Source organism: Dermacentor albipictus, chromosome 2, assembly GCF_038994185.2.
Source record: "Dermacentor albipictus isolate Rhodes 1998 colony chromosome 2, USDA_Dalb.pri_finalv2, whole genome shotgun sequence".
NCBI lineage: Eukaryota > Metazoa > Arthropoda > Arachnida > Ixodida > Ixodidae > Dermacentor > Dermacentor albipictus.
In genome coordinates, this window is record NC_091822.1 from 71,468,836 (window position 1) to 71,529,783 (window position 60,948).

The window sequence follows — 60,948 nt, forward strand, 5'->3', positions numbered from 1 at the left end:
CTATGATCATCAGGATTGGCTCTAGTGTTGTCTTCTTCCACGGCTGGCTTGTTGGCGCGCCTTGGTGCTGCCGCGCGAACGCGCTCGTGCCACTGCTCACACGTTTTTCGTCATAAACAATGAAATAAGTCATTAAGAAATACAACGTACATAACCAATTTTACAGCCAATGACCGCCAAGTTGTTAAGGGCTAATCTCCCCAGGGTCGTGTGCGTGCGTAGACCCAAAACACCCATATGTGGGCCGATTCCGAAGCTTGTGCATTATCGGGCCTACCCGCACAAGAGGTGAAGCAGGAATTAAGTACTCCCCATACGTGGGCCGACGCCGAAGATAGTGCAATACCGGACCGAACTGCGGCGGAGGTGAAGCAGGCGTTAAGCATTCTCCATACGAGGGCCGATTCCGAAGATACTGCAATGTAGACACATTGTACACACGTGAGAAAAAGCATACGGACAAGGGACTGAGCGATAAAACCCATTTTCTCCTCTATCTGGGAACACAACTAGAAATTAAAGACTGTGGTCGAAACTTGGAATTACAAATTTTCTAGTGCACTGGTCATTTTCCGTTTATGCGCGGTAATTATGAATATATTCTGTTTTTTTTAGTGGCCTTGTAGTCCATATGCTTTTGCTCACGGGTGTACCTGTTGAAGGGGCTTAGCGGCTATGAGGTGCGCTGCAAAGCACGAAGTCGCGGAATCAAATCTCTGCCATGGCGGCCGCCTTTTGATGGGGCGAAATGCAGAAATTTCACTGTCGATTACGATATTGCTTAGCGGAAATATTTTGCGCAGCTGTTTAGGTGTATTGAATTCGCGACATATTGTGGCGAAGAATTTGATTCGGAACGACAGAGTACTCACTGCGGTAGCGCTGAGCTTCTGCCCGGGCAGCTTGTTGAGCGGCAGACGCAGACGAGGCATTTCCTTCCATTGCATCACTGATTACGAAGAAAGAAAGCGCGAATACGGGCACGTATGGCTCTAGTGGTAATGGTGCACGTGAAGCATGCGCAGTGAGTCCGAAGCCCATGCCAGCGTTGTTTCCGCGTTCGCCGCATCCATGATCGCCGCCAACATTCCGCTTTCCACCAGACTCATTCGTCATACTCTCCTGCTCCGCTTTGCTCGTTCTTGCCGTCTCTCACCCACGATCCGCGTTTGCCTTTTCATCATTCGCTGCGCTCGTTGACTCGCTTGCGAGTGACAACGCCGACGGTCGCAGAAGGGACGGGCGCCTGAACGCGACAGTCCGGCGCAGCGTGCGCGCCAGCCAGCTGTGGGGAGGTCAGCGAGACAAGGTTCGTCTGTTATTTTGGCGCGAAAAGCACCATGTGCACCACTCCGCGACCGGCCAGACGTATGCACGTTTTATACAAAACTAGCAGTTTGAGGACGATAGCAAACAAACTGCGAGCTCGCTGCAATGTCCGGGAGGACCCACCGCCACTAGCGACGAGACACGGAAGCGGTGCATTCTGGGCAACGAGGCCGGCGCGGAGTGCAGCACGTCGCATCTCGCACCAGCTGCAGCCGAGGCACGCTCACGGTCGACGTAGACGGTGGCTTCGCCTGTTCAATATTCGAATGGTGATTTAGGCAGGTAAAATCCCAAAATTCAATTCACTTACACATTGCAGAGGTAAAGACACATTTAGCAACATTGCTACAAGAACACAGTAATAACTAATCGCAGCGACTACCTGATTGCTTATGCTTAACAACGGCATCAAGCGCCTTCACAAATGTGCTAAGAAGCTGGGAGGCAACAAAAATGTCAGCATATGAACAGTGCGTTCGACCAACCGCGCAGAGGGCTGTAGATATTAGCATTGAACTTATCACTGGAGATGTAGCAGTGCAACACGAAATGCGGCTGATCAATCTCAAATGAAGGATGAACAAGATATTGCGACAGCGCAACAGTTAGAGAACAGTCTTCCCGATGCAGAGACCCCGTAGACGCACGTGTGCAAGCTGATAGCTAACGCTGAACTCGGGAAGTGGTGCATACTTCTGATGGGCTGGCAGGCAACGACTCCAGCCGCTGAATATCGTTGCGAATGGCGTAAAATAGTATGCCATACATAGGTAGTGCAAACAAGAGCATTCACGAAGTTTTAAAATTTCAGTAGGGGACGTCAAACACACGCGCAGAAGCCATCAAGTAGCGAGCATACGCGCCGCTACCTGATTGAACTTGTAGAGTCTAACCGCCTACCTGTGTAGATATGTCTAAATAGACGAATGTTTACAATAGCAGAAAATCGAATCAATACCGCAAACTCATTCGTTCAGGAGAAGTATTCGTGCTGAAAGCTGCTGCAAAGATATCAACCCCAAAACGCAACTCTACTGAGCATCCCACCACACTCAACCCAAAACTGCCGCACGAGATTAAGGTCAACATTGTTGACCTCCACCTCACCTCGCTTTGTGAGTTTGAGGAAGATTCAGCTTGGGGTTGATATTATGAGGTTCCCACCTCATGAGGTCGCCCATCTTGAGTTAGGGGACAGTAACCGCTTTCATAGGTCATATGCATAGCCATGGAGTACTCTGTTTTTCCAAGCTACAATCGCCTCGAGTTGCCTCCACTAGATGGATGGCTGCATGGCTACCATGAGCGTCCTCTTTGAAACGGCCCCGCAGGGGCTTCTGCGTCAGCAGGCGTTTGGTGTGTGCGACACCACGTACCCGAGCACGCAAGGGTTGGACCCTCCAGCGCGTAGCCGTGCGCGGCTTAGCCGTGTCCGGGAAAAAGGGGATCCTGTGGGTTGAGCCAATGCCGGGTGTTTGGACCTTTGCGGCCCCCCGGCGGAGGCAACACACCTCTTTGGCCTGCGCTTCACGTAGACGGCACCCCCGGACTGACCCACCCGGGGCAAATCGGTAGTTGCCTTTTCCTGTCTCTCTCTCCCTCCAACCTTCGTCTTTCTCTGACTTTTCATCTTTCCTGTCTTCTCCTAGCTTCTGCTTACTTCCAATTTTTCCAGGCAGCAAGGGTTAACATTGTGTGAATAGCCAACCTTGGTTATCTCATATTTGGTTATAGTGATAACGTACAGCTGGCGCTTACAGGACCTGTTTTTTACAGTCCCTGTAGCGTCCCCTTGTAGGGCTCCACGGTGGGTGGCTGGTGTTATTGCCGAAAATTACATTATTCTATGGCTAGTTCCTTCCCTCCCCTCCCAGATCGCCCTCAGAAAAGAGCGCGCACCCAAGATGTTTTTCGGTTCTTTGGACGCCAAAGACCCAACTTCCCACGATTTCACGTCATTCACTCGGAAAAGTCAGATACACAAGTATGCGCAATCTCCCCATTTCTAGTATAAAAGCCTTTAACTGAAGCCCTTGGTCCAGGTTACGAGGCGACAAGGATGACAAGTAGAGATCATCTCTTGGAGCTTCACGATCTGAAACAATTTGAAACGTTATCCAGTCTCGTGTCATTTGGGGACGTTCAAGTGACAGTGACTCCGCACCGAACAATGAACACTACCCGCGGCGTTGTCTCAGAGGATGACTTGCTTCACCTGACAGACGCAGAGCTCTTGGAGGGCTTTAGTGAGCAGAATGTTGTCAATGTAAAAAGAATAAAGATGAGGCGCGATGGTAAAGAGATTGCAACCAAACACCTAATACTCACCTTCAATTCAAGTGTCTTACCCGAGTCAATCGAGGCCGAGAACATAAAGCTCCATGTTAGGCCGTACGTGCCAAATCCACTGCGATGGTTCAAGTGACAGCGCTTCGGCCACAGTTCGCAGAGCTGCCGCGGCCGCCAAACATGTGCGAAATGCAGTGCCCACGACCACACCACTGAAGCTTGTGCGAACGCTCTTCACTCTGTAAACTGTGATGGGGAGCACGCCGCGTACTCGCGGTCGTGCCCTTCCTGGAAAAAAGAAAAGGAAATTGTTGCAATCAAAGTCAAGGAAAACATAACTTTCAAGGAGGCACGCAGGCGGGTATCATACCTTCCCAAGAAAACCTTTGCCGACGTGGCACGTCAGGGGGCAGCGTCACCATGGCCTCCGGCGGCTGTCCTACCCACAAGCAGTGAGTCGGCAGTTACGCCATCTGCCCCCGCGGCGGTTGCAGCTAGCGCTGCTCCGTCAACCGAGGACAAGGGACCGTCAACCCCGAAGGTGGGCGCAGCCGAGGATGCCTCAACCTCCCAGGTCCCTTCCAGCGCTGGCAGCGGCCAGGGCAGCCAAATCCCCCAGGGAGCCCCATCGACCTCCGGGCTGGTGGGCGCAGGGGTCTTGCCCTCCAAGGCGGGACCCTCTCGGGAAACTTCTCGCTCGCAAGAGCACGTGTCCGGCGCCTCACAAGAGGCAATGGACACTACACCTATCCCAAACGCGCACCAGGCGCCAAAGAAGCGGCGAGGTTCCCTCGAACGCTTCAAAAACAGTAAAACCCCGGTTACAGGGCCTCGAAGCGGCTCCCTTCCTGAGACTGAGACATCCCTTCCGTTTCCGTAAACACAACACCAATTAAATTTAAAATATGGATACACAAATCATTCAATGGAATGTCAGAGGTCTACTTAGGAATCTTGATGATATTCAAGAACTCATCCATAAACACAATCCAAAAGCGCTGTGTTTACAGAAAACACACTTGAAATCAAAATACACAAACTTTCTTCGACAGTATGTTACTTTTCGCAAAGATCGCGATGATGCTGTCGCATCATCGGGCAGTGTTGCAATTATAATTCAAAAAAGCATAGCCTGTCAACGTGTACAGCTACGAAAGGCCCTTGAGGCAGTGGCGGTTCGAGTTATTCTGCTAAACAAACTTATCACTATTTGCTCGCTTTATATTCCCCCACATTATAAACTAAGCAAACATGAATTTCAGGCCTTTATAGATGAATTGCCAGAACTCTACGTTGTTCTTGGCGACTTCAATGCACATAACTCCCTGTGGGGCGACCCTCGTATAGATGCGCGAGGACGTTTTGTCGAACAGTTCCTTTTTTCTTCTGGTGCGTGTCTGTTGAATAAGAAGCAACACACATATTACTTTCTTGCAAACAGAACCTATTCTTCCGTAGATCTTAGCATAGTCTCCCCGTCTGTACTGCCTGAACTTCAACGGGAAGTTACCGACAACCCTTACGGCAGCGACCACTTCCCTATACTGCTAAGATCACCGAAAGAAAACGAATATTCACCACACGCTCTTAGGTGGAAGATTGAGACAGCTGATTGGGAGAAATTTTGATCTCTTACTAGTATCTCATGGGCTGACCTGTCTTCGTTAGGAATTGATGCTGCAGTTGAGTTCTTTACAGAATTCATATTAGATGTCGCATCTAAATGCATATCAGAAGTAAAAGGCTTGGCCTGCAAACGGCGTGTCCCGTGGTGGAACGACGATTGTAGGATCGCTTGTGAAAAACAGAACAGGGCGTGGGTGTTGCTACGCGCTTCTCCCACTGCGGAGAATCTTAGCAACTTTAAAAAAGTAAAATCCCAAGGCAGGCGAACCCGCCGACAGGCCAGACGAGAAAGTTGGCAGAAGTTTCTATCGAGTATTAACTCGTTCAGAGATGAGGCCAAAGCCTGGAACCGTGTCAATAGGATGAGAGGACGACAAGCATATGCACTCCTTCTGGTAAACACAGAAGGGGATACCCAACAAGATCAGGCGGACTCACTTGGGGAGCACTTTGAGAGCGTGTCAAGTGCCAACCATTGCTCGCAATCATTTCTGAAGTATAAACAAATAGAAGAATGTAAGCCACTCATAAGAAAATATCAACAGAATGATCCATACAGCTGTCCTTTTAGTATTGCCGTGTTGAGAGCTGCCTTGAGCGCATGCAAGCGCTCTGCACCGGGATCTGACAGAATCATGTATGAAATGATCAAAAACTTACATAAAGACACCCAAGTTACACTATTTACAATTTTCAATACCATTTGGGCTGCAGGATACCTCCCAGTTGCATGGAAAGAAGCCATTGTGATCCCAGTTTTGAAACAAGGCAAAGATCCTTCCTCAGTGGCAAGTTACCGCCCGATAGCCCTGACAAGTTGCCTTTGTAAGGTATTTGAAAAAAAATGATCAATCGCGATCTCGTGCATCTCCTAGAGTCCAGTAAAATGCTTGACCCATTTCAATGTGGTTTTCGGGAAGGGCGATCTACAACCGACCATCTTGCACTCTAAAAATTTTAACACCCTTAAGGCTGTAAATGGCTTGTCCCATGGGTGACACCCTTTTTGGGTGTATTGCTACACCCCAAGCAAAGGGCGCACATTAACACCCCACAAAAGAAAAGGTGTTAATATCACGTCACCTCACCAATGGGTGTAAAGCAAACAACACCCTTTCTATATGGGGTGTAACACAGACAACCACCCTTTCAATATGGGTGTAGCATGTGACAACACCCTTCCAAAAGGGTGTTATCCCTGCAAGTATTTTAGCGTTCACTACAGCCATGTAGTTAATGGGCAGACTAGCTGTTGTGAATGCTGCCTAGCCTTAGCTATGGTACTACCTTGTTCAGTATGAGCCAGAATCTGTGAGGCGTCGTCATATTGCGCTCCTGGTCCGTCATGTGGTAGCATAACGTGCGGCCCTTTCAGGCAAACAATTTAAGGTTTCGCCATTGCAGCAAGGCACACACGCCATGCTTTCGTATTCTTCCTCTGCAGTGATAGTACACTGCCGGCAGGATGCAGAGCGCAATAACAATGCGCGCTGCACTAAGGACACAGGATCTCCCGCACTTTGGTGCACCAGTACTTATAACTCCGTGGAAACAGCACACAGCCAAAAGCATAGTTACATGCATTTCAGAAATGATTAAAAACCTCCACTTTTCTTGGTCAAAAATTTTCGCAACACCAGCTCGACCAGGAGGGAAAGACACCACAGCTCGCTGCTGTAGCTTATATTGAATGCAATAGAGCGCAAGCAATGCATGTATTGGCGACGGTAACAAGTGCAGTACTACAGAAGCATACGTTTGCCTGTCAAGCAGTTTTTTGCCGTTTTAAGCACATATTTTATACCTGTATTCATCAAAGTTGTCATTTATCTCCACGGGATGCTTCTACTAGTACCTTCACATATAAGACTTAAAGGTAGCACTGAAAGCCCAAGAACAAAGTGCTTCCACGTCGAATAATCTTTCAGCATTTACGAACAAAACAGCATGTGTAGCTGTGCATGCTGTTCAATATGTAAGCATGCACTATTTTCTGAAATATATGTATGCTCCATTTACTGACAGTGACCTGCTTATACCCAATAACTTAGTGTATTTTTCACCATGTGCTTGCATTGAATATTCTACAGGCATTGTAAGTTAAGCTACCAGAATAACAATCAGCTAGTCTAAGGTTACCTAATTGAACAATATGATTGTAAAATTTGTGACGAAATGTCAGAAGTATTTATTTCATTCAAGAGAAATGGTTACATAATGATGTTTGCACATTTTAAAGGTAAAAAGGAAGATGAGTAAAACCATACCAATACAAAGACATAAGCACCGAATAATGGCACAGGCTTGCTCAATTAAATTTTAAGCAGAACAGTTTTTTAAATAACCTCACTACGAACTATCACATGTTTTCATTTGAAAAGCACTGCATCTTATTATAAAGCACAAAAATAACCGTTCACATAAGTAAGAACAAGTCTGAGTGTGTCTTTAACACAAGGATAAAACGTTGGGCAAGTTGGTACAGTAACCTGATCTTGGATTGTAGCGCGAAGTGACACGGACACAGACTAGAAGCAGACAGGATGAGCGCTAACTCTCAACTAAATTTTTATTGAAACGAAGAATATATATATATATATATATATATATATATATATATATATATATATATATATATATATATATATATATATACACATATATATATATATATATATATATATATATATATATATGTGTGTGTGTGTATGTGTGTGTGTGTGTGTGTGTGTGTGACTGCAAAAAACCGCAGCACATGTAAATGAATACATAGTAGTAACATGAAGACGACAAACAAAAGCTATCAGCCATCAACTGCGTGGCAAATCTGAGTGCAAGCTATTCTCTTATCAAGTATACCTGTAGGCATTGCGACCAATGTGCTCCCAAGATGTATGAGGCATTAGTCATTGCAGAGTTGTAAGGACATGACAATCCTAGGATGATTATGTTCTTGAGGCTTTTTTCCCCACTTTCCATCTTTTGAAACATGTATACTTTAGTCTTGAAAACAAAAATGCTACAACTGGCGTGTGATAAGTTTTGCATCTCATTTCCTAGCAGCTCACTGAAAAGAGCCACGATGACAAGTTCAAATGCTGTTACCTCATCAGACATTCAAATTTCTTAAACACAAACAAAACCAGATAGGCATTAGAGTGAGCATCACTTAAATACATTACACTGGTTTAAAGTTATTGCACCACTTTGGGCCAGGTAAAAACGTTAGAAACATCAAAAATGTTAAGATTCTACGGCTAACCATGAAAACTAAATAAAAAAATCATTAAGCTGTCTTCAACGGGTACAGGAGCTTTACAACTGGCCATCTTGGTGATGGACACGCAGACAGATGAGCAGCCATTCCACTGAGACGAGAATGTTGAGGGCTTCGCATGGAAGTCTGTGAGACACTGCAGAGTAGTTCTTGGTCCACATGAAGGAGGTTGCTTGCATACACGTCTGGGCCACCATACTGAATGCAGTGTTACCGGAACCTTTTCTCCCTGCATTGTGGTAAAAAAGCATGGTTAAGTTTATACGATATTTAATATGCAAAAAAAGAGGTGAGGCATGCAGACAGGACACGGACAGGAGTAGAGAAGTGAACACAAACGCGAAAAACATGAAAATTTTTATTAAATTGTTTTATTAGATAAAATTTTTATACTGTGTGTCATTCAATATGAGGGTTCATAACCGCAACACATTTATTATATAAGCAGGTAGAATTATCAGCTTGGTCAGTTTGTACAAGCTCGTTTGAGGCAAGAAATCGAGTTTCACAAACACAACCTCAACATTCTTGATTGAAAAAGGAACACCTTAGATGACATGCAGTCCTGTGAGTGGGAATTGCACAGTTCAAGAAAAACAAATTAGAACTCAGAGACCGATCCTGAAAAAGGAATAAGCACCTGCTACTGCAAAAAGACAATTAATTGGTAGGTTTTAGCAGCACAAGGGCATCTTTGGCCAATGAGCACCAAGTCTATATTGCAAAAGATAAAGTTAGTGCATCTTTACAAAGCAAATATATAAAGATGACTAATGCCTCTCTGCACTAGTTGCTTTGCTCTAGCGTGATGTCATTTTAATGCATGCACACGTACGTACACATGCTACACCCAAGTGTAAGAGCTGCAGAATTAAAATTGTGCAGCAACAAAGTCGCAACCTTTAACCATTGATCACAAGCTGTACTAGTGACTGGTGGTAGTACCAATATCGCCAATGACTAGTTGCACTCTTTCTGCCCGACGTTATGCTGCTCTTGTTGTCAAAGATGAGTTACAGTCGGCATTGAGGGAAAGCTGCCCTCAAGAGCAGCTCTTATTTTTGTGTTATTTCTAACCAGAGACCAATGAAGTAATATATTTTTAGAAAGAAAATGACACCGAAAATTGAGTACGTAAAACATTTGGTACATTTTCCGGAATTAACTTGGGGGTTGTTAAGAATGGCGAGCTGCGAAACAAGATTGCCACACAGTTACGACAGGGCGACACGACGCGCACCTCTCCCTCTCCGTCGCTGCAGCTGGGAGGCGTTCGAAGAAGCGGCCTTTGCGCTGGAATCCGCCGCCTTCCTCCAGCCCCTTCGACATTGTGACGGAACTAGTTCGGTGCGTGAACAATGATTCCGGAGTTCCCCAACGCGGAGCTGATTTGACACGCATGGACAAGCTGCCGTGGGGACAACGTATTTTTGTGCTTCTCACGCTTCGGAGTGGCGCAGAACAACGAGCGACCCTCGATCGGCTCCGATAGTTCCCCGAACGGCACCCCGCGCGGTTGCCTCTGTGTACAGAGCGCGGTTGCCTTTGTATACGTAAACTGATCTGCAGTGCAGCGGCGAGTTGGTAATGAGTAAACGAACAGTCGCTGCGTCGTAGGACCGGCGGATCGAGTGTATAAAAACTGTGGTTGTGCGAATGCTGAGGACACTTCTCTTGAGCACTCATGTTAGACTGAGTCACTTCTCTCATGCAGTCATGTTGGACTGATACTCTTTTCTCAAGCAGTCATGTTAGACTGATTTAATTTCTTTAAATAAACCCTTTTTCCTCGTTCTCGATGAGAAACAGTTCTTCACTTCATCAACGATCTCAGCGTAAATAAGTTGGACGACGGCATGGGCCAGCTACCTTCGAATTCATGCCGTACTCCAATCTTGGCAAAGGACCACGGACGATGGGATTGAGCCCCCAATCCTGACAACTGGCTGACAGCGGTGAGATGGACTTTGCGACATGGTGCTGTATCTGCGGTGAGTGCTTGGTTTTTGCTTTGACTCTCTAGGCTTCATTGTGTGGTTGTTCTGTTTAGAACAGTAGGGAAGCTAGATTGTTGTGTGTTAGCTAGGTTGTGTTTTCCTAGCTAGATTTAGAGAGCAGAATCAAGGGAGTAAAGCAGCAGTCATGGAATTAAGGACACTGCTGAGAGACGAGTTGTTGATTGTTGGTGAGGAACTGGGCCTAGATGTACGTAAGGAAATGCTAAAATCAGAATTATTGCATATCATTTCCGAACAGGCCAGTGAGGAAGAAGTTGAACTGGGGTTTGAACTTCTGAAAAAGAGAGAAGAACGAGAGAGAAAAGAAAGGGAGGAACGCGATAAAGAAAGGGAGGAACGCGATAAAGATCACGAGTTAAGAAAAATGCAACTTGAACTTGAAAGCAGACGTTTGGAGTTGTCTCAAGGAAGTGAAGGCGCTCTGGGTCGATCAAGTGAGGCAGAATCGTACCGCATGGACAGGCTATTAAAGCCATTTGAGGTCGGGACCGACATAGGCTTGTTCCTATGCAATTTTGAAAGGACTTGCGAGAAGATGAACTTCGGCCCGAGTACATGGCCACAGCGGTTGCTGTCTATGTTGCCGTGTGAGGCAGCGGAAGTAATCGCCAGACTGAGTGTGCAGGATGCATATGATTATGCAAAAGTTAAGGCTAGTCTCCTGAAGAAATACCGCCTTTCAGCCGAAGCTTTTCGGCAAAGGTTTAGGAGCACAGGCAAGAAAGATAGCGAGGGCTATCCGGAGTTTGCATATAGCTTAAAGGCCAACCTAGTCGAGTGGCTTAAAAGCGCGGAAGCGTACGACAGCAGAGACATGATCATTGAATGCATGTGTCTAGAGCAGTTTTACAAAACCATCCCCCAAGCTGTGAAACTGTGGGTGCAAGACAGAGGTAATGTAAACACTGTGGAAAGGGCGGCTGAATTAGCCGAAGAGTACGCAACCCGTAGAAAGTTGAACGCCGAGGAGGGAAACTGGGACGGTCGAAATGGACCGCGGAAACCATTTCCGTTCAAAAAGGGTGCGCAAACTAGACGATCCGAGCCTGTAGACATGGCGGAAAAGCCCGAAGAAAAGAGCGAGGAGAAACTTAACGGAGAAACCGCACAAAAAGAACAGAAAAGAAAATTCGAATCTGTTAGACCAATTCGCTGTTACAAATGCCACAAACTGGGACATATAGCTGTAAACTGCGAGAAGTCTAGCGTAGTTTTTTCCTACGTGGAGGAAAAAGATGAGAATATGGAACTTTTAAGTCCATATCTCCACGACCTGCAAGTTAACGGAAAACCATGCCGAGTGCTAAGAGACAGTGCCGCCACGCTGGACATTGTCCATCCGTCTTACGTGATGGTAGATGACTTCACCGGAGAAGTAGCATGGATAAAACAGGTTGTAGAAGAACACAGCGTGTGTCTGCCCATGGCCAAAGTCAAAATCAGTGGACCATTCGGGGAGCTAGAGACTGAGGCTGCAGTTTCCAAATTTTTGTCACTGCAGTATCCCTACATCTTTTCGAATCGTTCGAATCAGTTACTGCGTGACAGAGGGCTCAAACTGGGAGAGGGCATAGTACAGGCATTGACCCGAGGCCAAGCTCGTAAGATCGCGGCGCTTTCGGCTGAAAATGCTCAAGCTCCTCCAGCGGAAGCAGAAAAGGGAATAACTTCAATACCCGAATCCGAGCTAGGCCCGAGGGACAAAAGAACAGTTGAGGAGAGCCTGCCAGCTGACCAGCTCAATGAGAGCGTAGCACTAGAGTGTCAGAGTTCTAGCCTGCAGGAAGAGAAAGCAGACGCGCTCACAAGCGAGACAGGGTCGTTATTATCACCGGCCTCAAAGAACTTTGATCAACTCTTACGCGTGGATAGAGAGTCACTGGCAGCTGAGCAAAAGAATGATGGGAGCTTAGCTAAATTACGTGACACAGCTAAAGAAGGCATTGCTAGGCGCAACGTAACGATACATGAGAGAGGAGGATTGTTGTATCGGCATTACAGAGATCGAAAGGGTAGGATTTTAGATCAGTTAGTCATACCTACTAAGTATAGGGAGGACCTTTTGAGTCTTTGTCATGGAAATGGGTGGTCCGGCCACCTAGGCATAAACAAATCAAAGGAAAGATTGCTTATGGAATACTACTGGCCTGGCTGTTTCAAAGATGTAGAAAACTTTGTAAGATCATGCGACGCCTGCCAGCGTTCTGGTAAACCAGGAGAGACTTGGAAAGCTCCACTGAAGGTAGTGCCCTTAATAACAGAGCCTTTCAGACGACTTGTAATAGACACGGTAGGGCCTCTTCCAAAAACAAAATCAGGCTACAGGTACTTGTTTACCATGCTGTGTCCGGCCACCAAGTTTCCAGAAGCAATCCCTTTGAAACTGCTCAGCTCCACCGAAGTAGTAGACGCGCTTTTGACAGTGTTTGCACGAGTTGGGTTTCCAGCCGAAATTCAGGCAGATCAAGGGTCAGTATTCACGAGCGCACTGACTTCCACATTCTTGCAAAAGTGCGGGGTAAAGTTAATACACAGTTCTGTCTATCATCATCAGTCAAACAGTGTAGAGAGGTGGCATGCGGTGCTTAAGCGAGTTTTGCGTGCGCTCTGTTACGAGCACAAGGAGGACTGGGAGAACTGTCTACCGGCAACTTTGTTTGCTTTGCGAACGGTTCCACATGAGGCGACAGGGTTCTCACCAGCAGAACTAGTGTATGGGAGGACACTCCGGTCTCCACCGAGAATGTTAAGAGAGATGTGGGAGGAAAGAGGGGAGAGTCCAACCGTGGTTGAATACGTACTAAATTTACTGGAACGGCTAAGCGCAACCCAAGAACTAGTCGGAAAGAACATGGTAATAGCTCAAAAGAACGCCAAAGTCTATTACGACAAGAATGCGAGGCTTCGTACGTTTGAAGCCGGCTTAACGATGAAAGCGGAAAAGTGTAGGTTTGGTTGCTCGCAGGTTACTTATCTGGGCCATGTTGTCGGTCAGGACATGAGACGGCCGGCTGAGCTGAAAATAGCGACGATTGGAGATTTTTCTCAGCCGCGCACGAAAACGGACCTTCGTTCATTTTTGGGACTTGTGGGGTACTATCAACGGTACATTCCGAATTACTCGCAATTGGCAAGTCCATTAACAGACGCCCTCCGAAAGGGAGCACCGAGTAACGTACACTGGGATGAGGACAAAGAGAACGCTTTCCAAAGTTTGAAAACGCTGTTGGTTTCTCGCCCTGTGCTTCGCGCGCCAGACTACACAAAGGAATTCATAGTTCAATGCGACGCAAGCGACAGAGGTATGGGCGTGGTACTTAGTCAGGTCGGCGACGATAACGAGGAGCATCCTATCCTCTACGCCAGCCGTAAACTAAATGTAAGAGAGGAAGCCTACAGCGCTTCAGAGAAGGAATGCGCTTTTTTGGTTTGGGCCGCCCAGAAGTTGTCGTGTTACTTGTACGGAGCGAAGTTCATCTTCGAGACCGACCACTGTCCTCTGACGTAGCTCAATCAAATGTCACACAAAAACGGCCGCTTGCTCCGATGGAGCCTCACTCTCCAAGAGTACAACTTCTCCGTTAAATATAAGAAGGGAAAGTTGCATAGCAATGCGGATGGATTGAGCAGGCTAATTTGAATTCTGCGTTTGAGGGTCCCGCCTAAATTTTGGGGTTACTAGTGTTAGCTTTTCTGTAAGCGAAGAAGATCCCCTCTCATTTAGCAGGATTCCCTCCATGATTGCTGGATGTGTCAGCAGGAATTTGCTTCAGAAATTGGCATAGCGAAATGTAGCATTTTTTTTGGTTCTACACTTATGTTGTTGTTGTTTTTTTGAAGCCTAGCGAGTCTAAAGTGAGAGCCAATGCGCGTCATCTCGGCGCAGAGCCGTGTTGTGGGGTTCATTTTGCAGTTGCCTGTCCTTGTTGGATGTTTTGGGGCGGTGACATCAATGCACAAGTGGTCGCTGCGAGCCAAGACATCAATCCCCCCCTGACCAGCAGCCGTTCTCTTCCTGCCTAGCGGTTGTCAGCGCTAGACAGTCGAGACTTTCCGGGCCATGGAGGCGCTGTTAAGAATGGCGAGCTGCGAAACAAGATTGCCACACAGTTACGACAGGGCGACACGACGCGCACCTCTCCCTCTCCGTCGCTGCAGCTGGGAGGCGTTCGAAGAAGCGGCCTTTGCGCTGGAATCCGCCGCCTTCCTCCAGCCCCTTCGACATTGTGACGGAACTAGTTCGGTGCGTGAACAATGATTCCGGAGTTCCCCAACGCGGAGCTGATTTGACACGTATGGACAAGCTGCCGTGGGGACAACGTATTTTTGTGCTTCTCACGCTTCGGAGTGGCGCAGAACAACGAGCGACCCTCGATCGACTCCGATAGTTCCCGGAACGGCACCCCGCGCGGTTGCCTCTGTGTACAGAGCGCGGTTGCCTTTGTGTACGTAAACTGATCTGCATTGCAGCGGCGAGTTGGTGATGAGTAAACGAACAGTCGCCGCGTCGTAGGACCGGCGGATCGAGTGTATAAAAACTGTGGTTGTGCGAATGCTGAGGACACTTCTCTTGAGCACTCATGTTAGACTGAGTCACTTCTCTCATGCAGTCATGTTGGACTGATACTCTTTTCTCAAGCAGTCATGTTAGACTGATTTAATTTCTGTAAATAAACCCTTTTTCCTCGTTCTCGATGAGAAACAGTTCTTCACTTCATCAACGATCTCAGCGTAAATAAGTTGGACGACGGCATGGGCCAGCTACCTTCGAATTCATGCCGTACTCCAATCTTGGCAAAGGACCACGGACGATGGGATTGAGCCCCCAATCCTGACAGGGTTAACAGCTAAAGCGGGAATCCAGACACTAGAACATGTTTTGACATGTTTGCTACCAGTGAATGCTGGAAAATATGTTGGCATTCTGTAGTTTTGTCCAACAATGCAAAAGGGATTCTTAATAACTGAGGAAATAAATGGAAAAGTATCATGAAGTATATTTCGTGAATGTAATGCAGAATCACTCAACTTCTGTTGCTATATAATCTCCACTTGATTAACCTGCCCTTTCTGAACTAGTTCAGGAGGTACTGCATTTCACTACTCATTCCACCAGTTCAACGTGGTAGCAACTGCACGTTGTGATTTGTTTTACTTGGTGCAGGCTATGTACATGGCGAGTTCACAGCATTCCCTGCACTCGGCCGAAAGGTAGTGCATGTTTACGCAGCAGGTGTGGTGCCGCTTCTGCACGAGCGAGGCGCAGAAATCAGAGTTTCATACAATAATTACTAGAGGGAACTCTGACGTTAGTGTGCACAGGAGATCAAACAAGAACGGCTGTACCAGCATGGAAATTATGGGAAGTACATGGATATGCCTAAACTTCGTCTGTTTGGCTTCAAACGGCTTTGTGACTTTGTATTCTAGTCATTTTCAACAATATACTGTGTAATAAATAAATAAACATTAAAATCGTCCGACGACAGGATTCAAACACAGGAACTCTAGAACAGAAGTCTGATATTGAAACCATTAAGCAACGGAGGCATGTAACGACAAGCGAGTGCAACGCCCTCATGAATTTATCGCGGGCATACTAATGCCTTGAGACGCTTGGTGCCCTTCGATTTGGCTACCTGGACAAGCTCAATCGTTGCAATTAATAGCAATTGTGCGTGTTGGACCCGTCTTCTGCACTTCGAAGAGTATAGACTGCGCTGAAATTTACGGCAATAAGATTTATATAGCGTATAATATACGAAGCCACAAGAACGTCTGAATTCACAAGCACGAATATCAGACAAATCCATGTGCTTCCCATCATTCCCATGGTGGTACGACTGCAGCGCCAGAGTTCCCTCTAGTAATTACTGTAAGAAACTCTATGGCAGAAATAACCGAAGTGCCTCGCATTTTGTTCTGGAGTAATAAACTAAGTTTTGCTGGTCCCATAAATCTTACTGGTCATTAATTCCAAGTTTTATTGCAGTCACATGTCTAGTAGGCAATTGTATTATGCATAAACATTGCAAAGCCAACTGTGATGAAAGTTCACTCTGGTAAATTGTTTATGATAGAGTAGCATAGACTGTGTCATAGACCTATGTCTATGAGTAGTAGCATAGACCTATGTCATATAGACATAGGTCTGTATGACATGTGCAAGCTTTAAATATGTACAAGTGCCACGTAGCTGGACAGCACCAAGGCAATGTCGTTTGCCATCGTTTTGAGGAAGTGAAACCAATTCTTACATTTCTTCTAATTAGCTAATTAGTTAGTAACGATTACTTAACTGCTCAAATATTATATTCAAAGCAAAAGTGTCAGTGCGAAAATTGTAGAGCATCCTGAAAAATTCCCAATCCAGCTTTCTACTGCTCAATAGGTGCAACAAATTTTTCTTTCAAGCTAGAAAGAAGCCAGTGAACACATGCAAGAAGTGCCGTGCCACTAGCTGCTCGTGCACCTGAACACCATTTGGCTCCTCCTTTCATGCTTGAAAAGAACTTTTCGAAAAGAATATTTTAGAAATTGATTAATTATTATTGACTATGTTTTAGGCAAAATGCATGAAATAGTGTGACTGCCACCGCCATTTTCGGCGACATGAATTGACTCCATTTTCATGTCCAAATCCAGCTATACATGGTGCGTGTTTTGAGCTGGTTCTGTAATTTAGGTTGGTTTTGACTAATTGAAGCTTCGCACTTTAATAATGGAGTCAGGTTAAAAAGAAATTGGTACATAAACGGCCACTGACAGTACTACATACTCCTTTAACTTAGTGCAAAGTGCTTGTGAGCCAAGAAGTTGGTAGTTCTAAGCAGTATTTCTCATCTTGACCTGGTGTAATAGCCCACTTACTATGATGCCATGCTGCTCAGTCATGCTGGTCCCAGCTTCAATCTAGGCCATGGCAGCTGCCCTCCAATGAGGGTAAAATGCAATACCGCTTATGCACTTAGATTCAGGTGTACATTAAAGAAGCCAGGTTACCAAAACTTTAGGTTTTGGGATGTAAAAGCCCATAATTTAATTTTAAAATCTAAAAGTGCTTTATTAGGAGCAGGGGCATCATTTTGAGCTTTTACTGCACTGCCATGGCACCAAGAAGCTCCAAGTAAATAAAAACAATTTCTTAGACAATGTACATATCTTGCAAACATTTACAAACACTTCTCTGCATGCACCTCCGTTGCTGTTATATTTAGATCCGTATGCCAAGGCGGGCTATGATGTTAGAACATGTTTCAAATTTTTTTTACCGCTTTAAAGTTGTTGGTTATTTTGCATCTCACTGTGTGTCGAACGCACATTTCAGTGCATCAATTTCTTCAGAAAGTGCACTCCTCTTTATTTATTTGTGCATGCAAAAAGGGTTCAGAACTGCTTTCTGAAGGTCTGTATAACAAGCAAAAAACAATTCTATGTAGGCTGCACAAAGAGAAAGGATTGCTTTGTAAATATGTTATTTAGTTCTTAAAAAAGAGGCAGCTGTCAGTATTCTGTTCCAAAGTAAAAATTGCCCCTACCTGGCTCTGCTTCATTTTCCAATCTTGATGGTCCATTCGGGGGCACTCAACTGATAGGCTGCACTTTGGCGATGTCGGGTGTGCTGTCGCCAGGCCCAAGGTCGATCGACATCCTCACCAAAAGTAGAGTCCAAACGCTATAAAAGAAATATCTCATCATTTTGCTATCAGTTTTGTCATCTTGCGCGTTTCGCAAACGGCCGTCAGTGAAATATTTCGTCACTTGGATACTGAAAGAAATTCAAGCACTTTCTGGCAGCCAAGCTGATGATGATGATGTGTGGTGTTTTATGGCGCAAGGGCCAGGTTTGGCCAAAGAGCGCCATGACAAGTGGTAATGTTGACGATGTATTATGGAAGATGTGACTTGGCTGTAAACTGGCCTAAAAATTGTCGATGTGAAGTGCGTAAAATCTACGTGCTATAACATTATGGCGATGACTAATGACAAATACTATTAACATTAAAATCCATCGTGGAAGAATGATGCAAAATAGTAATTATATAGAATGGTAAAATTACTTGGAGCACTGCTGCCTCGCGGGAGCCCTTGAAACACAAGGGCCTAGAGGCATGTGCTATACGAAAGAGCTATCACAGCGGCATCCTCTGAAGAGAAGGTGGCAGCCAAGCTGAATACACAGTAAATGGAGAACATTAAAGAGCAGATGCAGTTGCACATTAGATTGATCAAGTACAGCAGAAATTGAAAATAAATCAGTGATACTGTGTCTGTTGGCTTTGAATGCAAGAAACGTAAAAACAGGGCCTTGCAGCCACGCCACTTTGAATTTACCGCGTTTGCTACACCTCACAAGTTTTGCATCGTCCGCTACTCGGGGATAGTAACCGCTTAAAATCAAGATGAACGAGCGTCAGCATAAATGAACAGTATACTTAACCGGGCAATATAGGCGCATAAAACAGCTCACGTAGCGAAGCTACTGTCAATTACCCGATGACGCATCTGGGGGCGGTGCAGTTTGGGCGAACAATTCAAAAAGTAATGCGAGTTTCACTTGTTTCACGCCTAGTAAGCTAACACAGAATTTGAGTTTCTTACTAAACTATACTGGATATTTACGCTCCGAATAAAACGCTGGAAATTTTGTTACCTCACATTGCATACGTATGAGTGAGGAAATTGCTTTTATTGTGTTCTACCCAGACGGCACGCAGCAGCTACCACTCTCATGCAACAAAAGCATGAAAGTGGTACTCGTGACACCGAAAACAAACATATACAGCGCCAACGTTACGCCCCTTAAAGGGCCGTTTATAGTCCGACGTAAAGGGCCGTTTATAGTCCGACGTAACGCACGCGCGCGCGCGCGCGCGCGCACGCTACGTCACGTCGGCGAAAACGACACCTCTATAGTCGGGCGCACCGGCGCAGCTAACGTAACTGGCGGCTTCCAACGCGCTCCGACGGGCCCGGCGCCGATTTGGCTCCGGAGCCATTCGCGCGTCGAAGTCGGCGGAACTCAGGCACCACAATGCATTGCGCGCGAAGAAAAAGGCGCCAACACAACTCCGCAGACGGCTTTTGCGGACGGCGCGCGACTTGGCGAACCTTCTGCGCATGCTCCGAAGATAGCAGCCTACGGCGCGCGCGTTGAAGTATAGAGGGGATGGCATCTCGGTTGGCGCAGCGCAACCGACGCAACGTGACTGACCGCGAGCGACGCTCGCCCGCGCGCCGATAACGTCGGACTATAAACGGGCCTTAACGCACGCGCGCGCGCGCGCGCGCGCACGCTACGTCACGTCGGCGAAAACGACACCTCTATAGTCGGGCGCACCGGCGCAGCTAACGTAACCGGCGGCTTCCAACGCACCCCGACGGGCCCGGCGCCGATTTGGCTCCGGAGCCATTCGCGCGTCGAAGTCGGCGGAACTCTCGCACCACAATGCATTGCGCGCGAAGAAAAAGGCGCCAACACAACTCCGCAGACGGCTTTTGCGGACGGCGCGCGACTTGGCGAACCTTCTGCGCATGCTCCGAAGATAGCAGCCTATGGCGCGCGCGTTGAAGTATAGAGGCGATGGCATCTCGGCTGGCGCAGCGCAACCGACGTAGCATGACTTCGGGGCATGCGCAGAAGGTTCGCCAAGTCGCGCGCCGTCCGCAAAAGCCGTCTGCGGAGTTGTGTTGGCGCCTTTTTCTTCGCGCGCAATGCATTGTGGTGCGAGAGTTCCGCCGACTCCGACGCGCGAATGGGTACGGAGCCATATCGGCGCCGGGACCGTCGGGGCGCGTTGGAAGCCGCCGGTTACGTTGGCCACGCCGGTGCGCCCGACTATAGAGGTGTCGTTTTCGCCGACGTGACGTAGCGTGCGCGCGTTACGTCGGACTATAAACGGCCCTTTAGAGTTGGAACTAAGCACGATCAAGCCATTTAGTTTTCTAGCTTTCATAACGCCATAAACACGACCAAACATCGAGCGAAAAAACTCTGCTCTCGAAAATTATTACCGCTTCCATTTATACACCTATCGCTGCCACAAGCAAACGCCAATGGGCTAGCTATCCACAAGCCGCAGATTAGACTGACAGCAACATATTACGGTAACGTAAAACAATTTCCACGCTGACTTAGCAGCCGCGGTGTGCTCTAAGTGCCAAAGTTCTCGTTTGCCGCTCGAAATTCACACCATGATCACGGGCACTGCATCTTTCACATGAAATATTGCACGCTTTGCTCCGGAGCTCAATAGGAGGGCGAAACGCATTTGCACGTACCTGAAATCCGCATGCCGGAAACCCGTCGACGCTTCCGAGAACGGGGCGCACAGCCATACACCCGTACGGCGGCTTGATTTGGACGTGAGGCACTTCTATCAAACATTTCACATGCGACATGTTTCACACCGATTGCGTGAGCACCAGAAAATCACGCAGGCCGCATTGCGACGCCGAGCAGACGTGCAACCACAGATGAGCTGTGTGCGCGGATTGCAGAGAACAAAACCATACAAAACGTTAGGCGCGAGAAGATGGCGGCTCTCGTTGCGGAGACGACGCGGGCGAAGCAATGACGCGCGAATGAATGTTGCTAACAGTTGGTTCCCCGTTATGCCGGCGGTGGTGGCTTTAGTGGCGTGTGTTGCGGCTGTCTAATTTTTTATTTCTTTTCCCCAAACAGTATAGCTAAGATCAGTTCTTTGTTTGAATTTTTAGTTGTGTCGTTTGGCATTATCTTTGTCTTTTTATGCTATTAAGCGGCCAATTATGGCCTCTCAGGTTCGCGCGCGCCAGCTTCGCGCGCAAATCTCAGAGGCCATAAGACAACTCGTTAGAAAATGCCGTTATTGTCGTTGTTAACGCTTCATCGTCCTTTCTTCAACTGAGATAGAAAGGTAGTGTTCCTTTTCCTGGGGTTGGGAGGGGGCGATCAAGACGGCATCGCTCAGCGGGGGGTGGGGGAGTAGGTTGGTGTTGGTTCTTATCGCGAAATTCGCAAACCCTGCGATTTTTTTTTATAACGTAAGCATTCCTATATTTCCCCAACAAGAAAAACCATCCGTCCGTCAGTCCGTACCGCACGATATCTTTCAATATAGAACCCGCAGCAGCGAGTGAATTCACCTTCGTGCTAGCTCTCGCTTCAAGGCTTCAACGCGACCGAAGCGGCGAGAACACTGCGCTCACGAAGCTTTCAGCTTATGCTGCACTATGCGCTTTTCGCAGATCACTTTCAAGATAGGTGTGCACGCGTCTGTTTTCAAAGCGAAGTAAACGGTGAGAACACAGCGCGTGAAGGTTTCAGCAGTGGGCACACTCTGTCCACAATGCAGTTCGCTTTCAAGATACGGTTCGCGCGGCCGTGCCACAAGCAGCCGCCGCCGGAGAACGGTTGATAATGGTTCGTCGCGGATGAGGAGGGCTAAAGAGCGATAACGGCTCAAAACGAACGGAACGTCACCAGCGCGCCTGGCCCCGCCACCTGCAGTACTTTGCTTGCGCTGCCGACCAGAGCAGCCCGTGTCGCCGCAGCGCTGGCGCTTATACTTGTCGGATCAAGTCTCATAACATTGATAACGACATGGACTGCGTGCAGATGAGGAAGAGTCACAATGCTTACGCACACATAGACAAATCCGAGAGGAGTTCATGGGTGATTTTTTTTACCGGAAATGTACAGTCAGCGGTGGGACCCAGAGTTGACAATGCCTGTAAGAGGGGTGCCAAGCTTTTTTTCTTTTGTGAGAGTCTTGCCCAGCTCCCAAAGATCTGCTCAAGCTAAGACTTTCTGATGGCTGTATGTGTTTTTTTTTATTGTCGCATGCCCTCGAACCGCCACGAATCCTACAGTGTAATGGCATTAATGCAGTATTCACGTCCAAAGGGAAATGCAGCCGTTAATTGGGCTGCCTAAGGTTTGCGGCCCGGCGGCAGCTGCCCTCCCGTCCCCCGTTTCCGTTGACAAGTTAGGGGGAGGGGTCTAGAGCAATCTTACACTCCCCTCCCCACAGTGGCGTAACCAGAAAATTTTTTCGTGTGAGGGGGGGGGGGGGTCCCAATTGACCGTGGAGGGGGAAGGAGCGGGGCCATTGCCACAGCAGCCAAAATTTTACTTTTAGTGAGCGTTACAAGTGCCCGGTGTGCCCCACTTGGCTACGCCGCCACTAGCGCCCCCCCCCCCGCAATCGGCGGAAATCGAGCTATCAGAACGTGCATGACACGCATGCATGACATAACATGAAAGACATGCCGCGAAGCTAGCATGGATGTCGTCACATCATCATCATCATCAGCTTATTTTGACGTCCAGCGCAGGACGAAAGCTTCTCCAGCGATCTCCAATACCCCTGTCTTGTGCTAACTGGTTCCACGTGTTTTCAAGTTTCCCGATTCCATCACGTCCACATTATTCTCTGCCGTCCTCGACTGTGCTTTCCTTCCCTTAGCACCCATTTTGCAACTCCAATAGACCAGCAGTTCTCTCCCTTACGCATTGCAATGTCTGCCCAGCACGACTTCTTCCTCATAATGTCAGCCAGTATATCAGCTATTCCCGTTCGCTCTCTAATCCTCATCGCTGTCTTCCAGTCTATTATCATCATGCCTAATAATTTTCATTCCATCGTTCGTTGCGCGGTCCTCAACGTCTTCCCAAGCTTCTTTGGTAACTTCCTAGTTTCGGCCCCATACGTTAGTAACGGTAGAAAGCAATGGTTAGCAGTAAGCTCCCTGGTCATGATTTAGTAATGCCTGCCGTAAGCTCTCCAGCTATTGTTTTATTTTTGTTAATTTCCTTGATCAGAGGCCCCTGCGAGTAATTAAGCTCAATAAACGTATTTCTGCGCAGGTTCTAGAGGCTGACTGCCGACCATGACATTCGTTCTCTCGCCACGCTGCGGAACATTACTTTTCTCTTCTGCATACTAACTCTCAGTCAGACTTACACTTTCTTCGACATGTTCCTCAAACGTTTGTTGCAAATAGTCTGCAGTGTTGCTGAGTATGCCAATGTCATCTACGAACCTTAAGTTGGTGAGCTATTTACCGTTAGCCCTCACTCCTAACCATTCCCAGTCTAACTGGTTGCACACCTTTAAGTATTCAGTGATAGCATTGTAAATATTTTGCTATTGATCATATGAAGCCTTTTGCATATACAGTAAAAGCTCGTTAATTCGAACCGCAAGGGGAAGACGCTTCAGTTCGAATTAACGAAAGTTCGAACTAACGAAAGTGAAGGAGGGCAACAGTACACTGCGATTTTGAAGCAGTAGCGCATGTCAGAAATTTGGCGCGTCAGAAAGTGACGGCGTGTGCCGCGGGCACACGCCATCTTCAAGTCGAAGCTCTGGGTACGACTGTGCCACACCACCGATGTCCACCGAAACGAACGTTAGCCGAGGCTTAACACCATCACAATGAATCGCGACGGCCGATACCTCCTAAGCTGAAAACAGTGGTGCACAACCGATGAAGACTGCCGAGACAAAGACGCTGAACATGTGAAGGTGGCGAAGGCCCTCATTCAATGGTTCTTGATTGCAAGCGCAGCTGTGACGTACTTGATTCGCTGTGTTTTGGAGCTTGCCGTGCCATCTCCACACAACATTAGCATTGCCGTGCCATCTCCACACAACATTAGCAGCTGCACAAGATTTGCAAAGCATCCGAGATTCGCAACGGGCAAGAAGTCTCGGAGGTTACGTAGAACGGAGAGGCGGCAGCCGCCGCTGCCTTCTGGCTGACCCCGCGTCGGTTAGATTTTTTTCCGATTTTGCCTCCTCTCGCCGTTCTCTCCGTTTCGGAGGCAATACAGCCTTGTGTGTAGGCAGTAGGCGCGCTTCTCTTGCCGTGTGTCAGGCGAGCGTAGTTCGAATTATCCGTGAGGGAACCTTCTCGCGTTCGAATTAACGGACTTTTTTATGCATAGACTTCTGTGGAGCTTGGCCGGACCAAATCGTACAGTTCGAATTATCCATAAATTCGAATTATTGAAGTTCGAATTAACGAGCTTTCACTGTATCTGGCTATGCAAAGTCTGCGCGTTAGTGTCATCCGTTCAATATCAACGTTCGTGGGAAACTTCATTTTTGACCACTGTTCGGAGCCAGTGCGCTGCTGCCTAGGTGCCCCGATCTAATCATTCCAGCTACCTGATTCAAGCGCAGGTAGCGCGCGTTTAATGTACAGCCAATATCAACGCCTTAACTGGCAATGTTCATTCATCATATACTGTAAGCTTGTTCACTTACTCCCTTATAATTAGGGTGTAAATTAGAAAGACTGGGGTGTTCCAAGGGTGTTTTCTTGTTGAACACCCTTTTTCGTTAAAAAAGGTGTTTCAAGGGTGTTTACAAGGGTGAAAAGATGAATACACCCGCATTACACCCATAAGGGTGTGAAAATTTTTAGAGTGTGTGCGTATCGAAGCGAGCATTCGCGATGCCTTCGTGCACAAGCAATCTTTCTTATCTGTATTTCTGGATATGGAAAAAGCGTACGACACGACCTGGCGGTACGGAATCCTGCGCAATCTTTCCGCGCTAGCTATCCGCGGCCACATGTTAAATACTGTAGAGAGCTACCTAGAGAACCGTACATTTCGAGTGAAAATAGGTCCTGTACTTTCGCGTACATTTATACAGGAAAGTGGGGTACCCCAGTGTGGCGTACTCAGCTGCATGCTCTTTGTCGTAAAGATGAACACGCTTCGTGCATCTTTACCACCAGCTATTTTCTATTCCGTCTACGTAGACGATACAAAAATAGGTTTCAAATCCTGCAACCTCACAGTCTGCGAGAGACAGGTACAGCCTGGTTTGAACAAGGTGTCACAGTGGGCAGAGAAAAACGGATTTAAAATCAATCCTCACAGGAGTTCTTGTATTCTGTTTACAAGAAAGAGAGGCCTGGTTCCGGATCCTTGCCTAGAACTGTGTGGACAACAGATACCTGTAAACAAAGAACACAAATTTCTAGGTGTTATACTTGACAATAGACTCACTTTCATCCCACACATTAAACATCTTAAAGAAATATGTCTGAAAACAATGAACCTAATGAAACTTCTATCGCAGACTACGTGGAGTAGTGACACGACGTGCCTAATGAATCTCTATAAGAGTCTGATTCGGTCACGATTAGATTATGGTGCCGTGACCTATCATTGTGCCGCCCCGAGCGCCCTAAAGATGCTAGATCCGGTCCACCATCTAGGAATCCGCTTAGCCACGGGCGCTTTCAGAACAAGTCCCATTGAAAGTCTATACGTAGAATCAAATGAGTGGTCACTTCATTTGCAGAGAACATACATCAGCCAAACATATTTCCTGAAAGTGCACTCTAATCCTCAACATCCGTGTTTTAATACCGCTAATGATATGACATATTCTACACTCTTTCGGAATCGTCCCTCCGTAAGTCAGCCATTCTCGCTGCGTGTGAGGGAGCTTAGTGTTGAAATGGATGCCCCAATCCTCAAACATCGCCTAATGCCTCCAGCTAAGCTGCTACCTCCTTGGGAGTGGCAGATGATACAATGCGATATATCTTTCATGCAAGTTACGAAACACGCTCCAGAGATTGAAATACAAATGCATTTCCGGGAACTCCAATACAAACACACCTGCACGGAGTTCTACACAGATGCATCAAAGTCACGCGAGGGGGTGTCATATGCAGCCGTCGGCCCATCCTTCTCGGAATCCGATGTACTGCATCCGGAAACAAGCATCTTTACGGCTGAGGCCTACGCACTGTTGTCGGCTGTAAAACATATAAGGAAAACAAAATTTCGAGAAATCAGTTATATATACGGACTCCCTAAGTGCTGTGAAGGCCTTAATGTCATTTTCTAAGCACAAAAATCCAGTAATCAATGAGCTACGTTACGGCCACCAAACCTGCAATCGTCTCTTACTAATCTTTATTGTGGGTATGCTTAGAGAGGCCAAAGCAGCCTAAAACTGACAGCTGTGTAGATATCTTCGCGTTCTAATAAAACATGTTCCATTGTTTACATAGCTATACTGTAGCGTGCACATTTCTTATTCCTTGGTGTACCTCGATTTATATCTACGTGTTCTAATGCATCCTGATTTCGCGTCGAAAGGCATGGAGCTTACCTTTGGGTTATAATAAATTATTTCTTTCGTGATTTAGTTTTTTTTTCCTTATAGGAGTTACTTTTAGCACGTTTCTTTTCCATAGCCACCGCTCATGAGATTGTCTCAGCCTCTCTGACTTTGCGTCTGACGTTCTTTGTTGTCATGATGCTTACTATACTGGCCACATATCTGCTGCTAAACTTCGTAGTTATTTTCCTTCACTCTGAGTGCATGTTTATCCTCCACAAACACCTGAAAGTTTTCCCGACCATTTACCCTTTTTTCATAATGCTCAGTCCTTCCTCAAGTTTTACTCTGACTTCCTTCGCATCGAAACATGTCCAGCCCATATCACTCGGCACAGCTTCATTTGTAGTCTTCCCATGAGAGCCGAATACGAGGTGTCACCCTTATCTTTAGTTGCCATCGAGTCTTGATTGTACCCCTAATTTGAAGCAAACAAATGCATTGCCAAATATAGGTCCTGGAACTATTCCACCTGTCCACATATCCCGGAGCACCTCGTACCTGTTGTATCCCCATAGCGCTTGGTGTCTCATTATGGTTGCATTTTTCCCCTTGGGTATTACTGTTTTTTACTGTGTTTCCATCTATATTACCTTCGTATATCCATACATCAAGGTATTTGTATTCTTCTACCCAAGGTATTTCTTGGCCCTGTGTTGACAATAACTGCTCACTGTATTCCTTAAATACCATCAGCCAGATTTTATAACGCTAAACCTCAACCTAGTTTCTCGCATTCCTGTACACATATTACCGAGATGTTGCGCATCGCTTTGCTTGTTAGCAAACAACACGATGTCACCCGCATAAAACTAACCTGGAACTTCTTGTGGAAGCTCTTTGATCTCTTTCTGCTTCCTGTATCTCCCTGCTGCACTAGCTATCTGTTTCCTTTGTCCTTTTCAACAAACGGGTTGCATATTTTTTTCTTATTTCTCTCGTTGTTACACATACAAGCACACTAGATCCCCACTAATTGCTTGGCCATTTGCCAAGTTTTCTCTCGACCATTATTACTATATTTTGTTAGGCGTTCAGTGCTCAAATCTGTACTGGACATTCTTCGCTCCTTGTTCTCTTTTCCAACTGCATATACCAGTTTTAAGATAATGGGTGTATGGTTAATCTTTCTGTTCCTATACCCTTCCTCGTCAATGAACATTTCTATCAACTTATCACAAATTCCTTGTGTCATCACACAGTAATCAATAGTTGATGGCCAATTTCCTACTTCCCATGTGATCTGGTCATCACATTTAGGCCTCGTATTCGCGATAACGAAGCTACTTACAGAGATCAGGCATTACCTTCCAGTTGTTGCCGGTATTACCATCTAAATTCTGTACGTGGGCATTCCTGTCACTGAGCAGGACGATTTCAGCGTCATTCCCGAAATCCTAATGTCAACTCTTAGGCATCCCACATTGCATATCACTTTGCTTGTTTGCTAGGAGCACAATGTCGTCCTCAGAAAACAAACCTCCAAGCTGTGGCTCTACTGTTGTGTCCGCCTGTTTGCATGAGAGATTAAACCCGATATTGATTCCTACAGCGCCCTTTCATCTTTACCATGAATGTCAGAAGCAAGAGCGGGGATAAAGGACACTCATTTTTTGCCCTTCAAGATATCAACTGTCTCCTCTCTCCTCATCCCTCCATTAGCTTCTATAAAACTGCATGCAATCGTTGCCTATACCTTCTCCTTCCACAATATCCCACAAAAGGTTTCAGTTAGGGTCGTCACCAGCTCAGGTAATGCGTAAAAATATATTTAACGGCGTCGTTTCTTCTGTGGACATTTCAGTACACTGAGTAAGAACAAACAGGATATCATCCTGACGCCTAGCAATTCTAAAGCCATTCTGAAGTTCTCCCAATATGCCATTATCTTCTGCCCATGCATTCAGTTCTAGTTTGGTCAGTCGCATGGCTATCTTGTATATTACCAATGTAATGGCCAACGATCTTTATGAGTGACATTTAAAAATTTGGTTCATTCAACTTGCGCGCCAACTGTCTCGTATTCGCCGAAATTTTAAGCTTTTCCCTACTGCTTTCCTGAGAGCTTCCTCGCTTTTTTGGCCCTAGTCCATTAAAAAGCTTAACGGGAACCTTTTATAAAGCTCCAGCTTAGGAAATATCTTTTGGTCTTTTTTTCCAGTTGAAATTTCTCAGCACAATGGTGTCCGTCAGGTCCCCGTTCATGCTCTTCCCTTCCGAACTAGCTTGTTGTGCTTTTCTTGAAATGACTCAGCTATGATTTTTCGGATGTGATTTGTGCCGCGTCCCATTGCAGATTTTCTTTTATTTTTCGTCTAAGATAGGCCGTTGTACGGTTCCACTCTTGCTAAGTAATAAGTTAATGTGGTTCAAAAATATCCTAGGTGGGACATTTTTTCTCTCATGTATTTTTGACAACCAGTGGTCATTTTCACCTTTCATACTTGCTTGAAGCAGCAGTTGAACCAGAGATTTTTCCTCAGCATATTTGCATTTTTGTCATCTTCGTGTTGCCGCAACTGCGCTTCTTTGGCCTGTCTATGCACTAGTGATACTTTTTGTCGTTCAACGATAGCTTCCTGCATTTTCCTGTTCCACCAGATTTTTCGGTTTCCTTCTCTTTTCCTTCAGAGAAACACTTTGTTTCTCTTTCCTTATTTCACTTTTTGTTACACTTAGACGCTCATTATAATCCCACTCTTCGCACGATCATTCGGGAATATTTCTCAACTTTTGCGACTATAGTTCTGATTTGTTTAGCAACCAAATTCGTACTCCCTTCTTCGTTCCTTGATTCTTTCCCAACTACACATAGCATTCTCAAAATGATGCGTTTATGGTCACTGTCTATGCTGCCATATCCTTCCCCATCAGTGATCATTTCCGTCAAATAGTCAAATTCCTTCTGTCGTAAGAGAAAATGAGTAGCCGTTGGCCTATTCATGACTTGCAATGTGATCTCGCTATCACATTTACGCCCTATATATAATATAAAGAGCTTAGGTAGCTCACGGAGATCCAGAATTACCTTGTAATTTTTGTCGGTATAACCATCTAGGTCTTGTATGTAGGCATTCATATAACCTATGAGAATAGTTTCGCCATTACTCCAGAAACCATTATTATCAGAACTTAGGCTTTTCCCTAACTATTGATTCTTACAGTTTTTTTTCGTCCAGAAACGCAATGCGCCAAGGCTAGTCTTCTTTCCACTCACTGTGCCTGGTGACCAAAGATGCTATTGATACCTTGAATTTAATCTTTCCCATTTGGCTCCTTGATGCATCAGAATTCCGACTCCCCCTCCCTTTTTTTCCAAGTTAGTTATATTGCGTCTTTTGCAAGCACAATTCTCAATTGCTGTTGGCTCTTCTAAGTCTCCGAAGTGTGTTTCTTTACCAGCATACACACTTATTTGCTCTTAGCTGCATCTCTATCTTAGACGACGGTGCCTTTTTTATGCCGCCCTGCATATTATTTATGCAGCCCATGCATGGCGAGCTCTCTCCTTTCTTCTTTTATTTTTTCCGCTGTTGCGATTAAGATTATCTGAGGTTCCCTTAAAGGACCTTCTTCTTCATTCCTATCTACCCTGGCCTCATGAGAGCCAGTGGGCCTCCGAAAAAACAACTGCGCGCCGAGCCATTCATCTGCCCACCTTTCCTCCAAACCTGGCGTGTGATGTAGATTCCATCTCGTTGACAACTTCATACATCCTCACTTCCCTGTGTACTTCCACAATCTCGAAACCTTTCTCTCTGCTCACTCTACATGTAGCCCCACTGGGGTTCGCAGCAGCACTTTGTAGGTCAGTATCGCGTAAAGGTACCTCAGGCACTGTACATCCCAGTGTCTGCACCCTAGGAAACATCTCGAACACGACACCTACACACTTCGCCAAACACTGGGCTAGACCTGACCCTTTTCCGTTGAACACATCATTTCAAGTGTGTATAGCAAGTCATGCGAGATAGAGGTGGGGCTTGCAGACAGGAGACAAGAGTAGAAAAGTGGACAACAAAAGTGGAAAAGTGGCATGTACATACAATTGTCTGCGTCACCACCAAGGAGCGCTTTAAAATAACGCCCGTGCGTCCGCCACGTGGAGATGATAATTATGATTTATTGACATGCCCTTTTAATACGGAGTGGTGAAAAATAGTCATCTACACTGATTCAGTTCATCATGTATGCTATACACGTCTTCATCCTGGCATTTTTGTGTACGCCTTCTTAGTTTCTTTACTATTCCTCAAAACTTATCTACCTAAATTATGTCACTACCTATGCCTTTGATGGAGCTGGTCGTATCAATCTCGTCCGTGCATTTTTCTCCTCAATACTTTTAACGCTTCTTTATTATCTCGGCTCTTGACCGGTTGATGCTTCCGCCCACTTTAAATTCAAGCGCCTCTGCAAGGCGTACGTTACTGCCGGTTCTCATTGGCTGAATTTGTTCGCATTCTATAACGTTGTGCTGAGTAGTCTCCCGATTTTTGGTGCAGCACACACACACGCTTGATCTTGTCCCAAATATTTCGCCCAGTAGGTTCTTGACCTTAGGCAATCAGCTCCAGCCTCATATAGCGACACACTGCCCATTGTGTTATCGCACAGATTTTCACTTCCCATTGCCTTCTTCTCATTCTTGTAAACCTGCATGAACGTTTGTATTTCCATTCTTTGAATCGAATTCACTATCTTTGTTACTCTTACTTTCATTGGAGGTTCCTGGTTGCCTATTTACCCCTTTAAGGGCCCTGCACTTGGCTAGGAACTTACATATTTTTCTATTCTGTGTCCACGCTGTTCAGGACACATACTTGTGTCCTACCCATTTATTTTGATGCATGTTCCTGAGTCTTTCTTCATTGCGAATTATACTCGGCGCTTGTCTTACTTCAAAAGAAATCCTACCCATGTAGACCTGCACTGCGTCATTTGTAGTTTTGCCATGAATTTCCAAAGCCAGCTGGTCTACCGCTGTTTGTTTAAATAAGATATCCGATCTTAAGTAGGGAATTGCATTTGTAGACGTTAGAGCTGGCACCCCTCTTCGGTACGTGGCAAAAATTTGAAGGAATACGAAGAAGACATCCTCTCTTGCCCTACCTTTCTTTGTAAATATTTTGTAAATATACCTTCACCTAAATCTCGCCTCCATCTTACTTTGGTGGAATTGCGCACTACGTCACATCTCGCAACGGAACTCCGCAATGGCTTTCGTGGTAGATATCTTCGTCTTCAATGGCGGAAGACGCACCACCTACATCAGCGCCCGCCACTTCAACGGTCGTGCTGGTGCAATCCCGTGACCGTGGAAGAAGGGGAATTGACTAAGGGTCCCGATTTTTATTAATCTCATCGTGAGAAGCCAACAAACAAAGACGCCAAGGACTACGTAGGCGAACTAACTTGTACTCACTAATTGACTTAAAGAAATGATAAATCAATGGAAATGAAAGTGGATAAACAACAACTTGCTCCAGGTAGGGAACGATCCCATGTCTTCGCATTAGAAGTGCGATGCTCTAGCAAATTAGGTGCAAGTAAGTTCCCCTGTGTTGTCCTTAGCGTCTTTGTTTGCTGGCTTCTCATGATAAGATTATTAAAATTCGGGCCCTTCGGTTAACCCCTTTTCTTCTCGTTCATTACATAACGAGGGTCTCGAATCCGGCAACATTGATCCCTTCAGGTAGTACGTTAGGGTATGTTGACCAGTTGCCTTCATCCAAAAAGATCACGTCTTCGTGACCCCTGCGGCGGAAAGGATGTTCCACATCCGTCTCCAAGGTTTGTGAGTGGTGGCGCCGGCTAACACCCCCAAAGTTCTTTGTATTAGCTAAACATAAACACCCAAGGAAGTGTATGGGGAAACAGTGCAACGGTAGCCTTATTGGTTAGAGCATCGCAAGCGTAATGCGAAGACGTGGGATCGTTTCGCACCTGCGGCAAGTTGTTTCTTCACGACTTTCATTTCCATTAATTTATCATTTCTTAAAATCAACTAGTAATTACAAGTAAGTTCCCTTATGTCGTCCTTGCCGTCTTTGTTTGTTGGCTTCTCACGATAAGATTAATGAAAATCAGCCGCCTCGGTTAGTTCCCTTTATTTTGGTTCATTACATAACGAGGGTCTCGAATCCGCCAACATTGATGCCTTTAGCTAGTATGTGTAGGTTTATTGACCAGTTGCCTTCACACAAAAAGATCCCGTACTTGTGACGCCTGCTGCAGAAAGGATGTTCCACATTTTCCGCCAAGGTTTGTGAGTGTTGGCGCTGGCTAACACTCCCAAGATTAGTTGTAGTAGTAAAACATAAATACTCAAGGAAGTGGATGGTGAAACGGCGCCGCGGCAGCTCAGTTGGTTAGAGCATCATACGCGCAATGCGAAGACGTGGGATTGTTCCCCACCTGCGTCAGGTTGTTTTTCATCGACTTTCATTTACATTTTTATCATTTCTGTAAGTCAGTTAGTGAGTACAAGTAAGTCCACCTGTGTTGTCCTTGGCGTCTTGGTTGGCTGCCTTCTCATGACCCGGGATAATGACCCGGCTAACACACGCTGCGACCCCACCCTAATGTTGGCAAATATTTTCTACTTCAAATACACAGCAAAAGTATGGTTTGATAACCGCGAAGCTGAGATAGGGAGCTGGGTTGCCTGCGTAGAAAAACTACGAGGCTTGTTTGGGAAGCCCGTCGGCCAGAAGGTCGCCACAACGAAGATGCTCGCGTAGGGTGCGCATCTTTGTCAGGTGCGTCGTCGCCTTCAAAAGGCGCTCACACCTACCGCGTCCCGCATCCTTCGCGTCGCTGATGGAGGGACCGCCATCGTGTGCATTGCTGCTCATCCCACTTCAGTCCAATTTGCTTTTATTGAGAAGTGTCTCCATGGCCTAATCCTCGGCTTAGATTTATTGTCCAGTCACTCGGCGCTAATTGACTGTGCGACCAGTGCTCTTCAGCATGAGTTGCCCCATATTCCCGACATTCCAGCCGACATACCACCACGCCTATGCTTTCGCCATCACGTTCGCTTGCCGCCTTAAGCTGCTATATAGGTTACTACTGCATCTTCACATTATATTTCTGATTGCTACTGCGCCTTGTCGCGAATTTTTCGACGTTCTGATGGCCCACGATGTCATCTTTGCTCACACTATCCTTTTCATTGCAGACAATATAGTGGTCATTCCCCTTTTCGACGTCAGCCTGTTTGACTGAGCTAATTTCGCAAGGCATGTCGCTGGCTACTATTTCCCCGCTTGATCCCTGCACGATTGCCGCTTTGAATGCAGCTGTTTTGCCGCCTTCCTGCTCCGCCAACTTCGTTCCTTTGTCTCTCGACGGCATTAAAAAAATGACCACTTCCGATCTGACCACGGCGCAAGCTCAAGATCTTTACCGCGTTCTGGCGTCCTATCGTGACATCTTTGATTGTGACGGTCGCGCTCTACGCCACAGTTCTGCTGTGATTCATTGAAATCACACTGGTGACGCCAACCCGATATACTGGCTTCCATATCACATGTCCCATCATGAACGTCAACTCATTCTGAACGTGGTCGACAGAATTATAACGAAAGACGTCATCGAGCTTTCTTTTAGCCCGTGGACCTCTTCTCTCATTCTCGTGACAAATATTACTGGCGGCTGGCGTTTCTGCAATGATTATCTGAGTTTTAACGAAGTAGCCAATAAAGACGTCTACTCTTTGCCTCGCATCGATGACGCCCTCAACTGCCTTCAGGGAACCCAATATTTTTGGTCCATCGATCTTCGGTGGACCAAAAATTGGAAGATTTGAGGGTATTGGAAGATTTTAGTCGACCATATGAACTGCAAAGAACTAAATTTATTCAGCATATGGCCTGTACAAATTCTTGGTCATGCTGTTCGGATTGTGTAATGCCCCAGCAACTTTCGAACGTATGATGTATTGACTCTTTCGGGGATATAAGTGTTTCATGTGCCTTTGCTATTTAGACTATGTAATTCTGTATTCGCCTAAGTTTGACAGACACCTAATTCGTTTGTCGACTGTTCTTGCTGTCTTCCGTCGAGCCAATATTCAGCTAAACTATGCCAGTGCCATATTGGGCGACGCCAAATAAATATGATCGCTCACCTTGCCAGTGCTGTCGGTGTTCAAGCAGACCCCACCGAGGTGCGAGCAGTGCAACAATTTCCTGTCCCATGCTCCGCCAAAGACGCCTGTAGTTTCGTAGGATTATGTTCCTACTTTGAGTACATCGCCCACTCTCTTACTGTAGTTTTGAAGAAGGACATTCTTTAACTGTAGGGACCCGAAAAAGCAGCTTCGTTTTCTAGCCTCATCCGCCTACTGATTATAGCACCAATACTGGCCTATTTCGAGCCCTTGTCGCCAACAGAATTTCACACCGATCCGATTGGTCGTGGATTTTGTGCTATCCTTGGAAAAATCAACACGGAAAGGAGCTTGTCGTCGCCTACGCCAGTTGTCTCCTTTCATCATCCGAAAGTAACTTTTCAATCACTGAACGCAGGTGCCTGACTTTATTGTAGGCTGTCACCATGTTTAGACTTACTCGTTTGGTCAACGTTTTCTCAGATTACAGATCATCACGCCCTCTGCTGACTCTCGTCGCTCAAGGATTCGTCAGGACGTCTCGGCTGCTGGGCATCACAGCTCCAAGAATACCTTTTGTTGTGCGCTACATATCTGGACGATTGCTCCAAGACACGGATTGCTTGCCACGCCGCCCTGTCGATGCTCCCGACTTCACCGAGCCTCACTTAGACGCATGCGACTCAGACTCAGACGTCCATGCTTCCGACGTATGGTATCCCCACAAAAGAGCGACAATACGCGTCTTCGCGGCTGATCATCGACAGTCTAATCACTTCGTAACCAGACAATTCTGTTCGCCCGTTTTAGCTACACAATCTATGCTGAGATGGCCCCGAGCATTTGTTTGTCCCACCTCGCCATCTGCGTTCCAACGTTGTTCCCCAGCTTGACGACTTGCCAACTGCCGGTCACCTCGGTGTCTCGCGCACATACGCCCGCATTCAGCGTCAGTTTTTCTGCCCTGGCATGTTCCATTCTGTGTGCCGCTACGTCGCTGCTTGTGAACACTACCAACGTCACCAGCGTCTTTCACCGCTGCCTGCAGGTCAGCTGAAAGCGAGTGATATCCCTGCAGAGCCATTCTTCGCGTCGGCCGTGACCTCCAAGGTCTTTCTCTACGTCCACCTTGCGGTATAAATGGGTTGCGCTTGCGACACATTACGCCATGCTCTTCGCAATCATCCGTGCAATGCCGACAAGTTTTTCCAAACATCTTTGTTTTGCTCCTCTACGACGAAATTCTACATCATGGCACCCCTCGGCAGCTCCTCACCGATCGCGGGAGATACTATCTCTCACGAGTGATAGATCAACCTCCTTCGTGCGTTTTCTACTGAACATAAGCTCACCACCGCTTATCATCCACAGACGAATAGACTGACCGAGCGCCTCAGCCGAACGCTGACGGAGATGCTGGCCATGTATGCTTCACCTGATCTCCGTGATTGAGACCGCACGTTACCATTTCTTATGTTCGCATACAATTCGTCAGGGCTTCACACCACTGGATATTTCCTGTTTTATTGACTGTTTGGCCGACATCCTTCTTTTCCATTCGAGACTCTCCTTACGTCGGCTCCTCATTCGCCGACTGCATACGCCAGTGACGTCGTTGGTGGAGCCCGTGCAACTCGCCAACTTGCTCACAACTGACTCTGTCCTTCTCAAGACTCCCGAAATTCACGTTACGAGAGCCGGCACACAAGTGTGCACTTCATGCCTGGCTCTATCGTCCTCCTATGGTCGTCATGCCACCGCGGTGGCCAATCAGAAAAGCTCTTTCCACGTTACACGAAGCCCTACAAGGTGCTGCGTCACCTCAGTTACGTCAGTTACGAGATTATACCTCTGGGCCCTGCTTCTTCGACCTCCTCGCTACCAACAAATGTTCATGTTTGCCAACTGAAGCCCTATTGCGCTTATAGCTCGTCACTTTCGTAGTACGTGACAGGATGGCGCTTCCGCCACCGGAGGATGATGTTACGGAGCGATTGATACATGGATGAAGGTGAGGTTTGGCAGAGCGGTGAAAACAATAAGGTCACATGCTCGTGGGCCAGATCAGACAACTTCTGTTGCCCTTGCTTTCTTTGTAAATATTTTGTAAATATATCCTCCGCCTACAACTCGCCTCCGTCACAATATTTTAGTGCAAAAGTGCTCTATTCTTCAGTACTGCTGCATTCCACATTTTTTAGTTTAGATTAATCTGATGGCTGCTTGAGTAAGTCTTTTGTTGATTTATGTTTACGCTGAGATATTTATATTGCTTGGTTATGGGTATGACTTGCTTTTGAATTCACACCACGTAATTACTCATCTGTCCGTTGAATGTCATAATTTCTGATTTTTCCTGTGCTAAATATAAGGCTTACATTTCATGCCTATATTTAAGGCCTAGAAAATTGCAAATGTGCCACATGGGAGTGAAAGAAATACTGCCGTAAACACAGAAATATTTAAATCAGGGAAACATGCGTCTGCTGATTTTTCCTATGAGCCAATCCGCAAGATGTGTTACACAGGCAGAGAGAGAGAGAACGGAACTTTTATTTCAAGTAGTGACGTGTCACTCGAGGTGGGAGGGTCCCTTATTCCAGGAACCCTCTGGCTTGGATCGCCCTCCGGGCCCGGGCGACGAGTTCGCGCTGGTAAACCAGGTCCGGCTTGGAGATCGCAGCCTCCCACGTTTCAGCCAGGAGGTCGGGTTTTCGTCTGCTGCTATTAGTTGTGGCGCTTTGATGCTTGCACGGGTGTTCTTGCATTGCAGGAGAAGGTGCGCCAGAGTGTCTGGCACGTTGCAGTGTGGACAGGTGTAGCTGTGTAGCGTCGGGTGGAAATGATGCAGTAAGCTTCCGTGGGCGAAGGTGTTGCTCTGAAGTCGCCTGTAGTCGGTGCCTTCGTTTCTTGTTAGTTTTGGGTGTGGTGTAGGGTAGACCCTACGTCCAAGCCGATAGTGTTGTAACAGTGCTTTGTAAGTTAACGCTATTGTTCCTGTTTCCTCCTCTGATTTGTGTGGGTGGGACCTGTCTAGAAGGTCGTGCGGGGAAGCTTGGTTGATGCTTGTGCGGGCCACGGTGTGTGCCGCTTCATTCCCCACGAGTCCCTCGTGTCCCGGAACCCACATGATGCAGGTGTAGGGGGGAGGAGTATCGCCATGTTTCAGTAAGTTGATCGCTTTGATGGAAACCCTGCCCTTAATGTAGTTGCGTGCCACTGTTTGATAGTCGGTGAAGACCACTATGGCATCTTCGCTTGTATTTGTGGCGAGGCAAAAATATAATTTTTCTCGTCAGCGAAATAGACGGGTTAACGACTAAATTGCCTGTCACCTTAATAGGAGATGTCTGAATGGAGCCTTTATAAACAGCGTGAAGCAATGGAAGATAAAGGCCGTGCTACGGAGTCCGAACCGTCAAAAGTTGATTACGTTGGGAATCGTATCAGTAGCCGAAATTTGGCCATTATTGATGTACCCGCTGCCGAAGCTCATGAGAGAAGCGTCGACACAGCAAGGCACATCTTGGAAACGTGTGCCTCAATATCTGGTATCCAGTAAGTTTCAATAGAAAGGGCCGACAGGTTTGGTCGATCTCGAACACGTAAAAATTGGCGTGTAATTGCAAAGATTGCATTGTTCAAAGAAAAAAACAGTAAGTTTCGTACAAATTAAGAAAGTTAAGAGCCAGTATTAACAAGAACTTTATTGTAGTGTCCTGAGGAAGTTGACTAGCGGGAGTCGAAGGCCCCCCTTTCATGGTTGCTTCGCCGACGACGGGACCGGGAGGTGGGGACTCTGCGACGTTGCGGGCCCTCTGGACGACCTGTAGTTGGTGTGCGAATTGCGAGCTCTTCAACAAGGCGTTCCACTTGGACTTATATCGAAGTTCGGAACACACGTTGTAAGGGCACAACCAGAACACCTGGTCGAAGAAGCAGCATGCGTTACCGAATTTGGAGCATGACTTCAGGAAGTTGGGGTCTACCCAACTAAGTGCTCTGGCGCTGAGGTATGATCTTGTCTGTAACAGCCAGAAAGTCTGAAAGCCTGAGCCCTATTCAGTTATGGGCTGGCGGTGGGAGGGAATTTCCTACTGCCTTGTCTGTAATGCGTCGTAATTGAGTGATAGGTGGTAAGTGGATTTTCGAACTTGCAGTCCTGTCGGAGTGCCGGACTATTAGCTCGGGCGCAGTTCGTCAATTCACGCGCCAGGCAGTTGGCTCACGCGCTAGAGTTAGTTATGTCGTTCACGTGTGCCGCGAACCACGCTATACTATGCCCTCCAAATTCCTGGTCCGTAGTACTACAAAAGCGTCTGCTGACGATGCCGGCTGCGTGTTTAGAAACCAGAGCGGACGAGAAAGCTCTCATCGCCTTGCGCAAGTCAGAGAAAGTGGTCGTCGGGCCTTTTGCGGCTTGAGGAGCCAAGGCTATCGCGGTTTCCTCCACCTCGTACACGTGCTTAGTGTAGATTCACGCGGCACTGATAAGTACTCCGCCCGCGTCAACAACCGAGACTGAAAACCTGTCTTGGCAGCTGTACTTGGTGCGTTCGACGAAGAATGTATTGCCCCGTAAGGATCAATTCGTTGAAGGATGGTTCAAGCCCGTGCTCTTCTGCGACATTCGTTATATGTCGAGTGAATGTTCTTCGATACGCACTCTAGCTTTATTTCCTCCCGGGCTAAATTAGAAAGGGGTAGCTCCCAAGCAGTGTCTGTATAGGGTGTAAACCAGCTTCTTCAAGAATCCTAAAGACCGACTTAGTTGACGAAATACTATTGATCTGTGCATTAAACTGTGCTCCGAATTATTCGTCTGGGGTTTTGTGAATGCCGAGTTCGAGCAGTTTTACCGTGCTGGCGTACTGTGGAATACCTCGTATTCTTTTGACCCTGGGTCTGACGAGCGTGTGAGTTTGTTGTTTTCGATTTAGCTCCATTTGAGGAATGGTGCCGTGTAACTATTATGACTGGTGAAAAAAGCTTCGAGGACCCTGAGTAGGTTGTCCTCCTTCAGTCCTCCCCTTCTGTTTGTGGTTGTAGTGATGAGTCTTTGTAGATTGTTCATTTGTGCGCCTAGCTTGTTCAGAGCTTCTGCATTACAGCCTTTGGCGCTGTTTAGAAGTCCAAAAATTTTGATGAAGTTCACCATCGGAATGGGGTGCCCTTCTCGTGTCGTAATTTCGTCTGGCAGCGTTTCCAGAGGCTCGAGGTTCCTAACGCTCTGCCTTGACTGCTTGTAAAGGAGGAGTTCGGATTTGGTCGGTGAAAGCTTGAGATCCGTGCATGTAAGAAATTCTTCCGTTACCTCTATGACCGCCTGGACGGATTGCTCTAGATCGACCAGAGATCCTCCCCGGGGCGACATTTGGATCTTATTTTGTTGTAACGCAAGCTGAACAAGGACAACAGAAAAGCACATCTGACGCACACTTCAGTGTGCGCTACAACAAAATACGATATGCCGTGCCAACAGGCCCCTATAGCTATCCTCATCAAGATTGTGATGTCGCCTGCATAGATTGCGTGGCTTATTTTGTAAGTTCGCCAGCCTTTCGCAGAGTTTATGCATGTTGATATTGAATAGTAGTGGGCCGAGGAGCAAACCCTGGGAGTTCCGCAGTTGCCCAGTTCGTAAGGACCGCCCGACATCGTGTCAAGTCGAAGGAACGCTTTTTTTCTGATAGAAATAAGAGAGTGAAATTAAAGTCCATCCTCCCTAGGTTGAGAGAGTGAATTTCGTTCAAGATTTGTTCGTGAGCCACCTTATCAAAGCGCTCAGCGGGGTTGAGTGCAATGATTCCACGGAAGTCCCGCGTCTCGTTCTCTAAAATGGATCTTTTCAGAAGAAGCAGTGCGTGCTGCGTGGAGAGTCCTTTTCTAAAGCCTATTAAATTACACCTAAATAGTTCCTGGTTTTCTATGTGTTCGACGATTCTGTCGTGTACTGCATGTTCGGCCACTGTGCAAATGCTTGATGTTAGAGAGATGGGACCCACGTTATTTATGTGTGGAGGTTTCCGAGGTTTGGGGATGAGCGCCATCTTAGCTGTGCACCATTCCGAATGGACCTGCCTCGAGCTACACCCCTCCTTTATTTCTGCCGTTAGGATTTCGATGGACTTGTCGGTCAGGTTCCGGATGTGTTTGTTGTTAACCCCGTATGGCCCTGAGGCCGATTTTTCATTTAAGTTGAAGAGTACGTGTAATTTCCTAAATTGTGAAAGGTTCGTCTCATTATGGTCCATCTAGCCCCGTGTATGCCGCTCTCGCGTTTCTGCCTTGCGAATTTCCTTCCTTGATGGGTAGGTAGGCTCGCGCCAGGTCGTTTACAATTACTTAGTTTGGGAGGCCCGAGATGACCTGCTTATGTAGGAGCCTTTCGATGGCGAGATTTAACGCAATCCTGCACTTTTTTTCTTTGAGGTGGCTTTTAAGTGGATTCTACATAATACCTCTGCTGACGCGACCGTCCGTTTCGTTGCACGTCTCGTGGCACTGTTGCCGGGCCAGCTGTCTGGAATACCACTATATGTCCTTGTTTACTGACGTTAGTTTTGCTTGTAGTCGTTGATTTAATTGCTGCGTTTTCCACGTCTCCGGGAGAGCGTGGTTAGTCTCCAGGAGATGCGCTAACGCCGAGTCCATTTGAGAGAATTCAAGTTGTGTGCTGATTTTTCGCAACAGCCTGCTAAGGGCAGCACGGGAGTCTGTAAGAATGACGAACTTCGATGTGCTTATTCCTTCCTGTACGTACTTCAGAGCAACATCAATCGCTGCAGCTCAGGAGTTGTTGATGAGGATGGATGAGGTATTCGAAACATCCTTCTATGTCAGTAGAACGGTAGAAGAAAGCTGCTGCAGCGCCTAGAGCGTCGCTGCTTACCGATGCATCCATAAATACTTTTATATGGTCTCCATATTTTCGGATAAGTCTCGAAGAAGACGCATGACTACTTTTTGTAGGAGATCAATTGCGCAATTTACCTGTCGCTTGAGAAACCTTCATGTCATTATGAAGCTGTCGGGTACCAATGTAAAGAACGAATCCGCTTTGATAGGTAGAGATTTATGTTGCGTGGCGGGCAGGAGGCTTGTTTGTAAGGCAGTGTATCCACTGTGTCCTTCTTTGGCTGCAGGCATCGTGTGTCGCAAAGAGCACAGCAGCCACCAAGCTGACGGCGCCCATGAGCAGGTAGTAGCCATCGTATGATCCCGAAACGTCGCGAAATTGCCCTGCAAAAACAATGCGGAAGACAAAGACAAGCAAACAAAAACTTGGTTCGGGCGATGCGTTGTCGATTCATATAATTTTGTCGCGCATACCTGTGAAGATTCAGGCTTTTCTTAGTGATATCAATCTGCTAAAGTAAGGCCACAGAAGAGCCAGCCGTCCCACAAACTAACAAAGTATAGCGATTTATTTTGAGAAAGAAATTTAAAACCACAAAGTTGCTTTTAATAGGAATAACATGTAGTACCAGCCGCGTTGCACCATTCAGTGCCAAATAGAGAGGAAAATACTCTACGTACATCGCAACGCGCGAGACATTCGCAGCACTCAAGCGTTTAACTTTAAAAGCAACGTAGATGATTCACGTATTTGTGCAGCTATTACAGCCTAGGGAAACTCTGCGCACACGCATTGTACGTTCGAGTACTGATTGCTAACAATGCAGTATTTGCATCGCTGCGCATGTGGTTTAAGTTAGGTGCCCCCGTTAGGCCACACCCCCTATAATATACGCCCAGAAAGCACTACTTTCTGGTCTTTGCTAATTTCCCTGATTGAATAGAAATCTTATCGTGTGGTCTCGCAGTTGAGGAGGGCGCATGACATATTGCCGCAGTAGTGCTTCCCTGCCAGATGGCAGAAGCTTACTCGGAGTCTTAAATGTACCTAGCACATTGCCCGTACCGCGAATTTGACCCATTGTTTGGCGTTATTTTTACTGAATATATAGAAATATAAATTATTCGGTTATGATGGGTGAAAAACCAAGCGTCGCGCTTTAAATAAGGCATAAAAGGGGTAGGGAAAAGTGCAGCGACTGTTTAAGGGCAACGATTTACTCCGGCAAAGGATACGCGTCAGGCGAGTGCTATACTAGCTAAATGGGAGCGGTAAATTACCAGCAGCCTTAAATACCAGCACACAAAACTTGCCAAAATATCACGCAGATTTCACGCATTGTGGGAATCGATGTAAGTTAAACTTTCTTTTCTGTGCGCCTTGCTAGACGTTAGCGGTGTTGTTGACGGCGAATGTTCAATTTCTCCACTTTTAGTTCCATGCCAGAATGGTTAGCTAATGTTAAACGCTAACTTGTGCGCACATCAGTGCTGTTCGTCTGCTTAGTTTGTTTATAAGTTTGCTTAGTCTGCTTATTGTTTATAAGCTCCGAAAAGGTTAGCGCTGCCCCCTGCCTCATACGACACATCGCATCGTGGCAGAAGAAGCAAACTTTAATTGAAATATGGGGTTGTACGTGCAAAAACAACAATCTTATTGTGAGGAATGCCGTAGTGGCGACTCCGCTTTACTTTTGGCTCCGTGGAGTTCTTTAACGTGCCAATAAATGTAAGTACACGAGTACTTCTTTTTCTATTTCGATCCCTTTGAAATGCGCCTGCAGCAGTCAGGTTAGAACCCGGCACCTCGAGCAGAGCTTTAGGTGCAAAGCTGTAGTGGCGGGTACAGAAGTGTTGATTTGACGTGCGGCCACTTCCGTAGTGCCGCCTAGGCACTATGGTGCTTTAATGATGTTTTGCGTCTGCACGCCCTGCGTCAGCTGTCCTCTCGAGAAATTTACACAGTATTTATGTTCATAAATAGAAGAAACATACCGCATCGTACCTTTAACCTAAACTTATCTAGTTTTTCCGCAACCACTGTCGTGTTTAGTAGTACCGTTTCGTTGCCTTTTTATGACACCTTTTCCTTCTACCGCCCACATCCAATATATGTGAGCTGGCACTGAGAAGTGGAAAGAGTAGTTATTCGCTATTTTTGGGACCGTGCTCATTCTACCTCTTCTGCGCCTGCTCTTCCTACTTCATCTTTATTTTGCTATCATTTAACCAAGGCTATGTTATCTATTTCCCCTGTAGACTCTTGCACGCGACTGCAAAGGTGAGGGGCTGCACTTTCTGCAATGCTTTTGTGGCGCTTCGCGGATAATTAAAGCTGTTACAAGGTTATTATGTCAATGCCCAGGGACGCTCCAGAGGGCATTGTAGAGGCGCAATGAAACAGTGGGATGGAGTTACTTCAGTTGCTTTTTTTTGCCACGCTTCTGCCATATATAAGCGCATTCTGAACTCTCAACCACCTCTTGACACGCTGTCCAAGACAGCAGCAGCAATAACAAAGTCAAATGAAGAAGCAAGCAAAGCTTCGGTTTAAAAACAGACGACTTGCTTTTATTTAGCCATGGTGTGTATTTTCCTGTACAACATACGGCCATCGGAAGGAACATCGTCGGCTCGCAAAGGGGCAGACGCGCTGCAAGAACAGCACGTTCATTATGTAGGAGTAGCACCTTCTCAAAGACAGTCTCAGCCTTACACTTTAGTAATGATGGATCTTTGTATCAGTATTGTAAGCTCCAGAACACTGATTATTAAGCAATATGCAAGAGATACTGGCAATTCTGTGGCACGACTACCAATGGCGTATATGGTGCGTCATCCGGACCAATGGCTTTCACACGTCCTCATACTCAATAACTTCCGCGAAAATACTTTCAGCAGGCCTGGTGATAGGGCCGCCGTTTCAAGGTCGTCTTCAGGAAGAGTTACAAGTAACTATCGGTGAATTGAAATTCGCCAACTTTACTGTTACTGCGACATGTGTTAAAAGTTTGAAATTATCCGCCGCGATTTCTTAGTCCCTATAGTGTTGGCCTGCATTGCATGAGGTCGCGGGATCGAATCCCGGCCACGGCCACCGCATTTTGATGGAGGCGAATTGCTAAAACATCCGTGGGCTTAGTTTTAGGGGCGCGATGAAGAACTCCAGGTTGTCAAAACTTCCGTACCCCCAACTACGGCGTGCCTCCTTATCAGATCGTGGTTTGGCACGTAAAACTCCACAATTTATAAGTTCGAAATACATTTGTGTTATTGGTTACCTTTTCTCCTTGTAGATTTATTTTAATGTAATCTGTATTCATATCTCTGTGTCGCTGTTAATCATGTAACGTATGCAGCTGGCTCAACAAGCTGCCGAAAAGCAGCTTTTATCCGCTGCTCTGCTGCTCTTTCATAAAACTAGACAAAATAATGCGATTGATTGATTGATTGATTGATTGATTGATTGATTGACTGATTGATTGATTGATTGATTGATTGATTGATTGATTGAGTAATCGCCCTTGCTTATCGCGCCATGCGTTGTTTTCAGGTCGCAAAATGAATGTCAGCTTGTGCCAACGCCAATGCGCGGGGATCACTGCGAAGCGTAGATTCCGGGCGTGGTTGCATCTGCGCATGCATTTATATGCCTACATTGCAGGCAATACTGCAGGAAACGAAAACTACGTTGTTCGCGTCGCTGTGGACAAGTTGTTCTTGGAACGATGGCGCTGTTCATTTTGCGCGCTTTCTGCTATCTACGAGTATAAGTTCTGTGCCAGTAGAACTGCTGCGGTGGGCAGACAACTTTCTTGGGCTTTTGCTCACCAGGTACTATTTGGGTACAATTTGTGAAGCCACGAGTAATGAGCATAAGGATTTGTTATTTGTTTTAACGACCTTGCGTATATATTTTAGTCGGACATATCTTTCTTCTCCGTAGTTTCTTACGGCACGGCGCTTCACGCGTCCTTCTAAGTGGTCGGGGAAGTCTTTTCTTTCAAACGCACGCAACAATGTTTCCGGGACCTCTAACACAATTTAAAGAAAAAAGCACCTTCAGTGACCACCACCATATACAACGGCTCGACCAAGCACTTTCAATACACACTAACCAATACGATCTTGATTTACATCGAGCCCGATTGCAAAAATTGCCACGTCATCCTTCCGCTCATCTCATTCACTTCACAGCACAGCCGTACAACGCGCCACGAGCCATTCTCCCATTTTCATTGTCTATGGTCGTTTTGCCTTCGTCTGTCCTCGATACCACTTCCTTCTCGGCCTATGTACGAACCGTATCCTTCAGGCGAACAGTACGCCTGAAGAATTGCACATTGCCTCTAACGCAAGTGAAGTAATACTCAACCTAGCCATCAGCACCGTAAGCTCCGCTGTGACTCTGCTCATGGCACTGTGTCCTCTCGTCCAGGCGACGAAGTTCTACAGTGGACGCTAGTGCCGTCGCCTGGTTACTGTGAAAAGCTCCGAAGCCATTTGCTCGGCCCGCGTAGGATCCTTGCTCAAGCATCCCCTTTGAGCTATCCCGTTTCTCCTCTCTCTGTTTCAAGAGCCCATCGTTATCGCGGAACAGAAATTGCGTAAATCTCTCACTTGAGGTCGTTCACTCGGCGCGCCTTCTCCACCTTACACACGTCCAGGCTGGCTGTTTTCGACCCGGAGGAAAAATTTGTGTGTACATTCTTCATGAGTGTCATCAACTTTATCTGTACGTATTGTGAGGGTTTGGCTCACGGTCTCTCTTTTTTTGTTGATTTAAGGGCAAGGTCAGGATGTTCAAAAATATTAGAAGCTCTCTCAGAATACTTTGACACTGTAAAAGTAACGCAGATGGTTATCAGAGGCTAAACTGTGCTTGCTTATCTGTACGTCTAATTAAATTTGGATCATTAACACTTTTCGCGCTTACGATATTGAGACAGCATGCGCCGGCATAGCTGTATTGTTCTTTACAGCACTACATTCACATATTCTTTAAACGATCACTTATCACCTTATTTGCTGTTCTACCAAGTTCGAAATTTTCCACCTGTCCGCAGGAATTTAGAAAAATCATGCAGATAGTAGTCTGAAAATAGTTTGAGACCCTAAACGTATGCTCGCTTCCATCCCTCAGCTACAACATTGCACTCCTCCCGTCTCGACTTTCCAACTTTCGTTCAAATCCCTTGTCAGTTGTGCTCCGTGGAAGAGGCTGCAAAGAACACCTTCTCTCGGATCAAGCGCCATTGGAATATTAGTCAATGGGGCACAGCATCTTTGCTAGGAGCATACATTACTTCATCAATCGGTTGCATCGCGCTGAGACAAGGCAACGCATAATATTTTCTGTTAAACATTCTCGCTAAATAATATTCACCAGTTGCATTTTATGTCACAATTCATGAAATTTCACATGTACATCTCTGTTTTTGAAAATGAGTGAAAGGCGCATCACCGCTCCGCATCGACTTTGATCATCGCACAAGTTTCTCGCAAGTGCTGGTCAAGCACTTAAGTATTTTATGCACAAAATTTGTGTTTCTTATCGATAGCAGCTTATACGTTCGTTCGCGCTTTACACCAACCCACTACTTCTTTTTTTCGGCACATCCATCGAAGGAAAGCAAGGTATGCATCTACCGCCAGTCATGTAAACATCAACTTTTACTTCCACCAGCCTGACAGAAACGCAGCGTTCTAAAGATTCAGGCTAGACGAGGTGAACCATCTTCTAGGCATTCTCTAAATGCTGCTCTGCCGAAGGTACAAAAAATGTTTCCGTATATGATTACAAAGAAGGCGCCAAATAAAACAACAGACCAAAGATGGGGACACGAGACAACCACGTAGGCGCCTACGGGGTTGTCTCGTGTCTCCATCCTTCGTCTGTTGTTTTATTTGGCGCCTTCTTTGTAATCATGTGTAACCAACTAGCCCACAAGTACGTGCTCAGTTCCGTATATTACCAGGCCCCTTGATAAAATGCCGTGTGCCGCAAATTTCTCGTGTGGAACGTGGTTGTGGTTGCACACTATATAAACCTACACCAAGGCCTTTAAATCACCCGCACGTGGTTGATATAGCAATAAAAGGACGCCTGGGTTGTGACACACGAGAGCTGTTCGGCCTTGATGGCGCATCCCGAGAGAGTTATAGCGCCAAAAAGCGACATGGGCATAGGAGGTGAGAGAGTAAATAGAGCTGGTGTGTCTCGTTGTGCTCTGTTTTTGCGCTGTTATTCGGTACTGTTAACGTCTGTCGAAGAAAAATGTGTTTTTGCAATCATGGCGGCCGCCATAGTGGTAAATGATGGCTAGGAGCATTTCGGCTTCACAATGTTCGCGGATATACATAACACGCCACTACAAAACAGTGTTGCTAAGTGTTTTCGGAAGGTGTCAACAACTGTTAAATACCCTACAATAAATGTCAGAATGTCGGCAACAGTTGTGACATGTCACTGTAGCCATACTGAAAACAGCAAAAGAAAAGAATATCTGCTGAAATTTGTTATGATGAAGGACATTTCCGCTCACGTAAAATTGTTGGGCTGACCAGAAACACCGGCGTCATAAAGATGCCGATGATGCCGATTGCAGCAGCCGTCCGTTCGACGCCAAGGTATTCCGCAAGGAACACGTACTTGATGCATATTACATATCCCTGTGACACTCCTGTTACAGTTGCCAGCGCAAATATGGTCGAAGGTGTAGAAACGTATGGCAATGTCACCATGCAGGAAGAAATGGTCAGAAAGCTAAGGGTGTAGAGAAGTCGCCGCGTGAAGGGTGCGAAGTCTGCCTGAAGAGGCACCACCAAACGGCCCACAAGCTGACCAACCGCACTGAACGTTATCAGGTGCTTGGCGCTGTCCAGGGCTATGCCTTTATCGATGCCGTAGTCCACGACTGTCGCCGAGAATTCCAGATACGTGTAATCTCCGACAACGACAGTCACCAGCAGAACGTAGAACGCTGGCGTGTGTAGCAGTGCCAGAGCTTGCTTTACGGTACAGCTCTCCAGTAGTACCTTCTTTTCTGGCAAATGTAGGCCTTGTAGTTCGTCTGGGCTTCCGCAAAAGAAAAAAAAAATGAAGCATTAGATGAAATTTCTCACCTGGGCCAGCGAAATATGACGCGACGCCGCGAAAGCAGTTTGGCAAAGTCTTTTATTTACAGGCTGTTTGGTATCGGTAGTGGTTTCGGCATAGCGTAGTGCGCTAAACGTTGAACATCAAAGCAAAGATGCCTGCCACAAATGCTGACTCTAGGAAAACTGCCTTCAGTATCTCCTATAAATACTGTTCTCAAGCTGCCGTCATCAGTGTTAAAACTTCATTGTCATTACATCAATTAACAGAAAGTCTCTTTGAGAATTATATCGTAAATCTTTCATTTCGCCTATGAAGACGGGTAAGGAGGGCAAATTGTTCTGATTGAGCACTCATTTTTCCTATAAGGATTTCTTGAATAATAATACACGGAAGGCTGCGCCATGAGCACGTTTTACTCTCTCTAAGGTTCTGTGCTAATATATGTGATGCCTAATTTATAGCTACAAAAGTGCAATGAATAAATGTAATGCTTTCGCTGGTTCTCAAATACATCGCTCCTTGAAAGCAGCGCCAGTATGAGTAAAAAAATATATTTTCTCTCCGCGAATCCATGATTGGCCATCCTCTGGGTGATTATCTCGCCATGATGCTTGGTAATCTGTAAAGTTTCTTAATGATACGTTTTGTTTTTCCCCTCCGACATCTTGAAATCTGGGTCTAGCGAGCACTACAATTGATACCCTATTCTCTGTATTTAGTTGCTTTTCCAAATTTTATGGCACTACACAAAATATAATAATATCGCGGAGCACTATTTCTCATGTCTTACAATAGATGGAAACATTTCAAACATGAAATTTGGGTGCATGGATAATACGATTACCTCCAAGAACCGTCCACGTCCATCTAGCAAATGCAAGTAGCCTAGCGAATGCTTTGGTTTTATGCATGCATCTCTGAACCATTGCGATTTAAAAAGGAACGCTTGTTTGAATGTTTCTTTACGCTCGTACTCTAACGTCCTTGAATACACGCAGCAAGGAGTCTCCTGCTACATGTCAACCTTAAATTTTGCTTTCACAGATGCGCTCTCAACACCATGAAAACAAAGGCTGAGTACTGGGCACCTACTGCAATTTCAACCCCTCTTGTCGATGAATTTGTTTCTTCGCTTCCGCATCATCTAGCAATTCTGATGAGCAGCGGAGAAGCAGAATTTATTGTAAATATAAGAAATTACGACTATACCGTATTGAAAGCGAATCATGTCATAATAAAAGCGTATACCAGTGGGCAAAAGTATGGGGATGAAAGGGTCGTTTAAAAATTGGTATTATTTCGTAAGTCGGGCGCACAAACAGAAATTGACGAACGCACTGGAAATTTCGCCATCCTATATAAGTATAGACTACAGTCCCCGAATTCAAGTGACATGCCTTGGCGGAGACGACGAGTAGTTTTAACGCGTAATCCCCTACTCCTTATACTTCTTTGATGCTGCTATTTAATTCTTGGTGTGGAGGAATAAACTGTTTTCCGGGAAGTTGTATTTTATCCTTAATGCAAAGTGCGCATTGTGTTTCCTTGAACGTTCCAGAAAACAAACGTTCTAGATGTAACTGCAGTAATATTAGCGCAATCGTGCCGCAAACAAGCAAACAAAAGCTTGTCTTAGTCTGGCAATGCAAGTGACGAGTCAACAGCCCTACTACTACCTATGTGTTCCGTTACTAGAAAATGGTGTGCTTTGTTAGGCACAATGTAGCGTAATCGTGAGTCACTGCTAACGATGTTCTCAGCAAAAAGTCCTCATGAATATTTTTGCGCCGAGTGATTACCTGTGAGAAATGCAAGTAGTAAGTAGCGGGGTTGCGTTACCTTTGTCGGGTAGCGTTGTGCTGATTGGTAGACTCATAACGCCTTGGGTTGAGGCCCGCCTTGAGCAGAGGTTGGGACTTTCTTGCTTTCCAAGAACATCCGAGTCCCCGAGGGTTCTTTGCTAGCATAACAATGGCGGTAGAGTTTAGAAGCACTCCACCGTAGACTAGCAGAGCTCCATCGAGGTCATAAAGTTCCACGAGGTAAGCCAGCACGAACTGGCTGATGATCGCCGATACCCCGTACGAAAGGGAGCCTAATGATATGGCAATGGCGCGGTACTTCTCGAAGTGGAGAAGCGTGTATATGGAGGACGACGTGACGAAGATTCCATGGCCTAAGCCTGCAAGTTAGGTGCAGTAGCTCACTAAACATTTAGGTAGTTAATAGAGTGACCACTTTCAGCATTAATTTTAGTTCACGAAATAGGTGACCGAGCAGTAAATTTGTAGAGTATCTAGGAATGAAAGAATTCATCAATGTTGTTCGGGTGTAAGTGCACCACTTGCCGTATAACAATGCTTTTATCATCACGTATTTTCGGACCAGTTTCTGGTTCTGTGATACCTTAGGGGCATCATAACGTTTTGCTAGAAGTATGTGATGGATGTAACCAGAAAACTCAGCAAACTTCAGAAATCAAGAGGTGTGCTAACCAGACTAATTGCCTAATAATTGCAGGTTCATTACGCAGATTATATGCTTGCTCAGAAACTTTGCAAAGTTCCACTAGCTGCAAACATCTAAGGTAGGCCTCTGTCCCGCATGCTTACAACATGCCTCTTCGGAGGTGTTACTATCTTTAGTAGACGTTGTGGCCATTCTTGTGATACGTACGATTATAAAATTCATAAGCTTAATGTACCGCACTTGCCTTAGTTCCTAATTTTATGACCTAAGTCATAAATTAAGGCGATGAGCTGAATTCGTATTGTTTCTCATTCTTCTCCTTCTATTCTTCTTCTATTCTTCTTCCATTCTTCTTCTTCTTCTTCTTCTTCTTCTATTCTATTCTATTCTACTATTCTATTCTATTCTAACCGTGCGGTACATCGACGGGATGACGAGACAGGCAGTCGGCGTCCTGATGTAGGTGACCCGACCCGACCACAGTGTGTGTGTGTTCCTGCAGCCGTACGGCCCAGCGACAGAGGCATCGTGTAGGATCCTTGAGGGAGGAAAGCCAACAAAGGGCATTGCTTTCGGTTGTAACTGTATATGGTCGACCATATATGTAGGGTAGAAATTTGCCCACCACCCAAACCACCACCCAAATGAGGGCGAGATACTCGCGCTCAGTAATCCAGTAATTGCGCTAGGCTGGAGAGAGGAGACAGTTGGCGTAGGCGATAACACGGTTATGTTCACACTGGCGTTGACGTAAAATTGCGCCGATGCCGTAGCCACTAGGGTCAATGCGGATTTCTGTCGGAGCGGAGGCGTCAAAAGAGGCGACAACAGGAGGTGTGGTGAGAAGCGTGATGAGCTGCGAGAAAGCAGACGCTTGTTTAGAGCCCCTTGGTGGAAGACGGTGCAGCGGATAGAGCGGGAATGTGGCACTCGTGCGACGGTGACAACGCGGCAAGAGGCATGCCTCAAGTAAGTACTTGTGGGCACTGTCCGAAATTTAGGATGGTAAGACATGTCTGATTGTCCACAACAGAAACGATGGTGTGTGGGAAGGATACATTGCGGGAAAGTAGGACTGAAGTCGCTGGAGTAAGGCCATGGTCTCCGTCAGGTACAGGTGGGCAGACAAAAAATGGGATGCAGGTTGCTGCTAGAGATGGCAGGCGAATAAAATCCGCAGAAGAAAGCCGAGTTCGAGGTTGAGCAGGAAGGTCAACGGGAAGAGGTAGGGATAGGTCGAATTGTACAACACCGCCTAAACAGTCAATCAGAGCAGAATGGGCGGCCATAAAGTCGAGTCCGAGGACCACATTGTGAGGGCAGCTTTCGAGCACACGAAACAAAATGGACATGTGGCGACCGGCGACACTGCCACGAGTGGTACAAATTCCAAGTACAGGCGGGGTTCCACCGTCGGCGACCTGGATCAGTCGAGTCGGAGCAGAAGTACTTTCTTCAACTGCTGTCGAAGCTCCGCATTCATTATGGAAATTTGGGCTCCGTTGCCGATGAGTGCTGTAACGGGCAAACCATCCCCGTCCACATCCAGAAGGCTCCGATCAGTAGGCAGGGTCAGCAGAGGAATTTCAGGCAGCGGTTCTAGAGCAGCATCAACTCCAGGAGCTGCCCGAGTTAGTTTCCCGTCGGAGAGCGGCGACGGTAAGCTGGGGATAGAGAGCGACGCAGCTGGGGTAATCGGGAGTAGCGACTGTGGTGATGGCGAGCGGCTAGTCGCGGTGGCTCTAGAGTTGTCAGGTGCGTCTTCAACATCGGTGGAGTGTGATGGCGGGCGAGGATTGAGGGGGGAGTGGCGCTAGGCGGGAAACCTTGGTCCAGAGTGGGCTGGCTAGGAACTTCAACAGTGGCGAGAGATGTGGCCCACATGTCCACAATACAAGCAGACAGGCCTATCATCATGTGTGCGCCATTGGGCCGGGTTGCGATAGCTCGGATATGGACCGTATTGGCTCTGGTGAACAGGGGCAGAGGCTGCAGACGAAGCAAAGTCAGGACGGCTGGTGGAGCAGATGGACGGAAGACCTACATTGGCAAGTTGTTGGCGAATGACCGACTGAATGAGGAGGCACAGACGGCCGGGATTCGTTAAAGCACTCCGTCACTGGTGGGGCAGGAGACGCTGCTTCGATTTCTCGCCGAAAGATACGTACGACATTCTCGCAGGAGGTGGGCTCCCGCGGTGGACAAATGTCTTTGCACGTCGATGAAGCTGCGGTAATGGGTAGACGCGTAAACTGCTGCACTATACGGCGACTGTTCGCGTCTTCAAAGCGGCGACATTTGTTAATGATCTCGTTGACCGTTCTATTCTTGTGAAACAAGCAGGTTAAACGGGTCGTCCGCTATGCCATTTAATACGTGGCTGACCTTGCCTGCCTCTGCCATATTGTTATTCACTTTGCGGAAAAGAGCGAGGACGTCCTGGATATACGCCACGTAAGATTCAGTGGACGCCTGTGCACGGGTCTCAAGGTCCATCGCAGCACGTTGGGAGCCGACGGGCTTGCCGAACAAATCTCTAAGCTTCTCATTGCGCTGCTCCCAACTTGTAATCTGTTCTTCGTGTGTCTCGAAGCAGAGCCGTGCTGTTTTCTTGAAGTAGAATATTAGCCAGCATAAGCGTGTTATCCCACCTGTTGCGTGCGCTGACCCATTCGTAATTCTGCAACCAGTCATCGACGTCAACGTTGTCAATACCGGAAAAAAATGCCAGAATCTCGAGACTGCGTCAGGATGACCGTCCATGGCGACGACGAGGCCGTGGCTGAACTCTCTCTTTCGGATAACATGGCGGCCGGGTTACGTCCACTGCGGTGCTCCGCCTTGCGCAAGTGATTACCCAGGAACTCCTTTAATGATGTTACGGGAAGGAAGAAGCGTGCGCATATTCACAGATAGCTTTTAATGGCTGAACCGTTAGCAGGAAAGGCCTGCTATGGCGCTATTTATGAGCAGGAAAGGCCTATAATACAATATTAATACATAGTTGATAACTTCCTGAAGCAGCAAATCATGCGCATCCACAACGAGATTAATTAGCTATCGTTTAGTTATATAATAAATATTTTGTGTCTGCCATTTCTGCCATGGCAGTAAGCCTCGTCAATATAATGCACTGTGCTCGATGTCGAGCTTGAATACTGCGACCCAGGCTTAGCAAAGTTTAAAGTAGTTGCAAAAACGGTGGGGTGATGATGCCTGCTCTCTTGCCAGAATAATAAAAACGTCGCACAATGTTTTTTTTTCTTTTTGTAGAACTGTTTTATACCTCACTAACTTCCATGAACCTGCTACATTATAAATACTCATGGTGTAACTCAGAGCATAAAAATCAACAGTGGAGCCCTCAAAATTCGTTTCTGGTCAAAGAAATAAAAAAGAACAGCGCACTAAGGCTCCTTTGCGATGGTTACAGCAGTCACAAGTGATCTCTCTGAGCACGCAAATTAAAGTACCTATAATCTGATTTCAGCTAGCAAGAAATGATGGATGAAGCTGACGTTTTTACAAATTATAGAACGCTATCTGCAGATATCGGTTAAATGACAAATTAGACTACCGCTACTGCTTTTCCTTGTTAGTTTCTTAGATGAGGCTGAATTTATCACACATCATTGGTGTCATCATTCAATATCATGTAGTAAGCTGTCCTTGCTTTTGGCGCGTTTGTAAAAAATGTCTTGTTATATGCTCCATTTTCAGGCGCACCTTTCAGCTACATGTGCTGACGTGTTGGATAATGGGCTAAGGCATAGGGCTGCGGTTAGAATTAAGCTAATTGTAGAGGAAGGATATGTGATCGCCTCGCAGCAGCTTGGCCTCACCCTAAAGATAGGCGTCTGGTATTTCGCGAATATATCTAACTTTTCCTTATTTTATGGCTGCAAATAAAGGGGTAGTAACTTTGTTCCATTAGTCGGCAGAAAGTAACGTTTTCAGATATTGTGGCACCGCAGATGCCGTCATACGTATGGAGCGCTATTTAAACATTGATATGCATTACGAGAATATTAGCGCTACCCCTGCTTCCTAGAGAAGACGGCTCGGAGTGTTAGTGTATGAAATGAAAACGATAAACTAAAAACACTCGCAACAACCTTAATAGATAATATATTCTTACCATGCATCACGCCGAAAGTCATTGTCATCCACAATATGTTCGATGCAAATGCCGACAAAACAAAAGCCGCTGAACAAAGAATGGTGCTCAGTAACACGATATAGTAGGTTTTGCTGCATCGTTGAAGGGCGTAGACTGCCAGTCCTGTAAGGAGAAGGACATTATGTGATATGAAGACATACTTTCCTCCAGAAGGATTACATACAAGAATAGTATGTTATACACTCGGAGATACACATTTTCTGACAATAAGTACAGACGTGAAAAAAAAAGGTATCCATCATGGCCGCTCTCCCCTAACACTAAATAATGGTGCAATATGGGTACGTTTTGTTTAAAGAAATGTGGTACGCCACATTTGAGAAATTCTTCCACGAAATAGACTTGAAATGCATTAGTTCAGATCCTCTCGGAGAGGTACACGTGTGTTTGGTGATATTGTAGACTGAATAATTGTGTATTGAGGAATACATTTTACCGACATATGTCAGAAAATTGGCGTTAGTGTTAGGATTTGTGTCAAGAGGAAGCATTAGCTCGGGTCCTCCTATCTGAATACACGTAAAAGGAGAATTGGTTTTTGTCGGCAGCCACTGTGCCAAATTTAACCAGGTTTGTTGCATTTAACAGAAAACTTTAAATCTAGCGACTGTTGGTCACGAATTTTAATTTAGGTGGTCAGTTATTAATTAGAAATTGGCAAAATTTGAAAATTTTCAGAAAAGGAAACTATAAGGTTTACAACTCTGTAGCTCAGCAATGAAAAGCAATATCAGAGTTCTGTGAATTCCATCTAATAGTACATCTAAAGCGCACGCAACTGATATGTTACACATGAATCTTAAAAAAAAATCTAGTAATATGGAAATACGGCCTTTGCAGAACCCTTGTACACAAAGTAACAATACATGTAAGATATAAAACCACATATCGAATTAATTAATTATTAATTAATTATCTAATAGGTGCCACCTACAGAACCTTGATATTTATTCTTGATACAGAGCTACGAATTAGTAAACTTCAAGCTTCTACTTCTTTCAAGCTTTAAATTTTTTTTAAAACCTTGTTACAAAATTCAGGCCCTAAATAGAAATTCCGCTACCAACAGTCACTAGACTTCAGATTTCTTTCTCAAATGCAACAATCTTTATGAACATCGGTCCCGGGGTTATCTGTGAAAAACGTTTTTGCGTTTTACATGTATTTAGATAGGCGGGTTGGAGTTGGGTCCGAGCTAAATCTTCCTCTCAGGGCCAGAAGATTTAATTACTCCTCGGTCTTAATTTAGAAAACGCAAAATGAGTATAATGGTAATAGCTTAAAGAGTGAGTGGATATTTTATTAGCTATCCTAATAACGCGATACATTTCTTCTCCAGGTATTATCCATTCTTCCGTAACTCATAAACATGTGCATAAGTGCATTTGTAACAGAATATTTTAGCTTAACTAAAAGACAAGAAAAACATGCTGTATTGGCTCTCAAGCAGATGTATTTTCAACATTCAGTAACGCGTACGCGTGTCAAAAACCGGGACTCGGCCTCGAAGATCCTTCCGCTCAGTTACACTGGTGCTTAAATAATGCAATTCACTGTAAGAAACACGCTTTGTGAACGCAATATGAAGCACCACGAAAGCCGCTGCCTAATTTTAGCTTCGCTTCGCTTGGAGCGCCAAACCTACCTGAAATGTGGCTCAGCATGGATGCGGTGCTTTTCGGCCAGGACGCCATCTCCCTCGTGATGTCGAACTTCTCCATGAAGAACACGAATAAAAGGCCAAACCACGACCACGGCATGCAGACAAGGAACGCTGCAGCGGCCATGGCCACCGGTACGTTCCAGCAGCTATCCATAGGGGCACTTTCGCACAATCGGTCTGCAGTTTCAAGAGAGGAAATTGCGAAAAGCACATCAACGTCTGCGCCACTGTGCTCTTTGTGTTGTAATTAATTAGGCTTCGGTGAAGCGATAGCGAAGTTTTCCGATATGAAACTTAGTATACTTTTCCGAGTGAGAAGAAGACTGGTGAAGGGACTGTATAAAAGTAAGGTGCTGATTATACAATCGTGATCCACGTACTTTTCCAAGCGCCGAGTCATACCGTCAAAAGTCTTGTTGTTTCTGGCCAACAACTAAAACTGGAAAAATACCGCGCATACGCGACTTTAAGGTGTAGTAGTTATTATAGCCCCAGCCTGGGACGGCGATTTTCGGTAAATACGTCATATGCCGACACCGTTTTCTGCGTTTAGAAGCTTTAGAAGAATATGTGCTGGCCGTAAATAGATGAGTTATCTTCTATCGTCTTCATTGAACGTTGCCTGTGTCGTCTTTGATGTTGATGTCGACAAGTTATCACGTCGCCATCGCAATAATTGAGCTATTCACATGGCTTTGCAATCGCTGTGGCATATGAACCATTATGCGACGCTGTGGCATATCGCTGTGGCATATGAACCATTATTATCCTTCTTGTTTCCAGAGCGAAATGTATTTTGCGGACGCAGAATGCACGGAACTACTGACAGCGAGTTGTTATGCTGAACGCATCTATGCGTGGAGGATATCTGCGTCTATTATTATTATTACAGTATACGCAGGAGTAGCGAGAATGTTCGTTTTGTTGAAGTAATGCACTGCACAGAACTATGCTTCAACATTGCTTGAATTATACATGGTCTGTCCTGACAGTAAGGATGCCGAGTATATAAGATACACTTTGTTTGGCAAAATCTTTCCGTGCGTCTAGTATTGTTGAAAATGAGAAACTTGGGCAGCGGTATCGCGAGCCCCGCCAGTTTGCCACTGCTTGTAGGCGTATCATAAGTCCTTTTCTGCAGTCTCGTTGACTACCTTCGTTGCTGGCCTTTGGGCGTCCTCCCCGAGGTTGAGTCAGTGTGCTTCGAATGCTCATTTCATGTTCGGAAACAGGAAGAAGTCATAGACAGAGGGCGTGCAGGAATGGTGGCTGGTGAAGCGTGGTATAGGTTGTCCGGTCAAAAAAAAAAAAAAAACTTCATGGCAGAGAGCGATGTACGCGATCTTTCAGAACCCATGACATCGCGATCTATTGAAGCGCGCGCAGGATGCCTTGCCTCCGCGTCTTTACGAATTCTACGCAGAAACTTACATTTACCCTAACCGAGACGGGAACAAAAAGCTTATTGACGATTCTCTTGCATTCATGGAACACGATCGGGGGCTCCCTCCACCGCGTGGTAATGTTCCCATGTTCGCTCCATTGTTGCCATAACGCAGCACTGAAACAGCGGTACACCCTGTACCGAGTTTACTCACTTCTCCTCCTTGAAACCAACTGAGCTCGTTGTCTTGTGAAGCTAACAGCTACCCCCTCCTCCCCTTCACCCACTACTGGTCTCGCGATGAAACGTACGAGCGCACAAAGTCACGACATGTCTATTTATTTTCAGGACAGCTACTGCGTGTACGTGCGTGTACTGCGTGTACGTTACGCTCCAACAAAAGTCCAGTGTTCACTGGATATTTGAAATAAACTAGCAATGGTCTATTATATAGAATGTGCACACATGTGAGCCCACCACAACACACACACACACACACACACACACACACACACACACACACACACACACACACACATGCCCACCTGCACGCACGCACACAGAAATACACGCACATGACTAAGCGACAACCCTATGAATGTGCACCCAATGATTCAATTTTCTAGAAGAGGGTACAGAACACATATATTAAAGAACACAATGTTTACTTCTATACACCAACCCACACGCAGGTGCTTGTGAACCAAGCAGCACGCAGGTAGTATAAAGGTAATTGCACACGTGCCAACACGGATACGCGGAAGCGCCAGCAGGTTTAAGCACACACAAATACACATACATCCACGCGTTGGTAAAGAGGCCAACGGTAGAACAAAAGCCAAGCAAAGGCCTTTCCTGCAGTGGCCCTGCGCACATGCAGAATTTCCAGCTCGTATAGCTTAATTGCTGGAAGCCTTATTTGGAGCGCAAAAAAAGCTGCGAGAATAATGCTATCGCTTACATATAAATTTCGACCATACCGGTTCGATTGGACGATCCGCGGTCACAAAGGATTGCTTTGATGGCTTCTCCTCGGTGTGCTCCATTTGGGGGCTCCTCTGGTGTGGTGCAATCGCCCACCATAGTGAAGAGTCGATGCTTGCAATGTGTCCTATTAAAATAAACAGCAGATTTTAAGGTGTCCGTTTGGTTGAGCAATGTTTGAGGATAACAAGCAAAACACTTGTCGTGGAGGCTACGACAACAGTTCGGAAAATTTGATTCACCGCGATTTGGACACCAAATACTGGTAAAAGTGCACAAGCGGCACCTTCAACCCATGGATGAAGCGAATTAATATAATGAATAATACGAAAATGAAGAAGTCACGAATATGTCAACCTATTAACTGGTACACAGTATTAGGAGAAGAAACGCAAACTAAAACATTGGCCTAATTGGCAGCGAACGCGTTCACTGTGAGTCACGGAAAATGTCTCGTAACATCCGCAAGCAAGTCGATTTCGGTATTATGCTGAACAACGACAATAAATCAGACTAATTAGCAATTGCAATAACGCTAACTTAACCTCCTCAGTGACATGTCCTTACATTTTTCAAGAAGAGATCTCAAAATTTCAAACAGTTATATGAATAAGAGTCGTTTAACAATTTCACGTATGCTGAAGTTACGGGCATATTTATCATTAAGACGCCTGAACTAGTTTTTCATACTCCTTCGGAGGACGCTAGCTTTCTTGAGTTGAAGTGCCTTGAAGGGGCTAGCATAATCCGTCTTCCTTCCAGAAAAATTCGTTTGCTCCTTACAGCCTGTGTTTGTTTAAGTTATGCTGTTACATATGTGTCTGAATTGTTGGAATCAAGTCTTACTTTAGCTGTGCGTGGGCTGAAGCTTACATTACCAAATGCCCGAGTCTGTGTCTGGCAGACCCTTTGAACAATGTTACGTAATAGAAATATTCTCTAGCAAATTTATAGATACGGGGTGGCTTAGAATTTAGCCGTCAAGAAATGATGGAACGTTCAAAAACATACCTTTTACATGGACGGCAAATAGAGTCGGCGAAGTAAGCGAGCCATATTGCTATGTTTCACTTCCATTGGAAGGCGACATGCGCGTGTAGCTAATTTTACACTCTGAACGGGACTATTGTTGCCGATCGCACAGTGCAGCAGTCGAGAGAAAACTAAGCCGCGCCGCTCCTGCGTAGAGACCGTCGTACATACGCTGATAAAGCAGTCACGTCGCACTAAAAGCGCCCATGAGTTTCTAGTGGCCTCTTCCGGGAAGTGTTGCATTCATGGCATTTGCGACCTCTTCAAGCGCAGTGCGCCCTATGCAACGTGGACGCAAACGCCTTTTTATCATCAGCATATTATTCGTCGCGAATGAAGGCGTCGGCAAAAGTTCTCCGACTGCTGCTGTTTCACGCTTTACACAGTGGACGAATAAACAGAAATTTCCTAAAATGATTACTTGGCCTGATACTATATGTTTGCTCCTACAAACTACAAGTCCTCAAATTTACAGTTAGGAAAGG

General features: G+C 46.1%; 1 protein-coding gene across 1 annotated transcript; it reads right to left on the bottom strand.

Moving 5' to 3' along the window:
- Nucleotides 1–38,478: 38,478 nt before the first annotated feature.
- LOC135908196 (monocarboxylate transporter 12-like) lies at nucleotides 38,479–60,599 on the bottom strand. The gene is made up of 7 exons (XM_065439949.1): nucleotides 60,443–60,599; nucleotides 59,428–59,558; nucleotides 57,046–57,240; nucleotides 55,359–55,502; nucleotides 50,591–50,933; nucleotides 48,195–48,727; nucleotides 38,479–42,033 (listed from the first exon to the last, which is right to left on the bottom strand). The coding sequence occupies exons 2-7, from the start codon at nucleotides 59,528–59,530 to the stop codon at nucleotides 41,867–41,869; spliced, it is 1,485 nt and encodes a 494-aa protein (XP_065296021.1). The 5' UTR covers nucleotides 59,531–59,558; nucleotides 60,443–60,599; the 3' UTR covers nucleotides 38,479–41,866.
- Nucleotides 60,600–60,948: the final 349 nt, after the last annotated feature.

What these genes read in the sequence shown, in the direction of transcription:
- LOC135908196 (XM_065439949.1), bottom strand. Translation starts at nt 59,530, where the DNA reads ATGGTGGGCGATTGCACCACACCAGAGGAGCCCCCAAATGGAGCACAC. An exon ending in CACAACGCTACCCGACAAAG is followed by an intron (nt 48,728 to 50,590) that starts GTAACGCAACCC and finishes CTTTTGCGGAAG; the next exon opens with CCCAGACGAACTACAAGGCC. An exon ending in GGTCAGCCCAACAATTTTAC is followed by an intron (nt 42,034 to 48,194) that starts GTGAGCGGAAAT and finishes TTGTTTTTGCAG; the next exon opens with GGCAATTTCGCGACGTTTCG.